This window comes from Citrus clementina, unplaced genomic scaffold (genome assembly GCF_000493195.1).
Source record: "Citrus clementina cultivar Clemenules unplaced genomic scaffold, Citrus_clementina_v1.0 scaffold_3, whole genome shotgun sequence".
NCBI lineage: Eukaryota > Viridiplantae > Streptophyta > Magnoliopsida > Sapindales > Rutaceae > Citrus > Citrus x clementina.
Window position 1 is genome coordinate 5,209,690 of NW_006262339.1, and position 70,354 is coordinate 5,280,043.

General features: G+C 34.4%; 9 protein-coding genes across 13 annotated transcripts; 5 read left to right on the forward strand and 4 right to left on the reverse strand.

The window, feature by feature from the left end:
- Positions 1–2,271: 2,271 nt before the first annotated feature.
- LOC18049962 (G-type lectin S-receptor-like serine/threonine-protein kinase LECRK3) lies at positions 2,272–4,677 on the reverse strand. The gene has a single exon (XM_006440165.1). The coding sequence runs from the start codon at positions 4,675–4,677 to the stop codon at positions 2,272–2,274; it is 2,406 nt and encodes an 801-aa protein (XP_006440228.1).
- An 8,224-nt stretch (positions 4,678–12,901) lies between these two features.
- LOC18049963 (G-type lectin S-receptor-like serine/threonine-protein kinase LECRK4) lies at positions 12,902–15,301 on the reverse strand. The gene has a single exon (XM_024189372.1). It carries the CDS (start codon positions 15,299–15,301, stop codon positions 12,902–12,904), a length of 2,400 nt encoding a protein of 799 aa, XP_024045140.1.
- A 5,280-nt stretch (positions 15,302–20,581) lies between these two features.
- On the reverse strand, positions 20,582–23,346 carry LOC18049964 (G-type lectin S-receptor-like serine/threonine-protein kinase LECRK3). The gene has a single exon (XM_006440167.2). It carries the CDS (start codon positions 23,064–23,066, stop codon positions 20,667–20,669), a length of 2,400 nt encoding a protein of 799 aa, XP_006440230.2. The 5' UTR covers positions 23,067–23,346; the 3' UTR covers positions 20,582–20,666.
- An 897-nt stretch (positions 23,347–24,243) lies between these two features.
- LOC18049965 (COP9 signalosome complex subunit 7) lies at positions 24,244–28,457 on the forward strand. 2 transcript variants are annotated; one of them, XM_006440170.2, is made up of 9 exons: positions 24,249–24,705; positions 24,885–24,960; positions 25,071–25,159; positions 25,912–26,001; positions 26,313–26,357; positions 26,438–26,508; positions 26,954–27,092; positions 27,801–27,895; positions 28,186–28,457. In XM_006440170.2, exons 1-9 carry the CDS (start codon positions 24,541–24,543, stop codon positions 28,211–28,213), a joined length of 798 nt encoding a protein of 265 aa, XP_006440233.1. In that variant the 5' UTR covers positions 24,249–24,540; the 3' UTR covers positions 28,214–28,457. The 2 variants fall into 2 exon arrangements, with proteins under 2 accessions (XP_024045065.1, XP_006440233.1); XM_024189297.1 differs by lacking the exon at positions 28,186–28,457 and having other exon boundaries at positions 24,244–24,705; positions 27,801–27,970.
- A 1,727-nt stretch (positions 28,458–30,184) lies between these two features.
- Positions 30,185–31,402, reverse strand: LOC18049966 (ethylene-responsive transcription factor 1A). The gene has a single exon (XM_006440171.2). The coding sequence runs from the start codon at positions 31,267–31,269 to the stop codon at positions 30,454–30,456; it is 816 nt and encodes a 271-aa protein (XP_006440234.1). The 5' UTR covers positions 31,270–31,402; the 3' UTR covers positions 30,185–30,453.
- Positions 31,403–43,434: 12,032 nt separating this feature from the next.
- On the forward strand, positions 43,435–44,687 carry LOC18049967 (ethylene-responsive transcription factor 6). The gene has a single exon (XM_006440172.2). The coding sequence runs from the start codon at positions 43,604–43,606 to the stop codon at positions 44,531–44,533; it is 930 nt and encodes a 309-aa protein (XP_006440235.1). The 5' UTR covers positions 43,435–43,603; the 3' UTR covers positions 44,534–44,687.
- A 7,580-nt stretch (positions 44,688–52,267) lies between these two features.
- On the forward strand, positions 52,268–58,029 carry LOC18049968 (ATPase 11, plasma membrane-type). Of its 2 annotated transcripts, none has more exons than XM_024188294.1 (21): positions 52,268–52,321; positions 52,405–52,524; positions 52,601–52,699; positions 52,783–52,938; positions 53,067–53,201; positions 53,399–53,578; positions 53,795–54,001; positions 54,102–54,221; positions 54,560–54,679; positions 54,842–54,964; positions 55,050–55,154; positions 55,241–55,385; positions 55,597–55,758; positions 55,841–56,079; positions 56,188–56,220; positions 56,352–56,433; positions 56,556–56,716; positions 56,840–57,040; positions 57,262–57,444; positions 57,549–57,721; positions 57,825–58,029. In XM_024188294.1, exons 1-21 carry the CDS (start codon positions 52,268–52,270, stop codon positions 57,919–57,921), a joined length of 2,895 nt encoding a protein of 964 aa, XP_024044062.1. In that variant the 3' UTR covers positions 57,922–58,029. The 2 variants fall into 2 exon arrangements, with proteins under 2 accessions (XP_024044062.1, XP_024044063.1); XM_024188295.1 differs by having other exon boundaries at positions 52,801–52,938.
- Positions 58,030–62,010: 3,981 nt separating this feature from the next.
- Positions 62,011–64,446, forward strand: LOC18049969 (nudix hydrolase 8). Of its 2 annotated transcripts, none has more exons than XM_006440174.2 (9): positions 62,011–62,483; positions 62,567–62,835; positions 62,914–62,979; positions 63,069–63,206; positions 63,407–63,484; positions 63,573–63,623; positions 63,713–63,747; positions 63,849–63,957; positions 64,049–64,446. In XM_006440174.2, the coding sequence occupies exons 1-9, from the start codon at positions 62,339–62,341 to the stop codon at positions 64,253–64,255; spliced, it is 1,098 nt and encodes a 365-aa protein (XP_006440237.1). In that variant the 5' UTR covers positions 62,011–62,338; the 3' UTR covers positions 64,256–64,446. The 2 variants fall into 2 exon arrangements, with proteins under 2 accessions (XP_006440237.1, XP_024043086.1); XM_024187318.1 differs by having other exon boundaries at positions 62,687–62,835.
- Positions 64,447–65,940: 1,494 nt separating this feature from the next.
- LOC18049970 (deSI-like protein At4g17486) lies at positions 65,941–70,292 on the forward strand. 2 transcript variants are annotated; one of them, XM_024189725.1, is made up of 5 exons: positions 65,941–66,105; positions 66,668–66,893; positions 68,402–68,689; positions 69,004–69,084; positions 69,741–69,853. In XM_024189725.1, exons 2-5 carry the CDS (start codon positions 66,734–66,736, stop codon positions 69,812–69,814), a joined length of 603 nt encoding a protein of 200 aa, XP_024045493.1. In that variant the 5' UTR covers positions 65,941–66,105; positions 66,668–66,733; the 3' UTR covers positions 69,815–69,853. The 2 variants fall into 2 exon arrangements, with proteins under 2 accessions (XP_024045493.1, XP_006440238.1); XM_006440175.2 differs by lacking the exon at positions 69,741–69,853 and adding an exon at positions 69,896–70,292 and having other exon boundaries at positions 65,946–66,105.
- The last annotated feature ends 62 nt before the right edge of the window (positions 70,293–70,354 follow it).

The window sequence follows — 70,354 nt, forward strand, 5'->3', positions numbered from 1 at the left end:
TATCTGTGTTTTCTTGTAAGTTATTATTTGTAATTGTAAATTCAGTTTATTTTGAATTAGACATGATTTTTTATGTTTAATTATTTATATAATTTATGGTTCATATGTTGAGTAATTTTTATGTTTAAATTACTTTTAAAAAGTTTTAAATTTTAATATATTAAGAGAGGTAGATTTAAATTATTTAAATACTAAAAAAATTTTGAAAAAACATTTGGTCTGGCCGAGCCCCACTCTGACCCGATTCAGGTCGGGTTGAAGGTGAAACAATCAGATTTTTTGCCAGGCTTGGGCCCTTTATTTATATAATCGGGTACTCGGGCTTACCTAACCCATTGCCATCCCTTCATGTTGTTTTATCTTTGGCTACCTCTTCCAGAAAATTGTGCTTGTAATCAAAGAAAATGCAAAAGATCCACGAAGTATGCTGGCTTAATGATTTGAGGTGCTCCTATGAGGCTATTTTGATTGTTCCCAGTTGCCTCTCAAGCATATTATCAAAATTTCCCAAACTCATTATCTAATAAACTACTAAACAACAACTAAAAATTAATAAATTTGGATCCAGTGCTAAGTTGAGCTTTTTATAATTTTTTTTATGCACATCCATAAATGTATAATTAAAATTTAGTACATGTTACTTTTTGTTTAATAACTATCAATCACAACATTAAATAAAGCAAAAAGATTTTTGGTGTTCTTAGAGTATTGTGTTTTATCCATTCAATTCTTGCCACGTGGGTATGCCTATTATCAGGATTGGTTAAGCATACACCTGATTGAATGGGGAAAAAAAAAAAAAGCAGTACTCCAAGAGTATCCATGACTTGTATAAGGCTAAGCTCAACATTGAACTTAAATCAAAACTCGCAGCACTTCCTGAGAATGAAGGAGTAAGAAATATCACTCCTAATATAGTGCCCACAAATTACCCAAAAAATGAGAAAAGAGAGACGATGATTTGTTCTCTTTGCTACAACATTTTCTGCCAAATCGATTAAGATCATTTTTTCACTTTATTTTATATCTAAAATTTACATTAAAGACTTTGTATCTCTGTCCTCCAACTTGAGCATTTGAGGATTATTGCGAGCTACAAGCACCCTTTACAGTTACAACTATTACAATTGTGGTATCATATTACAACTATAATTTTGTTCTCTGAAGCCGAAATTTAGCATCAACATAATTGATTTAAGAACAAGAACCTGCGTCATCAATTTAAATAAAAAATTTAAGTTAACATATTTATATCTACCCTATATTAAAACTAATGTGTTTTCAGTTGAAAATAAGTAGAATTAGTGACAATGGGTTCAGAAAGAGAGCTTACATCTAGCTTCCGTCGAAACCAAAATCCTAGTACTAACGCGACAAAGTTTTACTAAGAACCTGATATATATGTGTGCGGTTAAAATACAGTTACAAGAACAGCTGATGTGGCAGCCAACTGCGCCAAAGTTAGTTACAAAATTGCCAGCTCAGCTATGTTGTTTGGAATTCTGTAATTACAGCTTTGTTTATCAAATTATCTTAGCATTAGCTCTGCATGATTCGGTGATTAATTAAAATTGACTCCAAATTGTTGAAATAGTACGTCAAAGACGTATGTCTTTATCTAATCTTCATTAATTGAATCAGAAGAAGGAGAATCATTCCCATTAAATGATTAACTTGGCATGTTCTTGAGTTTAACTCTACGACCCTTCGCCATTCATGATTTATCTGTTGATATAAGTGAGTCCAGATTCTGTGTTCTCTAATAAAGGAGTTTCTGTTTTGGCTATTAATTTCCTCCTTTGACCTATTCAGGGAAATTTGAAATTGTTGTGCAGGGACTTCGTCCACTGATGATGCAAATGAAATTGTTAGCTATCAACTATAAGAGGGTGATTTATTGTTTAAGTGAAAATTGAGGTTGGGTAAAGGAAAAATTCTTGAATATTTCCAGTGTAGATACCCTCTTTTTTTATTAGATGAGAGCGGCACGTGGTAAGAATCAAATGAAAGAGGGTGTAAACATTAGAGCACCGAAGACTCTTCTTAATATGTTAGTTGGGAGATAAACATGGAAAAAAAATCTTATTGAAAATTTGATAATTAAAAGGAACTAAATTTTTTTCAGAAAGTTGTTCCAGGGTGAAAGAAAGAAACTTTCTATTTCACACTAAATAACAATAGAACAAATTGCAGTTTACGTAGGTATTTGAAGTTGATAAATATGAATAACAATCCCTAATAGGTAACAGTGAAATTGACTCGCTAGCAGCTTCAGCTTTCAGTAACTGCAATGCTGAAAGAAGAAGACCATGGAGGATTAGGAACTTCCAATAGACCTTCTAACATTTGCATGACCACCTTCATTGTAGGCCTTTTTGATGGATCTTCTTGGATGCACCACATTGCTATCATCAGCCATTTATGCAGCCTTGATCTGTCAGCCATTGCAGCTTCATCACTGTCTATCAAAGCATCTAGTCTTCCTTCAACATAGCAGTCATAAGCCCAATCTGTCAATATTGCTCTGCTTTCTTCCTCCAACTCCATCTCCACACTTCTCCGACAGCAAATGATTTCCAGTAACATAACACCAAAACTGTAAACATCCACTTTAGCTGAGACAGGTGCATTCTTCAACCATTCTGGAGCCACATATCCTCGAGTTCCTCTGATCATGGTATGTGTTCGAGAGTGATCAGAGAGTAACAACTTGGATAATCCAAAGTCAGAAATTTTTGGGCTGAAATAGTGATCCAGAAGTATGTTTTGAGGCTTTATATCACAGTGGATGATGGGCACATTGCACCCTTCATGCAAGTACACAAGCCCTCTTGCAATTTCCAGGGAAATCCGAACTCGGAGATTCCAGTCAGGTTTTGGAATTGCAAATATTAAGTTTGCCAGAGTGCCATTGCCCATGAATTCGTATACTAAAAGCCGGTTGAGAGCTTCATCACAGAATCCAAGTAACTGGACTAGATTCTTGTGATGAGTTCTCCCAATTGCACTCACTTCAGATTTGAATTCCCTTTCCCTTTCTTGAGCTAACCTGTCCAGTTTCTTGACAGCTATAGCATTTCCTGAAGCAGTTTTGAGGACTCCTTTGTAAACTATGCCAAAAGAACCCCTGCCCAGTTCTTCCTTGAACCCATCTGTTGCGTCTTTAAGTTCGTCATAGGAAAAGAAACGCAGATTTGTTGCGGAAGTGGTTGAATCTTGGACATTATTTTCATACTTTCTCCTGCGCCACTTGAAGAAAATGAGTATTGCTAGCAGCAGAAAGGCATTGCACAATATAGAACCGCCTAGCAGGAAAGCTCCTAATAAGAATAATGGTCCTCTTTCCTTTTTACTACCGGAATTGTCAGAAAAAGCAGGAAAATCTCCTTTCCTCACTTTGAAAAGAACTTTTGAAAATTCGGTGTCCCGTAACCACCCATTAGAGAGTGGCAATTTCTTCTTCCAACATCTATTACCATCATATATGGCAACAGCACACGAGCAATCCTGCAAGCAAGATATTTCACACTCTGTTTGATTAGAAGGTTCCAACCTTTCATAATCTCCTAAAGGCCAGTCCACATTATTGAATTCCCTTATTTCATACAACTCTTGTGCATTTCTTGATCCATCATCTGGACCAAAGCCTTGCCAGAAATTCGGCTTGCAGCCCCTGAATCTGTTATTAGGATCCACAAGTACATACCCAGGTGGGCAGTCACAAAAAGGTCTCCCATTCTGAAGTGAGCAATAGCTATTGAAGCCGCAAATGCCACTCCCAATGTCAGTAGCTAATCTTGTACACATGGAATCCGGAAGGGTTCGTGTAGGAAACCAGCCTTGGTTAGTAGAAGAATTCTTTGAATGAGCATATTCTGCGAAAACTCCATCAAAGTCCAATGTTGCTCGAAAATAATGATCTGCTCTAGGACTTAGTTGGGCCCACAAAGGCAATTGGACAATTTGACCATTATTTTTCACTATGTAAATATCAGCTGATTCATTGAATACCAGCTGATGACCAGACTCAGAAGAATTAGCGCTGGAAGTATTACTGGTATAATAACTTTTGTATTGGAATCGGCTTGGCCAGGCCACAGGAATGAACTCAAGGCTTCCATTTGAAAAATGGAGCTCAAACCTGCCTTTGGACAAGTTGGTTTCTGTAAGCCTAGAAACCAACACGCTACCCAAATCCAATATTTGGGTAGGCAAGATGGTGTCTGTTGGACTTTTAAAACTCTGCCAAGCATAATCGGAATGGTTACCGGAGGCTATAAGCACAAAATTACCTGTATCAAGCATGGCAGCATCTGATACAATTTTGTTGGGCTTTTCATCCCATATTGCTTGGCCTCCAGGATCTTTAAGCAGAAGACCGGTGGCAGTAAGTTCAAGTGTTGATCCTCTGGGAGCTAGGACTGGGTGGTTGTCTTCATTGGCATGCCAAATGATGGTTCTTTCAGGTATTTTGTTGAACCAAATGGCAAGCAAGAAAAGATCCGAACTGTTGTTTAGTTGGCGAAATCCGAAAGCAAAATCCCTTGAAGGTGAAATCCATGAAGAGTTGTTGCTGGTGCTTGATAGAGTTGAACCCAAAGGTATGTTGGCAGCGGATAAAAATGGTAGCAGTGGAAGAGAAAGCAAGATAAGACAAGAGAGAGCCAAAGAATCCATAGAAAATTTTTAATTGCGACTTGCAATTGCGGGGAAGGGCTTACAATTATTATAAGAATCGACATGGAATAGAATCTTCTGTTTTTAGTCAATCACTTGCTTAATAATTTTAACTAATCCAGTGAGAAAGACTTTCATTCCTTTATTTGAAAATTTAAACATATATATATATATATATATATATATTATACTCACATGTTAGAACTTTGAAACTTTAACGTGAATAATATTAAACAAACATTTTTTAATCTAGAAGATTCAAACTTTTCTTTTCGGAGACTATTAACATTAGACTATGGTTATTTTAGAGCCGCTCTATGGTATGGCATGAATAACAATTATACACGCAGAATAATAAATAATAATAAACTTATTATAATTTTGTTCCTATAGTTATGAATTGATGTTCTATCTTAAAGATTAACATTAATATATTTTTATGTTTTCAAGAAATTAATACTTTTATTCACTAACGTGGTAAATTTGATTAAAAACCGAACTGATTAAAATGTCAACATGAAACATCTAAACCTTGTTCGTTTTTCGGAGTTAATTTCCTCGTTTTACAAATTAAACACATAAAATTTTTCTTTCTCGAAGTCTTCTTCCAGGAAATTGGATAAAACTATCGGGTCAAGGGTGATAAATGGCTGCTACCGCCATGATTATTAAATCATCACACAGCCCGAGTTCAGCGTGATTCCGTGAGTAATTGAAATGGACTCCAACCAATCGAGATTATACGGAAAGATTATCAAGTCAAAAGTCGTTGGCTGCACATCACGACCAAAAGTTCATCTAATCTGACAAAATAAAACAAAGTGATGGAGAAAGACTGCTATTATGGGACGCCAACTGGAGTTGAAAAAGAATCCTCGTCAATTAGGGACATGGTGCCACTTCTATACTGTACTCTATATATTCCATAACCCCATAAAAAGTCTTGAACCTTGACTTTACAAGGACTAAGGAGCGGTTGACAATGTAAAAAGTAAGGGTATAAAAGTTTGTTTAGTTTATATATTTTGAGGTTAGTATCCATTTAGTTCTTATATTTTTAAGAACATCTCAAAACATTTATGTTGTTAAATATTGACACTCGTGCTATTATTTTTTATTCTTTTTACCTTACTTTTACAATATTACACTTTTACAATAATTTTTTTTGGATATTAATAAAAAATTAGATTATCAAACTAAACCCAAAAATAAAATAAAAACCAAAAAGATATATATTAATTTTTGTGGAAGCTCATGTGTATCCAAAAATAATAATATTTTAAAAAATTAAATTATCATTTTTTTAGAAAATTTAATATTTTAAATCCTCAGCAAAGTGTTCCATAAAAATTAATATATATATATATTATTTTTATTTTATTTTTGGTGTTAAACTGGTAATTTATTTTTTTTCTTTTAATAATGTCTAAAAAAAGAAATGTTATTGTAATAGGGTAATATTATAAAAATAAGTCAAAAGGAACAAAAGGTAATGGCAAGGGTGTCAATAATTTAATAGTATGGATGCTTTGAGTTATTTTTAAAATATAAGAACTAAACGGATACTAATATTAAAATATAGTGATTAAACGAGCTTTTTGCCCTAAAGAGTATTATTGCACTTAAATAATTGGGATTATACAATTTATTCTAAATTATGTGAGATTTATTCTCAAAGGATAGCCTAGTTGACTTAACTCTTAGCATTGAATGCAAGAGATCACAAAGTTAAGTTTAAGGAAGATATATTTAATATGAGTTAGGGACTTGTGAGGGTAGAGGTACAATGCAACTGAAAATGTGACGAGAAATTTGACAATTATATATTATGAAGTCCAAATGTTTGGACATGAACATGATTCCCAAACTATTCTCAACTATGTAAGTATAATATTAATGTAAATTTAATGATCACAAATTATTCTCAATTTTGTAAGTATAATATTATTTTAAATTTAGTCATCGAACTGGAATAATTCACAACTACGGATGGCAAAAAAGCCTGGGCCAGCCCAAGTTTGGGCCGGCCTGGCCCATTCTCACTGGCTTTGGTGCAAGCTTCGCACATGAGGGCATAGACAAGGGTTAAAAAAAAAAAACCCGAGTCAAGCCCAAACTCTCTATTTAAAAAATAAATAAATTTATAAATTAGAATAATAAATTTAAATTTAAAAAATAATAGAAAATTATAAAAAGCAAGCTTAAATTCCTAATTTATATATCAATAATGAATAAAAAAACTTAAAATTATAATATTAAACTCTCTTTTAAGTATTAATTAATTAACAGAGTGTTTGAATTAGAGAATTCAATATTAAAAAATTAAATCTATAAATTTTTTATTTCCTTTATTTATTATATTATTTTGAAATATTTTTTAATTCATTATTATTAATTATAACAACTTGATTATTATTAACTCTTTTCAAATTTACAACAATTTAAAAAAATTTTGAAAAAAATAAGTAAAAGTTCAAGTCCAGACCAGGCCCAATCCTTACACTTCTTATCTAACGGGCATAGACATGGGCTTAAAAAAGTTCAGCCCAAGCCCTTAATTTGTCAACCCTATCCACGACTTTTGCTATTCATCATTTTACCTGTTGAAATAAAATTTGTCCATATTTTGCTAATTTCTCCCTTCATATATCAAGGAAATTCTCGGTTATGTTTGAAATAGTTGTGCTGTGAATTTATCATCATCTGCTGCAAATGAAATGCTTACATGTAAGTATAGTCGAATGATCTATCAGCAAAGCAAGTGAAAATTGATGTTTGGCAAAGGAGAAGTCTGATTACTCTCTACCATTACATTTTTTTTTTCATGTGTACATTTTACTTTGTGTATCTATTCTTTTATAAGTAACTGAGCACTACTCACCATTCCAGAGTATTGGCTGCGACTTGAGAGGTACACACTACACATTTGAAAAAAAATTATTGAAGAGTGTATACACTAGATGGAGCACCGATGACTTTTTATGATTGAGAGTTGGACATTGACCAAAAAAATCAATAACAGTTGGTGTGTATGCTTTTAAAACACCTAGATTTTGCAGTTAAGTCAGGGTGGTACCTTATTCGCACGATGGGTGTAACAGGAATGTTGTATGCACTTTGAACAGTTTATCCTGAGCTTCGTTCGGCAAAACCCAGCCCGCGTCCAAGGCCAAGCTCAGAAAAACACATCGGCATGCTCTTTGCACTCTCGGCGCAAAATGACAGTATGTTACTCTCACTAGACCAGAGATAGCATCTTATGTTAATAAGCTTAGTAAATTTTTTAGCTTCACCAACAGCAGAACATTGGGAGGCTTGTAAGAGGCTTCTAAGATATTTGAAGGGAACAATTGATTTTGGCTTACATTTTTATCACTGAGGCACCCTGCAGATGAATTGTTTCAGTGATTCAGATTGGGCGTGTGACAAAGATGATCGCTGGCTATGCTATCTATCTTGGTCCAAACTTGGTTTCTTGGTCTTCTAAGAAACAATCAGTTGTCTCAAGGTCAAGTACTGGAGCTGAATACAGAGCTTTGGCTCAAGCTACAGCTAAAGTTACTTGGATTCAGTCTTTACTTAGTGAGTTACATATTAATCTAGCGACAGCTCCTATAATGTTGTGTGATGATCAGATTACTATAGCATTAGCTTACGATCCAGTTTATCATGCTAAAACTAAGCATGTTGAACTTGATATTCACTTCATCAGGGATAAGGTAACAACTAAATAAATTGATGTTCAATTCATTCCTAGTGAAGACCAAACTGCAGATGTTCTTACTAAGGCATTAACTTTTGGCTAATTTCACTACCTTCGTAGCAAGCTGAATGCCCATCCAGGATAGTTCAGCTTGAGAGGGGATGTTACGGAGTATGATAATATGGTGTTGATGAGGACATCAGATAAATGTCGTTGCTGCTCTTGCTTAAGTGGAACAAATTAGTTATCCAGCTCAGCAATGAAGCTAACGAACTGAGTGAGCATGTATGACAGATATAACAAACTTCAGTTAAGCATTTCTGATTGTATATAAATATGAGAGCTGTAATCATTTAGTAACTCTTGATTGGAATGGATACAAGTTCCAGATTCTTCTACTCTCTTTCTCTCCATAACTTTCTTTCACTTTCTCTTTAATTTTCTCATTTACCAAACATATAATTACAAAATCTTTCACTCAAAGAGTTTAGAGGAGAATCCAAAAGAAAAGTAAAAATAACGACTGAAGAAAAGGAAAAAGAGAAAAAAAGAACGATTAGAGGAAAAAAAAATTAACGGCAGTTTACTTTTTTGTTAGTTTAGAATTTTAATTAGCCCAAAATGGTGAGTTTAGAATTTTAGTTAGGCAAAAATGGTATGTTTTCCTGATTATTTAAGAAAGTTAAGAGTAGATCTAATCTTATCCATAGAATTATTTAATTACCCCGTATCAAAATCTCTTATTAAAGATTAGGAGAGGATCCAAAACTGATTGGATTTATGGCCTCTTGATTTTTTAGTGAGGAAACCAGATTGATTACGGACCAAGATTCATTTACAAGTTTATAGAATCAGATTATTTTATTTTTTTTTGCAATAAACTTTTCTTCAGAGCGCCCCCCCCCCCTCCCACACCCACAGAAGAAAAAAGAAGAACAACAAAAGCTAGTTTTGATGCATATTTAATGCGCATCCTAATAATGTTTTAGATGCAACTACAATCTTACTAGTTTAAAGTTGTCTAGATGAAGCACCTTGAACAAGGCTATATTCGGAGCAGGAATTCGGAGGAATAAACTATTGAGCATCGATGATACAACTCCTCCCTGAAAATATTGTCAAGTTTTGTTTGTAGAATATATATATATATATATATATATATTCTTTGATGCTTTCGCAATAGCACAAGTGGCCAGCAGCCAAAAAACTCTTTCATCAGATGCTCTGATGACTAAAATCATCATTTTACAAAACCGAAATCACTTGTATGGCTTATGAACTGAACCTACTTCTCGAAACCGCCATGTTGCCCGGCACCTTGACAGAAAGAATAACTTCACATCCATCAATTAAAACAAGCTTCTTAATTTGGTAATGGGTAAATATAATACCAGATACACAAGGCAGAGGAATCGGCGGCCTTCATAATTTCACCAATTTTGTCTCGAAAAGTTGTCCTTTCTTTATTGAAATGTAGACGACTATCGTCTTTACTTTTATTGTTTATATAACATGTCATCTTAGTTCTCTCCTGCAGACGTCCGTCGTCGAATCTATGGACCGACATCATCATCATCATCACGAAGTCTGGTCCCCCCCCCCCCGCGGTTGTTCACCTAATGTTAAAATTTCATCTATTAACTTTTTTTATCATTCGCATGTTTTAATTTTAACTAATCAATTACAACGTGCCTTGAAGGTAGATTTTTAATTACACATTGTTTTATCTTCGGCTACCTCTCAAAGAAAACTGTGCTTGTCATCAAAGATAATGCAAAATGTTAAAAGAAGCTCACAGTACAGAGAAGAAGAAGGAAAAGCTAAAGCTGAGAAAGATTAACAAGTCTGCGACGTTAGATGATAGTAAGCAAAGTGACAACTTAGCTGCCTGCTCAGCATAAGTTGTTGAAGTCTGCTTCAATTCATTGTGTACACTTAGCTGGAACTTAGCTCATGTTAATCATCTTAGCTAGTTGTGAATTAGTTACAATAATGATGCCCAACCAGTGAGTATAAATTGAATGTAATTGTAACATTTTGTTTTAAGCAATAAAAAGAAGAAATCTAGAACATTCTTTGAGAAATTTTCTCAGCAACCAAACAACTCCATTTCTATTTCTTTCACAAAAGATCCACAAAGTATGCTGGCTTATTGCTTTGAGCTACTCCTATGAGGCTATTTTGATTGTTCCCTGCTGCAGCCCAAACAGAGCATCAAATTTCCCAAACTCATTTTCTAATAAACTCTTAAACCACAACTAAAACTAATAAATTTTAGATCCAATGCTAAGCTGAGATTTTATAATTTTTTTTCATGCACATCCATAAGTGCATAATTAAGATATAATACATGTTATTTTTTTGTCTAATAACTACCAACCATAATATTAAACAAAGTAAGAAGGTTTTTTGCATTCTTGGAGTATGGCGTCTCATCCATTTACTTCTTTCCACATGGACAGCCTATTATTATGACTGTTTGAAGTACATGTGTGATTGAATGGAAAAAAGCAGTATCCCAAGAGCATCCAAGACTTGCACAAAGCTAAGCTCAATATTGTTGGTAAATTGATGGGTGTAGCAGACAAGCAACTAAAGTGAAATTGAAAAATAATAAAACACAGAATCACATAAGAACACCAGAAATTACGTGGTTCGGCTTTTAGCCTACGTCCAGACAGAAGTAAAATATTTTATTAGTGAAAATGAGTTACAAATATTGTAGTATTTTAGCTCACTTCCCAAAACCCCAATACATCCAAACTCTCAAATCACTAATTTTTTTAAAACACTCTCTAAATGAAAATGAAGAAGAAAAACTGAAAATTGGGACGAATGCAAATGAGGTGAACGCCTCCTTTTACAGCCAAAATTGGCTATTGTTCATTTAATATTTAATTATTATTATTATTTTATTAATTTATTAATTTTTCTTATCTTTTCCTTCTTCGGCCCGGCATCTCTTTTTTCTTCCCTCTTTCTTCTTGTTCTTCTTTCTCTTTTGTTTCTTTCTTCTTTTTCTCTTCTGCCCTTTTCGGTGGGGCATTGACAAATATTAAATTCAAATTAAAACTCGCACCACTTCTCTAAGAATGAAGGAGCAAGAAAAATCACGCCCAATATAGCGCCCACAAATTACCCAAAAAAATGAGATAAGAGAGAAGATAATTTTTTCTCTTTGCTATAACATATTTTGTCCAAACCGACTAGGAGTATTTTTTACTTTATTTTATTATCTAAAATTTACTTTAAAGACTCTGTTTTTCTGATATCTGACTTAAGCATTTGAGGATTATTGAGAGCTACAATTACGAGTATGGTATCATATTACAACTATACTTTCGTTCTTTGAAGCCGAAATTTTAGCATAAACATAACTGATTTAAGAACTAGAATTTGCGTCATCAATTTAAATATAAAAGTATTAGTTAACATATTTATATCTATCCTATATTAAAGGTAATGTGTTTTCAGTTGAAAATAAGTAGAACTAGTGAGTTTACTGAAAAGTGAAAATGGGTTGAGAAAGAGAGTTTACATCTAGCTTCCGTCGAACCAAAATCCTAATAATAACGCGGCAAAGTTTTACTAGAAACCTATTATGTAAATATGTGTGTGGTTAAAATATAGTTACAAGAACAACTGATGTGGCAGCCAACTGCGCCAAAGTTAGTTACAAAATTGCCATCTCAGCTATGTTGTTTGGAATTCTGTAATTACTGTTTTGTTTATCAAATTATCTTAGCATTAGCTTTGCGTGATTCGGTGATTAATTAAAATGGTTGCTGAAATAGTACTTTGAAGACGTATGTTTTTATCTAATCTTCATTAATTGAATCCGAAGAAAGAAAATGACTTGTTTTTAATGTTTTGGAATTCTGTAATTAGTGTTTTGTTTAATAATTTAATAAGGGTAGTTATCTTAGCATTTGTTTAACATGATTCGCTGATGAATTAAAATGGACTCCAAATTGTTGAAATAGTACGTCAAAGGCGTATGTCTTTATCTAATCTTCAGTAATTGATTCAGAAGAAAGAGAATGATTTCCATTAAATGATTAACGTGGCAAGTTCTTGAGTTTAAATCGAATCTATGACCCTTTGCCATTCGTGATTTATCTGTTGATGTAAGTGTGCACACATTCTGTATTCTCTAATAAAGGAGTTTGTGCGTTTGACTTATTAAGGGAAATTTGAAATTATTGTGCAGGGACTTTATCCACTAATAACACAAATGAAATTGTTAGCTATTGACTATAAGAGGATGATTTGTTGTTAAAGTGAAAATTGACGTTGAGTAAAGGAAAACTTCTTTGAATATTTCCTGTGCAGATACCCTCTTTCGTGATTAAAAGAGAGCGGCACATTGTCAGAATCAAATGGAAGAGGGTGAAAGAAAGAAACTTTCTGTTTCACCCTAAACAACTATAGAACAAATCACAGTTTACATAGGTATTTGAAGGTGATAACTATAAGTGACAATCCCTAATAGGTAACAGGGAAATTGACTCGCTGGTAGCTTCAACTTCCGGTACCTGCAATGCTGAAAGAAGAAGGGCCTGGGGGATTAGGAACATCCAACAGACCTTCTAACATTTGCAAGACCACCTTCATTGTAGGCCTTTTTGATGGATCTTCTTGAATACACCACATTGCTATCATCAACCATTTATGCAGCCTTGATCTGTCAGCCATTGCAGCTTCATCACTGTCTATCAAAACATCTAGTCTTCCTTCAACATAGCAGTCATAAGCCCAATCTGTCAATATTGCTCTGCTTTCTTCCTCCAACTCCATCTCCACACTTCTCCGACAGCAAATGATTTCCAGTAACATAACACCAAAACTGTAAACATCCACTTTGGCTGAGACAGGTACATTCTTGAACCATTCTGGAGCCACATATCCTCGAGTTCCTCTGATCATGGTATGTGTTCGAGACTGATCAGAGAATAACAACTTGGATAATCCAAAGTCAGAAATCTTTGCGCTGAAAAAGTGATCCAGAAGTATGTTTTGAGGCTTTATATCACAGTGAATGATGGGCACATTGCACTCTTCATGCAAGTACGCAAGCCCTCTTGCAATTTCCAGGGAAATCCGAATTCGGAGATTCCAGTCAGGTTTTGGAATTGCAAATATTAAGTTTGCCAGAGTGCCATTGCCCATGAATTCGTATACTAAAAGCCGGTTGAGAGCTTCATCACAGAATCCAAGTAACTGGACTAGATGCTTGTGATGAGTTCTCCCAATCGCACTCACTTCAGATTTGAATTCCCTTTCCCTTTCTTGAGCTAACCTGTCCAGTTTCTTGACAGCTATAGCAGTTCCTGAAGCAGTTTTGAGGACTCCTTTGTAAACTATGCCAAAAGAACCCCTGCCCAGTTCTTCTTTGAACCCATCTGTTGCGTCTTTAAGTTCGTCATAGGAAAAGAAACGCAGATTTGTTTCGGAAGTGGTTGAATCTTGGACATTATTTTCATACTTTCTCCTGCGCCACTTAAAGAAAATAAGTATTGCTAGCAGCAGAAAGGCATTGCACAATATTGAACCGCCTAGCAGGAAAGCTCCTAATAAGAATAATGGTCCTCTTCCCTTTTTACTACCGGAATTGTCAGAAAAACCAGGAAAATCTCCTTTCCTCACTTTGAAAAGAACTTTTGAAAATCCGGTGTCCCGTAACCACCCATTAGAGAGTGGCAATTTCTTCTTCCTACAGCTATTACCATCATATATGGCAACAGCACACAAGCAATCCTGCAAGCAAGATGTTTCACACTCTGTTTGATTAGAAGGTTCCAACCTTTCATAATCTCCCAAAGGCCACTCCACATTATTGAATTCCCTTATTTCATACAACTCTTGTGCATTTATTGATCCATCATCTGGACCACAGCCTTGCCAGAAATTCGGCTTGCAGCCCCTATATCTGTAATTAGGATCCACAAGTACATGCCCAGGTGGGCAGTCACAAAAAGGTCTCCCATTCCGAAGTGAGCAATAGCTATTGAAGCCGCAAGTGCCACTCCCAATTTCTTTAATTAATCTTCTACACATGGCATCCGGAAGGGTTCGTGTAGGAAACCAGCTTTGGTTAGTAGAAGAATTCTTTGGATGAGCATATTCTGCGAGAACTCCATCAAATTCCAATGTTGCTCGAAAATAATGATCTGTTCTAGGAATTAGTTTCGACCACAGAGGCAATTGAACAATTTGACCATCATTTTTCACTATGTAAATTTCAGCTGATTCATTGAAAACCAGCTGATGACCAGACTCAGAAGAATTAGAGCTGTAAGTATTACTGGTATAATAACTTTTGTATTGGAATCGGCTTGGCCAGGCCACAGGAATGAACTCAAGGCTTCCATTTGAAAAATGGAGCTCAAACCTGCCTTTGGAGAAGTTGGTTTCTGTAAGCCTGGAAACCAACACGCTACCCAAATCTAATATTTGGGTAGGCAAGATGGTGTCTGTTGGACTTTTAAAACTCTGCCAAGCGTAATCGGAATTGTTACCGGAGGCTCTAAGCACAAAATTACCTGTATCAAGCATAGCAGCGTCTGATACATTTTTGTCGGGCTTTCCATCCCATATTGCTTGGCCTCCAGGATCTTTAAGTAGAAGGCCGGTGGCAGTAAGTTCTAGAGTTGATCCTCTGGGAGCTGGGTTGTCTCCATTGGCATGCCAAACGATGGTTCTTTGAGGTATTTTGTTGAACCAAATGGCAAGCAAGAAGAGGTCCGAATTGTCGTTGAGTTGGCGAAATCCGAAAGCAAAATCCCGTGAAGGTGAAAGCCATGAAGAATTTTTATTGGTGCTGGAGAGAGATGAACCCAATGTTATGTTGTTGGCAGCAGATAAAAATGGCAGCAGTGGAAAACAGAGCAAGATAAGACAAGAGAGAGCCATAGAATCCATAGAAAGTTTTTAATTGCGACTCGCACTCGCAGGGAAGGGTTTACAATTATTATAAGAATCGACATGGAATAGAATCTTCTGTTGTTAGTCACTCACTTGCGTAATAATTTTAACTAATCCAGTGAGAAAGACTTTCATTCCTTTATTTGAAAATTTAAATATATATATATATATATATATATATATATATATATATATATATATATATATATATATAGCCATTTTGAATCCTATTAATCCGGTTTTAAACTATTATAGTCACACATGTTAGAACTTTGAAACTTTGACGTGAATAATATAAAACAAACATTTTTGAATCTAGAAGATTCAAACTTTTCTTTCTAGAGACTATTAACATTAGACTATGACTATCTTAGAGCCGCTCTATGGAATGGCGTGAATAACAACTATACACGCAAAGTAATAAATATAAAAGACTTATTATAATTTTGTTCGTGTGGTTATGAAAACATGTTCTACCTTAGAGCGATTAACATTAATATATTTTTATGTTTTCAAGAAAGTAGTGCTTTTATTCACTAACATGGTAAATTTGATTAAAAACCGAACTGATTAAAAAGTCAACATGAAACATCCAAACCTTGTTTGTTTTTCATAGTTAATTTCCTCATTTTACAAATTAAACACGTAAAAATTTTCTTTCTCAAATTCTTCTTCTTGGAAATTAGATAAAATCAGGGCCGACTCAACCATATTTAGGGCCTTAGGCAAATAGTTTTAATTAGTTCTTCTTAAAATTTAGGATAAAAAATATATATTATTTATTGAAAATCAATTCTTTAAACACTTTTTAATGTAAAATTATTAAATAAAATTCTATTTTACTTTTGCTAATCCATGAAATTTTAATTCATATAACATGTTCACTTATTGTTTTTAACTCAAATTACATATTTTTTATTACTCTTTTTCTAGATTAAACTAATTTTTCTATTCTTCTATTTTCTAAAATTTTTCTATATAGTTTTATTACAAAATGGATAAAACAAGCGCACACAAAAAAATAGTAGATGAATAAAAGAATATATTAAAAAGAAATACGAACAACTAAATAACACAACTAATTCATGGTGTGTTTACTTTTTGGAATAAGGAGTGTGAATGGAGGAATGGGAATCAAAGCTATGTTTACTTGACAAAATTGAATTTGGGAATGAGAATAAATTGTGTGGGTCTCACACAATTTAGGAATAAAGAATGAGAATCTCATTCCCATAGGGGGGTTAGGAATGAAATTATAAGAATGGGAATGAAACATAAATTTACTTTTTTATCTTTATAATTTTTTCATATTTCCTAAATTACCCTTGTTCAAATCACAAATAATTTTATTATTTTAAATGTCATTAATAATAATTATTATTATTATTAAATTTTATTAACTAATAATTATTATTATTATTATTATTAAATTTTATTAACTTTATTATTTTAGTTATTATTAATTATTTTTATTAATATTGTCATTATTAACAATAAAAATAATGATAAAAATAATAATTAGTAAAAATAGTTAATTTATCATTATTAACAATATTATCATTATTATTGTTGTTGTTGTTATTATTATTATTATATTATTAATAAAAATAATAATAACAATAATGAATAATAACTAAAATAATAAAGTTAATAAAATTTAATAATAATAATAATAAATGTTAATAATGATAATATTAATAACAATAATAATAACAATAATTAATAATAACCAAAATAATAAATTTAATAAAATTTAATAATAATATTTTAGTTAACTTTATTATTTTAGTTATTATTAATTATTGTTAATATTATTTTTATTAATAATAATAACAACAACAACAACAACAACAACAACAACAATTTGAGATGAAATCATGAATTAACTTTATCCTTATATTAATTGTTTGAGGATTTGAGTAATGACTAATAGCCATAGAGAATAGAGAAAACTATTAGATTTTTTCTTTTTTTGCTTGAGTGGAAAGTAGAGAAAGCATGATTTTTTTTCCTCTCTTTTTTTCTTTCTCTCAAACACCAAGAACATGTCGTGTCTTGATTGTTGGGGGAAAATTTTAATGCATAAATGATAAAATGTGGGGCTTTTATAGAGGTTTAAAATGAACATAAAACTTTTTAATTATAACATATTAATTCTAATAATGAAATAGAGAATTTGTAGAATTGAAACTATTAATTTATTGGTTTTGTAGGAATTAAAACTACTAAGTACCCATTAAATAAACTTTATAGGAATTTGGTAGTATATTTAGGAAAAGATAATTACAAAATAATAATAAATTAAATGCATAATAATGACTTTTGAATTCATTTTCTCTTTTTATATACAAAATAATCATCTCATGGGACCTTCATGTAAAACAGAGTCCTAAACAATCGCTTAAGTTGCCTAGAGGTCGAGCCACTACTGGATAAAACTATCGGGTCAAGGGTGATAATTGGCTGCTACCGCCATGATTATTAAATCATCACACAGTCCGGGTTCAACGCGATTCCGTGAGTAATTGAAATGGACTCCAACCAATCGAGATTATATAGAAAGATTATCAAGTCAAAAACGTTGGTTCATCTAATCTGACAAAACAAATCAAAGTGAAGGAGAAAGACTGCTATTATGGGACGCCAACTGGAGTTGAAAAAGAATCCTCGTCAATTAGGGACATGGCTCCACTTCTGTACTGTACTCTATACATTTTATAACCCCATAAAAAGTCTTGAACCTTGACTTCAAGGATTAGGACTAAGGAGCGGTTGACAACGTAACGAGTAATATTGCACTTTTTTTTTTTGGACAATAATTGGGATCATATAATTGTATTCTAAATGATGTGAGATTTATTCTCAAAGGATAGCGTAGTTTACTTAACTCTTAGCATTGAATGTAAGAGATCACAAATTTAAGTTCAAGGGAGATACATTTAATATGAGTCTGGGGACTGGTGAGGGGTAGAGGTCCAATGCAACTAAAAAAGTGACGAGAAATTTGACAATTATATATTATGAAGTCCAAATGTTTGGACATGAACATGATTCCCAAACTATTCTCAACTACGTAAGTATAATATTAATGTAAATTTAATTATCACAAACTATTCTCAATTACGTAAGTACAATATTATTTTAAATTTAGTCATCGAACTGGAGTAATCCACGACTAGGGATGGCAAAAAAGCCTAGGCCAGCTTAAGCCTGGGCTCGTCCGGCCCATTCCCACGAGTTTTGGTGTGAGCTTCGCATATGAGGGCTTGAACAAGGAAAAAACTTAAAATTATGATATCAAGCTCTCTTTTAAGTGTTAATTAGTTAAAAGAGTGTTTGAATTAGAGAATTCAGTACTAAAAAATTAAATCTCTAAATTTTTATTTTCTTTATTTATTATTTTATTTTGAAATATTTATTTTTAATTCATTATTATTAATTATAACTGGGGATGGCAATTTAACCCGAACCCGGATGAACCCAAATAATCCGGGCCGGGTTTAACCCGCACCGGACAAAATAAAATCCAGAATCCGGAACCCAAACCCGAGTGTATTTATTTTTATATTATTTTTTAATATAAATAGAAACAATTGAAAAAAAAAATAGCAACCTTGCCCTAGTTCAGTTTCACAACCGCGCCGCCAAAGCCAACCAAATATTTCCTCATCAAATCACCGTGAATCGTGCTTTGTTCCTCATCCTCACCGCCAAAGCCCAAAGCAAATCGCCGATAGTTATCACCAAAGAAGGCAGTACAGTCAAGAAAAAGAAGAAGCAGGCAAAGAAGACCAATCCTGAAGCAGGTCCATCTCGATATTGCAATCTCCAGCAAGGCCACGAGCAAGCAGTTTCATCAACGAAATTTTCGAGAAGTTGGCCCAAGAATATGATTTCATTCATTTTAGGTTCTGATTATTGGAAGGGTATTGGATTGTGATTTGATGGGAGTATGAACAAGGCAATCGCAGAACAAGTAAAGGCTATAAATGGGATCTTGAAAAAAAAAATTCTCTTTTAAGATTGTGAATTCGAGAAGCTTTGGTTGAGTGATCTTGTTGATAATAATATGGCTTTAGTTATTTAATGTTCATTACTTCATCGTTTATTCCTTGCAGGTTGCAGTAAGAAAAGTTTGATAAAGGATTTTTCAAAGCAAATGAGAGAAATTAGGTTCCAAAAAACATTATCCGGGTTTAAAACCCGGAATTCGAGAACCCGAATTTTTTCGGGTTTAACTCGTACCGGACCCGCACTCAAAATATTCGGGTTTTTAGCCGGGTCCTGTAAGACGAATTGTCATCTGGGTCTGGAACCGGAAAGGCCAAACCCGGACCCAAACCCGAATTTTGCCATCCCTAATTATAATAACTTGATTATTATTAACTTTTTTCAAGTTTATAATAATTTTTTTAAAAAAAGTAAAAGTTCAAGCCCAACTCAAGCTCAGTCCTTACACTTCTTATCTAGTGGGCTTGTACATCGGCTTGAAAATGTAAAAGCTCAAGCACAAGCCCTTAATTTGCCAACCCTGTCCACGACTTTTGCTATTCATCATTTTACGTTGAAATAAAATTTGTCCATATTTTGCTAATTTGTCGCTTCACAAATCAAGGAAATTCTCAGTTATGTTTGAAATAGTTGTGCTGTGAATTTATCCTCATCTGCTGCAAAATGAAATGCTTACATGTAAGTGTGGTCGAAGGTTCTATCAGCAAAGCAAGTGAAAATTGACGTTTTGCGAAGGGGAGGTCTGATTACCCTCTTCCATTACATTTTTTTTAATGTGTACATTTTACTTTGTGTATCTATTCTTTTATAAGTAACTGAGCGCCACTCACCATTCCAGAGTATTGGCTGCGACTTGAGAGGTACACACTACACATTTTTTAAAAAAATTACTGGAGAGTGTATACACTAGATGGAGCACCGATGACTTTTTATGATTGGGAGTTGGACATTGACCAAAAAAATCAATAACAGTGGGTGTGTATGCTTTTAAAACACCTAGATTTTGCAGTTGAGTCAGGCTGGCACCTTATTCGCACGATGGGTGTAAGTACAGAAATGTTGTTATATGCACTTCGAACAAATTAGACCGGGCTTCCATTCGGCAACACCCAGCCCGCGTCCAAGCCCAAGCTGAGAAAAACACATTGGCATGCTCCTTAGATACCCTCTTTCTTTGATTAAACGAGAGCGGCACATTGTAAGAATCAAATGGAAGAGGGTGAAAGAAAGAAACTTTCTATTTCACTCTATATAACAATAGAACAAATTACAGTTTACATCGGTATTTGAAGGTGATAAATATAAACAACAATCCCCAATAGGCAACAGTGAAATTGACTCGCTAGTAGCTTCAGCTTCCAGTTACTGCAATGCTGAAAGAAGAAGGGCATGGAGGATTAGGAACTTCCAAAAGACCTTCTAACATTTGCAGGACCACCTTCATTGTAGGCCTTTTCGATGGATCTTCTCGAATGCACCACATTGCTATCATCAACCATTTTTGCAGCCTTGATCTGTCAGCCATTGCAGGTTCATCACTGTCTACCAAAACATCTAGTCTTCCTTCAGCATAGCAATCATAGGCCCAATCAGTCAATATTGCTCTTCCTTCTTCCTCAACCTCCATCTCCACGCTTCTCCTACAGCAAATGATTTCCAGTAACATAACACCAAAACTGTAAACATCCACTTTGGCTGAGATAGGTGCATTCTTGAACCATTCTGGAGCCACATATCCCCGAGTTCCTCTGATCATGGTATGTGTTCGAGACTGATCAGAGAGTAACAACTTGGATAATCCAAAGTCAGAAATTTTTGCGCTGAAATAGTTATCTAGAAGTATGTTTTGAGGCTTTATATCGCAGTGAATGATGGGCACATTGCACTCTTCATGCAAGTACACAAGCCCTCTTGCAATTTCCAGTGAAATCCGAACTCGGAGATTCCAGTCAGGCTTTGGAATTGCAAATATTAAGTTTGCCAAAGTGCCATTGCCCATGAATTCGTATACTAAAAGCCGGTTGAGAGCTTCATCACAGAATCCAAGTAACTGGACTAGATTCTTGTGATGAGTTCTCCCAATTGCACTCACTTCAGATTTGAATTCCCGTTCCCTTTCTTGAGCTAACCTGTCCAGTTTCTTGACAGCTATAGCCTTTCCTGAAGCAGATTTGAGGACTCCTTTGTAAACTATGCCAAAAGAACCCCGGCCCAGTTCTTCTTTGAACCCGCCTGTTGCTTCTTTAAGTTCGTTATAGGAAAATAATCGCAGATTTGTTTCGGAAGTGCTTGAATCTTGGACATTATTTTCATACTTTCTCCTGCGCCACTTTAAAAAAATAAGTATTGCTAGCAGCAGAAAGGCATTGCAGAATATAGAACCTCCTAGCAGGAAAGCTCCTAATAAGAATAATGGTCCTCTTTCCTTTTTACTGCTGGAATTGTCAGAATAACCGGGGAAATTTCCTTTCCTTACTTTGAAGAGAACTTTTGAAAATCCGGTGTCCCGTAACCACCCATTAGAGAGTGGCAATTTCTTCTTCCAACATCTATTACCATCATATATGGCAACAGCGCACAAGCAATCATGCAAGCAAGATATTTCACACTCTGTTTGATTATAAGGTTCCAACCTTTCATAATCTCCAAAAGGCCAGTCTACATTATTGAATTCCCTTATTTCATACAACTCTTGTGCATTTCTTGATCCATCATCTGGACCACAGCCTTGCCAGAAATTCGGCTTGCAGCCCCTAAACCTATTATTGGGATCCACAAGTACATACCCAGGTGGGCAGTCACAAAAAGGTCTCCCGTTCTGAAGTAAGCAATAGCTATTGAAGCCGCAAGTGCCACTCCCAATGTCGTTAAATAATCTTCTACACATGTCATCCGGAAGGGTTCGTGTAGGAAACCAGCTTTGGTTAGTAGAAGAATTCTTTGGATGAGCATATTCTGCGAGAACTCCATCAAAGTCCAATGTTGCTCGAAAATAATGATCTACTCTGGGACTTAGTTTGGCCCACTGAGGCAATTGGACAATTTGACCATTATCTTTCACTATGTAAATATCAGCTGATTCATTGAAAACAAGCTGATGACCAGACCCAGTAGAATTAGCGCTGCCAGTATTACTGGTATAATAAATTTTGTATTGGAATCGGCTTGGCCAGGCCACAGAAATGAGCTTAAGGCTTCCATTTGAAAAACGGAGCTCAAACCTGCCTTTGGAGAAGTTGGTTTCTGTAAGCCTGGAAATCAACACGCTATCCAAATCTAATATTTGGGTAGGCAAGATGGTGTCTGTCGGATTTTTAAAGCTCTGCCAAGCATAATTGGAATTTTTACCGGAGGCTCTAAGCACAAAATTACCTGTATCAAGCATAGCAGCGTCTGATACTTTTTTGTCGGGCTTTCCATCCCATATTGTTTTTCCTCCAGGATCTTTAAGCAGAAGGCCGGTGGCCGTAAGTTCAAGTGTTGATCCTCCGGGAGCTGGGTTGTCTCCATTGGCATGCCAAACGATGGTTCTTTGAGGTATTTTGTTGAACCAAATGGCAAGCAAGAAAAGGTCCGAATTGCTGTTGAGTTGGCGAAATCCGAAAGCAAAATCCTCTGAAGGTGAAAGCCACGAGGAGTTGCTACTGGTGCTGGATAGAGACGAACCCAAATTTATGGTGGTGGCAGCAGATAAAAATGGCAGCAGTGGAAAACAGAGCAAGATAAGACAAGGGAGAGCTAAAGAATCCATTGAAAGTGTTTGGTTGCAACTTGCAATTGCAGGGAGGGGCTTACATTTATTATAAGAATCGATATGGAATAAAATCTCCTGTTGTTAGTCAATCACTTGCGTAATAATTTTAACTAATCCATTGAGAAAGATTTCCATTCCTTTATACGTATGCATGTAGCCATTTTGAACCCTATTAATCCGGTTTCAAGCTATTATAGTCACACATGTTAGAACTTTGAGGTGAATAATGTTGAACAAACATCTTTGAAACTGGAAGATTCAACTTTACTTTTCTTTTCGGAGACTATTAACATGAATGTATTTTTATGTTTTCAAGAAAGTAGTGCTTTTATTCACTAACGTGGTAAATTGTATTAAAAACCAAACAGATTAAAAAGTCAACATGAAACATCCAAATCTTGTTCGTTTTTCGGAGTTAATTTCCTCGTTTTACAAATTAAACACGTAAAATTTTTCTTTCTCAAATTCTTCTTCCAGGAAATTGGACAAAACTATTGAGTCAAGGGCGATAAATGGCTGCTACCGCCATGATGATTAAACCATCACACAGCCTGAGTTCAGCGATTCCGTGAGTGATTGAAATGGCTCCAACCAATCGAGATTATACAGAAAGTTTATCAAGTCAAAGACGTTGGCTTCACATCATGACCAAAAGTTCATCTAATCTAAGAAAACAAATCAAAGTAAAAGAGAAAGATTGCTATTATGGGATTAACCTGCCAAACTGGAGTTGAAAAAGAATCCTTGTCTAATAGGGACATGGCTTCCCTCCTGTACTATACTCTATATATTCCATAACCACATAAGAAGTCTTGAACCTTGACTTCAAGAATTAGGACTAAGAAGCGGTTGACAGTGTAAAGAGTAATATTGCACTTAAATAATTTGGATCATATAATTGTATTCTAAATAATTTGCCCATGTTTTGCTAATTTCTCCCTTCACATATCAAGGAAATTCTCGGTTATGTTTGGAATAGTTGTGCTGTGAATTTATCCTTATCTGCTGCAAATGAACTGCTTACATGTAAGTATAGTTGAATGATCTGTCAGCAAAGCAAGTCTGATTCAAGAGAGTGTATACACTAGATGGAGCGCCGATGACTTTTTATGATTGAGAGTTGGACATTGACCAAAAAAATCAATAACAGTGGGTGTGTATGCTTTTAAAACACCTAGATTTTGCAGTTAAGTCAGGCCGGTGCCTTATTAGCGTGATGGGTGTAACAGGAATGTTGTTGTGTGCACTTTGAACAATTTATACTGGGCTTCCGTTCGGCAAAACCCAGCCCGCATCCAAGCCCAAGCTTAAATAAAAACATCCGCCTGCTCCTTGCACTTGCGGCGCACGTTATACACTCGCCTTGTGAAGCCGTATATAAATAACCCGTACATATATATACGCAAACCAAAATCAACCCCACTCGCAAAGCGTTGCTCTCTTCGAATTTTTCGGCAGCAAAATCAAATCAATGGAGATAGAACAGAAACAAGCGCCCCTGATAGAGCAGTTTGTAAAGCAAGCTTCGACTCTCAATGGGCCCGGCCCCGCCTTAGTCAAACTCATCGTCGAAGCCACCTCTCACCCTTCTCTCTTCGCGTTCTCTGAGATTTTATCTGTCCCCAACCTCCTTCAGGTACTTTATTTATTTATTTATTTATGCTGTTTATTTTTAGTTATTAAATAGAAATTATAAATTTCGTGGTTTAAGATTTTTTAATTTGCAAAGTTTTTTTTTTTTTTTTTTTTTTAATTTCATGTGGTTGGATTGTGTTACGACGTACAAAAATATTAACAAATTTGACATCAATGCAGCTTCAGGGAACTGAAAGTTCTGTGTACATTGACCTGCTTCGTCTTTTTGCTCATGGCACGTGGACCGATTACAAAAGTAAGGAAATTTTTTCTTGATTTGTATTACTATATCCTGTGTTATTATTTTTAAAAAGAAAAAATAAATATTAAGATTAATCAACCTCAATCTTCTGGATGTTTACCTAGGTAATGCTGCTCATCTTCCACAGTTGGTACCCGATCAAGCAGTCAAGCTTAAACAACTCAGTGTGCTTACTCTTGCTGAGATGAACAAGGTATCCGGTTTAATGTTTCTTGAGATTTTGATTGTTGATTCTCCTGCTCGTGTTGAAGAGTGATAGTGTTTGTGCTTTCAAGGTGGCTAGTAGAATTGATTCTCCTTGTAACTAAAAGAAACAAATTTTATATTGGCACTAAATGAAGCAAGCTTTATATTAGCACTGATTTTACAGACCAAGGATTAATTAATATGGCAGGCTGGGAAAAAAGAACATTAATCATGATAGCGGTACATTCCATTTGTGACCTAATGTTTTGTCTCTTAATATCTCTTGATTAATAACATTTCTGGGGCGCTTTTGCCATGGATTTGTCAGAGTTAAAATAAAATCTGACTGTGACTGGGTGGTTGAAGCGTCTGCTTTCCTATTAGGTTTTTTTTTTTTCCCAGAATTTAAAAGGTAGGGAGTGGACAAAGCCAAAATAAACTTTTTAACTCCTTAGCCCACTAGAATTCAAACAAGGGTGGCCAATTAAAGAAAGCTACTTGATAATCACTCACTCAAGCCTCTGAGAGCTGATCAGAGAAGGATAGGAGATGATGTGATGTGTTATATTTTCTAGTAGAGATGATATCTTAATTAGTGCATTCAACTTTTTTGCAATCTATTAGTGATTCCTTTCATTAATCCTTGCTGAAAATATTTTTGTTGGATTCCTTCCGTTAGTCTTCTGTGAAAATTTTTGTGCTGTTTCTTATGTGTAATAAAGTAGTTCTAAAGCCATGGTTTTACAAACTCTCTACTAGGTTCTCTCCTATGATCAACTTCTGAAGGAACTTGAGGTTGCTAATGTGCGTGAACTTGAAGACTTCCTTATCAATGAATGCATGTATGTGGTAGGTTTTCTTACTTCATTCCTGAGCTTAACTTGAATTTCTAGTTATCATTTAACAAGTTACTGGCTGCTAGAGATATCAGATTTTCCTACGGGTACAGGAGAAAATTTGATAGAAAATTAAGGTAAAATAACCATTAAAACTTGTATGGATCAAAATGAAAAGTGGGAAAAGTGGATTAGATACAACCAAGCTGACCTTGTTTTAAAGTCCTATGACTCACCCATCTGTATTCCTTTTTTCAGCATAATGCTGTTTTATTCCATTTATAAGTAGAAAACCATGATTTCCTTATGTTGTTTTTCGTACAGGGGATAGTCAAAGGGAAATTAAATCAGTTGAGAAGATGCTTTGAGGTTGGACATCTGACCTAGCTCAATTCTTTTTTCAGTTACATTTGAAAGCCCAGTGCTTAATGGCAAGGTTCTATTTGTAGGTGCAATTTGCTGCAGGGAGGGATCTGAGACACGGCCAACTTGAGAACATGATGCAGAGCTTAACTAATTGGTTTCTCTCAGTCTGTCCTTTTAATGTCGTCTGTTTGATTTTAAGTTATAGATTCAATTTCTCATTATTCAAATTACTTTTGACGCATGTAAGAGCTTGCTGCTTATCAACATGGCCATTATATCGTAACCAAGTAATTTTTAGTTTTTATTGATTCCCAAAATACATTCCAATTGCTTGTTAAATGGGGGTCATCAATTGGAATTGGGTTGCCTCATCAGAGATACCTCTTGGGGATAGCTAGCTCATTGTTGTATTTGGATACCGACTGATTGTTTAATCCATGAAGTAAGCTGTAACCGCAGTTTTGACACTCATGTTAGCATGAGTACCACCTCTACATTTTCTCCCTATTCTGTGATTCATTTGTCTGTGCCTCTTTGATTTTCATCGGTTGCTGTCAAATCTTGTTGAGGGTAACAGAGTTCTTAATTGTAAATTTCAGGTTGGACACTTCAGACAATATTCTTTCTGTGATTCAAGACAAGATTAAGTGGGCTGAAACAATGTGCGAAGAGGACAAAAAACACAAGATGGAAGTCAAAAGTCACTTGCAAGATGTGAAGAAATCTGTCCATTCAAAGGTCAATTGATTCAGTCCTTTCCTCTGAAGTTTGTTTGTACGTAGGCTTATATGGTTTTGAGTTAGTGATAAGAATTTAGGATTTTTTTTTTGTTTTGGGGGGCTGTTCATACAGTGCTAATGTTGATTGCAGAAATTGTCCTTATTGTGTAGGGGGTTAGTTTTGGCATTTAACATACTTGCAATGGTCTGAATTAATAACTCTCCATAGTAGGATTAAAATAGATGATCCATCTTAGAGGTTTGAGCATTTCTTATGATTTGGTGTACGTTTTATTCTACAGTCATGGCGTTGTGTTCTATCATACGATCATGATGTTATGTAACTCTCAAACATTGAAAAAGCGCCTTATCTTTGAATGTGTGTATTATATTTGTTAAGTTGTGCAGCCTGTTTAATTATTACTTAACACATATGCCTTTACATATATGTCTGTGCTCTTCTTTTTGGTTAACTTTAAATAAATAATATTATTATTATAGTAAGTAAAAGCTTATGCTTAAGTCTTCAGAATAGATAGCATTTGAAGGTGCAAAAAATTGCAAGAGTGGAGCTCTTATGATGAATGATTGGAAGCAACTGGAACTCGTTTTTCTTGATTTAATGCTCTATAAACATATGAAAAAGGTTCATTTTGAAAGATATATAAATTGCAATGGATGGAATCTTTTATTCATACTACATACTGATAGAAATTTCACCAAACAGCTTGCTAGTAACCAGTTTCGAGCGCAGCAAGATAATTTCTTCTTTGAGTTGGACGGAGAAATGGACTCTGAGGAAGATTTGAGCCGATCAAAGAGGTATTTCGGTTCACGATTTATGCACTACCATTGATGCGGGCTGAAATTTTTAATTAAGTAGTCAAATGACCGTTATTAACTATATTTATGTTATTAATAAAAGAAAATATATATTTTTTATTTTATCTTTAAAGCTTGAACTGGGGCTTCAATGGTGGGTGTGGTCCATCAGGTTTTGTCTGCATGTACATTCCCACTTTCTTGTTTGATCACCTGCAGATGACACGTTCCTTCTTTCCGTGCCATTCTTTCTCTATCTCCTTATAATTTCATTAATTATCACATTGCAGGAAACGGTCACCAAAGTATTATTTTTAAGAAAAGCGGGGATGAATCTTTGATGTTCTTCAGGCGGGCTAGCTTGATTTTCTTCTTGACATGTTAGATTAGTCATCAGTGACATAATGCCTAGAGTTGTTTCCGAGATGTCTAGTGCTCTAATTGGAATCATGTTAAATTCGTGTAAAGTTAATGGACAATAATAGTAAACAAATTACTCTCTCTAATGGTTCATAGAATTGCAATATGACGGTATTTCTATTTTATTAGGGCATTCGTGTTTCAAAAGTTAAAACCAACTACGAATTTGAAACTTCAATTAAAATCATGATGTCATCTTATTTGTTGCTGAACTGAATCACATCTCGATCCATTGTATTTGAATTGCATCGCTCGGAAAAGTTTGGTTTTCAAAGTGACCTCTTCTAAATTTGAATGATCGCACACATGTGGCGAGTATTGTCATCATCTTATTCAGGGAAACCCGGAAAAATATAACCGCAAGCAACAAATGTACTTGCGTACAAATAAGAATGCGTGCATTATTAATGAGGCATTTTCAACTCCTTTGAAAATGTTGAAATATTGACCTTCAAACTGACTGGTCAAGTCAAACTTTCAAAAAAATATTCTGAGATAAGCTGTTGTCTTGTGGACCGTACGCCAATATTCTAACTAGCCCGCACGTGGGCGCACACGATCGCTGTGCTCCTTGTTGGCGTTACCCTGTTTGGGGGCTGTTGTCATTTTGCCGCTGATGCGGAGAAGTAACGTGATCTGACTCTCTTTATTATGCTTTGAATACCTAATAAACAATTTAATTAAATAGAAGGTAATACATTACTGGTTTGATTAAAAATTGTTAAACGAAGAAAAGATTGGTCCGCAACTTCGCTTGCATCTTCCTATTAGCACTTAATTTCTTTAGCTTAGAACTTAAATTTGCACGAGATGAGAGACTGTATAAGACCTTTATTATTGAGCTCCTATAAATGTTTATTTTTCATTGTTTTTGAAATGATTAATGATAGACATCACAAATTTTTTTATCTTAAAATTCATTTGAAATGATATGTTATTAATTAATTAGTAATTCTTTAAAATACCCAAGTAAATTAATTGTATTATCCTTAACAACCAATTAATGAATGCTACATCATTTGAGGTGCTTTTTAGGATAAAAAATTTTGATATATGTACCACTGCTCTTTGATATTATTGAACAGAACAGATAACAACAGTTTATAAGTAAAATTCATTGTTAGTTTAATTATTATGCTTGTGGGAATTGAGTGAGTGATCTGGATTATGGACTTGCAACGTCTTGAAAAATTAATAAACACGTAAAAGCCTTACCTAAATATAAACCGCAAATCTCTTATTTTAATTTGAACTTGATAACTCGTAATGCTCTGATGAGCAACTTGTTTCAATGTTTGTAATAAATCTAGTATTTTTTTTTAATTACATGAGATTATTGCTCATATTAGAACTCATATTTCATGAGACTACTAGATTGATATTTACAATCAGATAATTATTTGGATTAATTTAGTAATTTATAAATCTTATATAGATTTCGAAAGAGAAAAAATTGTCTTCACTCAAATTGAAGAAGAAAATTAAACCCCACAATTCGTTGTGGGGGACTTGAACTCATGCTAACCATTTGGCAAATCTAGTATGGGTTACACTAAATAGATCTTTTCCTTTGTTGCATGTATATAAACAGCTTTTATAATAGAAAGTATATTAGAAACAAATATTTGGACATATTTTTAAAATAAGTTGAATTTGCCGGTCCCGCGTCTTCGTCAATCCGGTACCCCATGTGAAGATGAACTCGTTACATTTCACCTTAGTCTTCAATTCATGTACCCCCAATGTAATGCAACTATTTCAGGTACATCAGTCATAAATGAGAAGTGTCCTGTGTCAACCTCAGTCATGAGGCATCGTTTTCATTTGCGATAAGTAAATAAAACGACAATTTCTTTCTTGCCCAAAATATGATCATAAAGAATAAAGGATTTCTTTCATTTCAGAAATTTTTCACAAAGAAAAAGCAGTAACAACAACTAACTCTTTTATATTCACAATTCCCACTCTCTTTTTTTTTTTTTCTTTTTTTTTTTTGCAAACACCCTTCAAAGTACAAACAAACTTACAAATTACAAAATCACGTGCGGGGATGATCACCCCCCCGGCCCAAGAAAAGAAGAAAAGAACTAGTAGATCTCTCGGATAAGATCGACTTCGGAGTTTCTTCCACGTCAGCGTCAGTTTACCAATAGCTGGTCACCACGTGTACAGGAGGCCACTCGCGCCACTTTTCCAACTCCACTTCCCATTTCCATCCCGGCTCGTACTGGCACCGACGCCAAGGCAGCCACCTTTCTCCTCCTCTTGGGGGACACACTGCCACTATCCGTGGACGAAGACGGCTCCGGCGTGGACCGCTTCGACTTAATTCTGACCGGCTCGGGCTCACCCGAGTTGATCCTTAGGGGAAAATTCAAAAGAGCCCTTGATCCCCTCATCCTGTAAGCGGCTCGGTCATAAGCCAGAGCCGCATCCTCAGCCGTCTCGAAAGTCCCGAGCCAAACCCGAGCCCCATTCTTAGCCGGGTCACGTATTTCGGCCGCAAACTTCCCCCAAGGTCTCTGCCTAACCCCCCTGTAATGCTTCCCCCTAGAAGGCACCACTGTAGGAGCCGGAGCACCTCGCTCCTCCGGTAACGCCGGTGCCGGCGCCACTTCCGCCACCTGATGGCGATCAGATTCGGCTAACTGCTCCTGTGGAACCCATCCAACTGTTAGGGCATCACGCAAGAAATTAAAGACAAGCATGTCCTCGGAGTCGTTCTCCCTCAAAGGGAGGTCCCCCCAGTTGTCCGTTAGACATGGGTACAATCGGCTAAAGCTTGAGCTCCTGAAATAAGTAGGGGGAGCCCCGTTGGACTTGGAACTCGCTGATGACACGCTGCTCAGTCCAGTCTCCGATTCGCCGAGTAAGTGCTGGCGAACTGAATCCAGCACAGCATAATCCGACGGCATCATATTCATACTACCACCACTACTACTGTGTCCGTGCATTTTGCTTCCGGATTTAAAAACAGAAATTGGTTTATGTATATATTTCCTATTCCTTGTCGTTAACTTTCTTTGTGAATTGTGAGTGTGCAACTGCAACCTGCAACTTTCGGATTTTGATGGAGGGTGAACCTTATATAGTGGCAAGATGCATGAATTTGAAAAATGTTGGAATTTTAGAAATATTTTATTATATTAGCGGTTCGTGGATTTTTTAATTTATTATTATTACTATTATTGGAGCTTGGTTTCCTTGAACGTTCTGTAAGATGAAATTATTAAAGTGGGTGAGGGGATTTTAATCACGTGACTTAAATCGATCAACGGAAGGAGATGATGCTGTTGTGTGTGCGGACATCAAATTCTTGGCTCATGAGTCATGGCTGTCTGTTTCTGTCTCAACTTGTGCTAGTTGTTGGTACATAATTGATTTCTTTTTCTTTTTTCTTTTCTTTTCTTTTCTTTTTTCAAATTATATGATTGATGACTGTGTTTATGAGTAACAAATCAAGGAGAAGTGTGCAAACTTGAGTAACAAATCTTGTATCTCAAGTACCATAATTAACTAAACAATTATGTATCTTCAATAAATCATTCTTAATTTATTATTACACGTTATCGCACGTGCCACTTTCTATGAACTGTCTACATTGCGTCGTGTATTTTACAAAATAATTAAACAAGTTATGCTATTAGTATAAGAAGATCTTGTTTACACCTAAAAATGTACAAGACAAATAGTAATCAAAATAGAATGCGTTTTTGGAGGATAGAATCATGTGTTAAACTTAAAGAGAGCTCGTGATTCAATTGTATGAAGGATTAGATTAATCAAAAAAAAAAAAAAGGTGGTGAAATATCTTTTACCAATAACCGGTAACAACTGATGATGGTGGCATTTGGCCACGATGAAGGGGACTCTTTTCTTTTGAACAAAATCAACGAGAACTAAAGAGAGAATCAAATCAACGACACAACTCTTCATTATAGTAAACCGTCAACGAAAATTTTGCACATTTTATTACGAGCTTTTAAAACCCACAAGTCAAATATTTTTTTTTTCTTAATTTACCTTTCACACATCTTTACGTACTTGTTTGGAAACATAGATTTGTGATAGAAATTCTTAGTAAGATTGTTACAATTCATGATATAGTCAAATTTATCGGGAAAAAAAATGAAGAAAATGATGTTAAAAGCATAAGTTTGGTTTGGATGAAGCATCGAGGATGGATCGGAAATTAGAAAGGTGACGAAAGAACAAGTTTTCGTAAAGAACAAAACACGACACAGCCCACAGTTCAGATACAATGGTTCTGGACGTGATCCATAGACATATAAAAATATTTTAATTTTATTTTCCATGGATAAGGCTCCCTACCAAGTCAATTTTCCAACCAAAAAAAGTCTATGGTGCGGGTGCCCCACACCCATCAATTTGCAACACCTTTACTTTCACATCAGCTACACGGAAGCGAATTAGTTTTTTACTTTTAAAATTTTGTTTTTCTTGATTAGATATCAACCTAATTCTTGTCTTGGAGTTGGAAGATCTAAAATTCTAAATGGCTCAACTATTTTCTTAGAAAATTATTAATCGGAAAGCACGAGGTCTTGATTTTCATGTTCATATTGATTCCGTTGGATTAGTTGTAATCTTACTGGTTTTGGTTGATCCACTTGGAGCTCATTTTGTAGTATACTTGTATCTGTTAAAGTTGCAGCCTTAGTTAATTTGTCCACATATTTTTTTTTTTTTTTTTGAGAAGGAATATGTCCACATTTAATAAACAGATATTTTGAAATACTTTTTTAAGATCAAACTCTCTTCTCACTAACGCGAGCGAGCAAATCTGGAGTACACACCTTTTGTTTCCTCTCGTTCTCAATATCGTTCATATATATCTATGTCAACATAATTTATCATTATATTCAGTGACAGAGCTCAGAGTAAATCTGGAGGAGGGGGACTAAGTTTAAACTTCAAGTATTAATAAAGGATTGTTTTTAGATGGTTTTTTTTCATCTATGGCTATGGTGTAGTCGTCAAAATTTTGGGAATTTTGCTTCTAACTTCAGCAATTGGGGATTTTGATTGATAATTGAGACCAATGGCGGTACCACATTGGAGCTAGCAGAGAGTTTGTTGCATTTTTAATTTAATTTACCATAAAAGCACCTATAAAAATTATAAAAATAACTTTTTTTTTATGTCAAACCCGCGAGAAATATTGTTATTTTGAAATCCCATGGACCCTAACTCTCCTCGCACAAAATAACATAAACCACTCATCTTACTGAGTTTTATCTACATAATTTTTGTTCAATTGATCTTATGGTACGTGAAATTCAACTTGATATTTACATTATGGACATGGGTTTTGATAACAAATTTTTAGAATTGGAAAGGTATTAGTGAGCTAATAAGAAAAATAGTTGATACTAAGAAGGACAAACTGTATTTATTAATTTATCTATTGGTAACATTAGTGTTGATTTTTACATGTTGCTACAACTAAAGTAGAAATAGCTTTTTCAGCTATGAAGCTTGTGAATCATCAGTGAAATCGGATGAGAGAAACTAATTGCATAAGATATATTTTGTGGTTTTGATGATATGGTTACTCTTCAATATTTTCAACATATGAAAACACGTCGAGGATATATAAATGCATTGAATTGGATATATTAATTTTTTTATTTGTTGACCACTTTTTAATTATATTATTATTTAAACTTAACCCCTGATAGATTGAATTCTTAGCTTCTCCCTGATTGAGGCTACTGTTACAAATAAAAAATAAAATGAAAAAGTAATTAACAAAATAAAAATCAAAGAGTTGTGTCCAAATTTTATCAAACATTTAAAAGACTATTTGCCAATTTGTCAAAATGAAAAAGCAATTAACAAAATAAAAATCAAACAATTGGGCCACTTTATTTCACAAAATATAAAATTACATTTTCATCCTATATATAAAGTTTACAAATTAATTGTGCAGTGGCCAAATCAGTATTTTATATTTAATTTTTAATATTTCCTATTTGGGGGAAATTTTGGGTGGTAACGTGGACCAAACTTAGTGACGCGTGGCAGAAAAAGTCAATCAAGGAAAATCAATTTGTTTAATTGGATCAAGATAGCCTACAAAGGGATACAAGGTAAGTTCTTTGAAGAAAAGGATAGTTTTGGTAAAATATACAATATCAAAGAGTATTATCAGAAGCTAGATTTTGGTAGTTCGGGCAAGCACGTGAACAATGCATGCCATCATGAGAGAAAACAAAAATATTTTAGTTTGGCTAAGGATGAGGAGTCAACAAGAATATAGATTCTCTATCTAACCAATGAGAAAAGACCACGTCAGTTGTCATTTTTCATACCACCATAAAAGCAATAGGACCATAGGGCTAGGAGGCTATCACATGTCTAGCTGTGGAGGAAAAAAGTGAATGGTAGATTTCTTGTCTTCTAAGCTCATGGATGTTATCATTAAGGGACCACAAGACAAATTACTCAAATAACTTCATTTAAGGGAGGTCATCCATTAAATGAGTGTCATGTGCCCAAAATTACTAATATACCTTCAGAAACACTCCTATATAAGTTCCACGTGTTCAATCTTGAGGGGACTCTCTCCATCTCTAACTCTTTCTCCTTTTGCTCTATCCAACCATTGGGAGATTTTTCCAAATCTGATTTCTTGAGAGGCCATTTCATCTTTTTCTTTCTCAATTTTTATACCTATATGAAAGATTTTGGCCATCTCATCCTGCAAAGAAGATTTTCCTTTATTCTTTTCTGAAAAAACTCTCTAATCTCCATAAGACCCACATCTCCATAATATTATTATCTACCATAAACAATCTTTAATAAGGTTTCATTTATAGTGTAGAACAAATCATGCAATACTTCATTGATATAGTCAATTAGAGATGAGCTACTCCCATGGATGTAGGCCAAAGGCCCGAACTTGTAAAATCTTGTTTGTTCTTTATTGTTTATGCTTATTTTTTGTTTATTATGATGGTTTTGTTGCTCAGGTCGTATTTCATATATGATTTCACTTGAATTATCCTACAAGTTCTACGGAGTTAACTAGATAAACTCTTTAGAGCTATTTTCGAAACTCTCTTGAGCTCCCTATGTCAATTTCTTAAATTAAATCCCATGAACTCCAGGGGCTCGCCCTAATATTCCAAACTCAAAATACCATAGCTCGCCTCCCAAATCACCTCAGCTATAACTCCTGCCCCAAATATCATAAAATACACCTAAACCCAAACTGAACTTAATCTCTCCCTAAAATATAAATTTTATTTGTTTTAATTGGATTTGACATGAATCCGGTAAGAATAATTGCCTAATGGTTCGAATTGTATCTTAGCGAAAATCCAACTAAAACATTTCTTTTAGAAACTTCAAAAATTTTTTTAAAGCCTACAAGTACCGTAGGCCCCTCTAGTCGTAAGGAGCCTTCCCTGATTATATTATGCATAGCTCTAATTTTGTCATTGTGTATTATTTTTTTTAAAGGAATTTACTATCATGTAGTAGTTTTTAATTTTTCTCTTCCAATTTTTTTTTTAATATTTAAACTTGTTTCGCGACGGAAGGGGAAAAAACAAGTCACCCTTAAAAATTCGTGTTTTATTGCATTTCTTTGACAAAAAAAAAAAAGAAAAGAAAATAGAACCCGTGATCTTACCATCGTATTAAGAGATTTTGTGATGATTTCACTGGCTTTCAGTAGAGTTTGGCATCTAAACCACTACAATATCAATTAAAATTAATGTAAACAAAACATAAAAATCACAATTGTATGGTGTTCTGGTGCACTAAAACTCCTGGCGCTTAGTTTATACGAAGACGGATTATCATTTAAGAAAAATTTCTCCTCTTTTTTTTTTTTTTTACATCTCATTAAAAATTACAAGTACTTTACAAATTGAATATTCCTTCATTAGTGCAGGTTATGCCGAGAAGAGAAAAGAAAATAGCATTGATTTTTCTACAAAGTAATATATTTTCTTTGGATTCTCTTATCTTACATGTTTTCACACATAAACAGTACGTGAGCGCCATACGGCCATTATTCATGTGTGAGAATATTGCCATTTTCTTTTCTCTTCTCGGCATTAATGGTTTTTCAGTCAAAAATTGATTCTATCCGATTGCGAAATTGGCACACCCTACTATGTATAATGATAACATGACACTTTAAAAAAAAAAATAATAATACTGAACCTTTGAAGTTGACCATTCTGGTCACGTAAGACTTTGACCAAGAACCCTTCTAGTCTACTTCCCCTGTTTTCAATCCATTCAGTTCATCAATCATTATCAGTCGACAATTTAATAGACAGGTCTCATTCATGTCCACGTGCGCTGCACCCGCTATCTAAGACTCCATTGTTTTCACCAAAAGACAAAGAGGACCTATTGACGAATGAATAATAGTATAGAAAATTTATAATTGTGCACATGCTCATTTGGATGCTGCATGGAAGTTTGTTCCTTGAATTGTAAGTGAACGCCAAGGCCTCTCTCTGTAGCATTTATTTATGAGTGTATAATACGCATTAGCGTTCAAATCTATTTGAAGCTTTCAACAAAGCAATATCATTATAAATAAATATATCATATTACCCCCAACCTTTACTTGCTGCATAACGGCTGCTGAATAGTGGAATTCCAACCATTTATATTTATAATAATGGATTCCCATTTACGAATTTCAAGTAATCAAACAAATATTAATGATTGTGACAAAAAACAAATTCGATGCACTTACTATATAAATAAATAAAATAAGGTAGCTGTTACGTTAAACTCAAATGTCATAAATATCGTATTAAATAATGGTTTAAAAAATGACAAAAGAATTTGATATTATAAAACTATCAAACGTTTGTGAACCAAAGTCAGCAAATAGAATAATATTCTTGGAAAGGCGACGAAATGGTATGTTAAATATGAGATTACGCAGATGGCCAAAGGAATTAATTAAGTAAAACTCCACTGTATCATTTGATTAAAAAGCATGAGACCAGGTGGGTTTCAGAGATAGACTGGAGCAAGCCGTATGGAACCTGCTTACTCAAAATCAAATAAATGGGGCTTATAATAATATCAACTTGATGATAATCACAAGTCGACGTTCAAAACAAGAAAGAGAACATAATATAATATAATACATCACAGATACTGACAAGATCACTGTCGGCATTAATTTATTTGCAGCAAAATAATTTACAGGATCACTTTCGCTAATGCATTACGTGCGTGCAATCAAACCGAAAGCCTATAGCAAAGAAAGCAAACAAGTTCAGTGTCCAAATAGTTAGATATCCTCACAGCGGAAACATTGTCTGGGATAGCTTTACAAAGACATTTGTTAAACCTTGGAGCTCAGAAGCAAAGATGCAGATATTCGCAAATGAAACTGTATATACAAACAACATCAACTACAGTACCGATAATGATTGATACTGTTGTGACAACAATTATAAGACCTAATATCATTTATAGAAGGGCGGGGCTATTTCAACTTAAACTTTAGACACAAATTTTGAGCAATTGATCTCATAAAATCCAATGATAGACATTGAAATACACACGACCTGTATACAGGATATACATACATAGTGAATGCAGCTAAATACACGGCTTGAATATGTCATAGCTAGCCAATAGTTTCATACAATATCAAAACTTTTGCACATTGTGTTTTTTCAAGCTTAGAAATGGATGAAGCTTTTAATACCTCTCTGATCTCAGATCTGGGTCTGGCAACTACTGCAGTATCTAACATTCTACTAAGAAAAAGAGAAATAAAAATGATGCTGCAATGTTCCACATAAGTAATACAGTTTCATCACATTCAGGCAGAGAAGTGGACATTCCTAGGTCCCAATTCTACTTTTACACTTGGATAAAGAACATAAAGTTCTCTACTGAATGCAACCGATTGTACAGAAAACATATTAGATCAAAACAAAATACGACCTATTAATGGCCTAGATGAAACGATTACAGATGGCAAACCTGTTAGCGGATATCACAACTTCTAGAAAATGCAAAGTATCATGTTATTTAATATTGATTGAGAAATGTAGATAGTCTATATAGCAAATCCAAGAGATTATCCATGGAGATTACCATCTATAAACAAGATTTGTAATAGATATAACTTAAAAAGCTTTGCTAAATGCATCCAATTGACAGGACACCGATTAGATCGGAACAAAATCTTACCTGTGGATAGCCTAGATGTAACCACCACAGCTTGAAAGTTGTAAGCAAATTTTACGGCTTCTAGAAGATGCTAAAAAAAAAAACCTGTTATTTAATGTTTGATAGAAAAAGATAGATAGAGAATCCAAGAGGCTTTTCATAAATATTAGTAGTGTAATCTAAGAACTAGATTCGCAAGAGATATCATTAAAAGTAATTTCAGGTGGTCTGAAGAACAGTATAAAATGATTGGATGTCCCATCACATACAATCCAAGCCCAATGTGAAATTCCATAACCAGGCAGTTACATTGCCTGATGATCACTTGTAATATGATGATATGATGCCACAAGTGTTAGAGGAGAAACTCGATAGCCGACCTTAGGCCTTGCAGTTTGGGTGCAATCTCCCAGAGCTTCCTCTGTATCCAGCCACCTTTGGGCATCATTAACTGAAATGATTTTGCTGATGATTATTAAAACATCAAGGTTATAGATGATCCTCAAACAAGATTGCACCCACTATTGCGAGGCCCGAGGTCAGCCTTTAGAATTCCTCAGTTTCCACTGAGAATATCAGTTTCAATATTCAGGTCTAAAACTTATTCCTTCTTCTCAGCCTGGTCAAAATTTTGTTTCTGAATTCTGACCCACAGAAACATCTTGTATATTTAGTAAATCTATCTGCATGTTCCAGAGTTAGCTCCACTCAGCCGACTGTCCTATTTTTTGTGTTGGAAATTTTCTTGCATATTGCTCACCATTGATCGTAGGTTTGCTGTTTCCAGATAGGTTGAGGATGTGACCTGGAGGGTTAACTTGTAAAGCCCAAGTATTAATATCTGCTAAAATTAATAGATCATGATATGTCTTGAAGCAAATCCAATCTTGAACATGATTGATCAGGGTGAGGACATCGGAAAGAGGAAGATCTTGTTCACACATGCCTGCAAGAATATGCACTTTTGTGTTTTAATCCCAACTCTGATCCAATGAAACTGGTAATTGTTATATGTGTTCTAGAGGCTAGCGTAGTTATTTTATTGACAAATGCTGACTTGCTAGTGATTGCCTGCAGTATGATCCACAATCCAGCCTTCACCAATCTCTGGCACTGGTAATTCAAGCTCCTTTTGGAAATCCCTTGGCTTGCATGACAATCTCCATCTTCAGGCCCATCTGTCGAACAAGTTCTTTTGAACCTAAAGCAAAAACTTAAGTCATGCATCAAAAAATCAATTGAACCTAAACCATCAAGTGGATCTAGATTCATTCTTAGCTTTCACTTTAACCTCTCCTCTAACAAACAGAGGCATAGGACTACATTCTTATCACAAATTACTCAGTTCCTCGTTATTGATCTCTTCGGGCATCTTGGTGCGAAGATGGAGCCATTTCAGTCCCAAAGTTAGTGCAAACAGAATTGAGTCCAAAGCTAAGTTGAATCTTTAATGAATCTAATCACTTTACAGGGCCGACCTAGGGTCAAATTGTATTCAAGAAATGCTGATGTGTGTTTAAAATGGATTGAACATACATTTTACTTTTCAGGCGTAATTGTTAAAACGAAGAGCTACCTATATTTTTATTAATCTCAAATGTAGGAATTGTAAATACTGGAGCCCCAGTATACAGCAATGAAGCTATTAGGATAACCACAACATTGACATTGATGCATCCATGTCAACAAAAGGGAAAAAAGCAACGGATTCGCAGAAAATTGGCAGAGAAAAGAGGAAATACTATCAAGTGTGCTAGAAAAAAAACAAACCAGAGCTCAAAAATTCTTGTAATTGGGACTTTTTATCAGAAAGTCGTGTATTTTTGCTAAATTTACTAACTTTTAAAGCACCAGCGCTAAAAATAAACTTGGGACTTCGCTTGTAACTGGCAGAACAGCTCATTATGAAAATAAGAGTTCCATAAATGTATATTTAGAATTATCAGCTCTACATCTTGCCAAAACAAATTAATAATATTTTCCCACTAAAAACTGCTACTTCCAAATTCACAGAATAGCAGTGCCACAGTGAACTATGACCTAAGAAAGTCAAATCAAGGTTCAAATTTCAAATGGAAGATGAGGATGCAGTCTCAAGCTAATCAAAAAATCAATAACAGTCAGCCAAAATAGATTTGAACAATCTCTATAACCAGAAAAATAAAAAGAAAAAAAATATAAATACCTTCACTAATAAAGATATCACTAAAATACAAAAAATACATATGTCAATACACTGAAAACTGTGTTTCTTTGTCTGTATTGAAATCTGTGTTTTTTTAATTTTTCATTAGTATTCCCACTTTAACAAAGTGAGGATGCCCTCACTAGATAATGATTATATCTATATATATATATTCTAATTTGGAAGATACTTACACTCATGTACCACCTGAGTTCCTTTCATGTGGTGCAACTTTCATCTTCTTCAAACACATTCTAGAAGAGGATCTTACTCTAAACAATCAACTTATCTCTTTTTTTTTCTTTTTTGTTTAAAACATTTTCAATACCAAGAATGGGAAGACAAAGAGTAATGAAGTACATATTAACTGCTAGTCTTGTAAGCTATATTTTGTTCATGATCAAGGATACTCAATTCTTTTACAGATCATGAGGGAGGAACGCTGATGCTAGGAGTTTTAGCTGAGCTTTAAATGACATAAAGAAAGATAAAAGTTCCAAGCAATTGCTGTATATCATGTTAATATTTCTCATCAAATAGAAAAAGTGTATATCACTTTCCGCTTCTGTGAGCAGAATTTTCAAATTAAAGAGATGCAGAAATACACCAAAGTTAGAACATCAAGAAGAAATAAATTGAATGCTTGAAAGACATGATCAGCCAAGCAAGAAACTTACAATTTAGAAAGTTTGTTCAACATTAATATCATTTTATAATTTAGTGCAAACTAGTGAACTATCTGGAAAATGATGTCCTTTTGGTTAGTTATTCTGTTGTGAGATGGGGCTTTAATTGTGCACGATATTCCTAGTTCCTCCTTTACCACGCTGACATGCATCCTCTTTGATGCTATAAACGATTAATTTTTTAATGCTTTCTCAAATTAACCACATTCATAGATGAACAGATAGGGCATCGCAAAGACAAAAAGGCCAATTAATTACAGTAAAATAATAACGTTAGACTGGGAGTTCATGCATAGAAGTTTAAGTTTAACTGAAAACACTATGTTGAAAAAAACAGTTAGGTTGAAATTTAAATATGGATTTAACACTATTTCAAAAAGTCGACTGAGTGTTTGAGTTAGCCGAGTAAAATATTTATTGGTCACACAGTTTGGTAAAAGCCATGCTCTCATCTACATAAGAGAAGTAACAAGAATTACAAATCTGATGAAAATTGCAGAAAACTGCAAGCTTCAGACCTCCATGTAGCAATTCTATACTTCCAGAGTTAACAGGCAACACTAGCTGCCACTTACAGCGGTAATTCTATAAAGGGTCTTGCTAAGTTAGTAAGTTACATTTGATGTAAATTACAGCCAAACTATTTCAGCCAATGGCCCTACCACCTGTTACTTATTTATGTCTGGCTGAAGGTTACATCAAATATAATTTATCCAGCCACTAGGGCTTGGCCTAGTGGCTAAAAGCACTCCCTCACAAGTGTGAGGGAAGTGGTTTGAGCCCCCACAGACGCATTGTAAGGTTTAATTTAAATTTTCTTCCTCAAAACTTGAGTGAAAGCAGTCTTTCTCCTAGATATTACACTTGATAGTACCACCTGTTACTTATTTTTGTCTGGCTGAATATTTGAGAGGATTAAAATCTGAGTGGTGCCATATTAGAATTGATGTAAACTGATCTCAGTAATTTGTATGGTTGTAAATATCATGAGCAATAATTCTCCTAAAATAATAATAATAATAATAATAATTTATCCATAAAAATGATACAACTTAGTATGACCCCTTAAATCATGACACTTTCAATTCTTTCGTTATTTTGGAGTGCTGTTTATAATGTACAACACAGTGTTTTCACTATTTAACGTACTTTAAGGCATAGGACACTCTTGGACTTAGATCAAGTCTCAATTTCAATTTTTTATGCAACGTTGCTTTGATGTGATTGTAGGGCCAGTGAATGTATTTTAAAAAGTGGGAAGCATTCAACGGTTGCAACTGTGTTAGCAGTTTTATGTCTCTATTATTTAACCAGTCTCAACTGCCAACCACTCATTATTTAATACCTTAGAGCATCTTTCTGAATGGCCTACTCGATCTTTTCTTACTTTCACATTTAATGTACAAATATATCATGCTGGGAGTAAAAACTTTGAATTAATCAGCCCTAGCATTCTAGAAACCAAAAAAACCAAATCAAAAGTTATCCATTAATGAAGATAATAGACTTGCCAATAAGTCCAAAGATTCATTTTGCACTAAGCAAATTAAATGGATTTCTAGAAAGGCAAAATTATTAAAACAGCTTCAATCATAAGGCAGGCGCCTCTTATCCAAGAAATAAAAATAAAAATAAAAAAAGGCAGGTGCCTTGTCAAAAGACCAAATCCAACACAACATCTTTTTCTTTGCTCTGTCTTCACACTTTTAAAACCATAATCTTGTCTAATACAACGCAGGATCAAATTTATAACCTCGTAATTAATTAAAAGTCTAAATCCAATCTAATACAACGAACCATTGTATTTTTTGACCATTTTAAATTTCAAATCTCAAATAGTATTTTAATAAAAAACGTGCAACTTTTTTGAAACATCAAGGAAACATCATCTACACTGAGCAAAGCAAAACTAGTAGCAGAAAACGACAAAAGAGTGCGATGATCAGTGTACCTTGATTGTCAGCCGTCCGATGGTCCTTTTGACCTATCTCAAACTTGATCCGACGGCCGAAATACGACAAGGAAAATCCGTAAGGATAATCAATAATGTGAGGAGGAACCTTCCTTCTTGCATCGTCGAAGGTCCGTTGAAAAGTCAGCTGTTGAGAATAGCTCAAGCCTTTATAAATTATAAGCGTTGTACGAGTGAATCTCATCCAGCATACTCAAAACTCTTCAATATTTTTAAGATTCAAAAACTCTATAAGGGACACAGCTTGCTTAGTTGCCATGGCTACACCAATTGAAAAATCAGCGCTCGAGTTTATCGAGCAACATTTGTTCGGCGAAAATTCTCCTATTGCGGGATTTAGTTCGAGTTTGTCGAGCGACACTTGCTCGCAATCGCAAACGTCCAGCTCTGCATCTTCAGATCGTAGTTTCTTCAACGATGCCGTTTTCTTCGACTATGAATCCAAACCTCAAATCATTGATCTTGTTACACCGCAACCCACTAATACTTGCTCTGAATTGACTAACGATTTCTTTGAATTTGACATTAGACCTCAAATCCAATCGCAACCGAGCAATTGTAGCTCGGAATTCGAACCCAAGCCTAAAATATCTCCAAATTCATCCTCTCAATCGTCTCGCAAACCGTCGCTGAAAATCTCAGTGCCTAAGAAAGCCGAAGGTCATCATTTCACCAACCGGAAAAGCAAGGCCAAACCTGAGAGTTCGGAAGAAAAGCATTACAGAGGAGTTCGACGGAGGCCGTGGGGAAAGTACGCGGCCGAGATCCGAGATCCTACCCGGAGAGGCGTACGTGTCTGGCTGGGGACATTTGACACGGCCATTGAAGCAGCTAGGGCGTACGACCGTGCCGCTTTCCAGCTACGCGGCTCGAAAGCGATCCTCAACTTTCCTCTTGAAGCCGGCAAGTGCGACTCAAACGCTGCGGTGGCTAGAGAGTGTGACTCGAGCGCCGAGGCTGGCGCGTGTGAAACGAAACGGAAGAGGGACTGTGAAAGCGAAGAAGAGGAGAGAAAAGCCAAGGTGGTGAAAACGGAGTCTGCGGATACAGTTAATGAATTTCCTTTGACGCCGGCGAGTTGCGCGGCGTTTTGGGACTTGCATTTGGACTGGGACTGTGGTGTGAAAGGGATATTCAACGCCCCTCTACTGTCGCCGTTATCGCCTCAACCGTTGATGGTTCTTTGACTTTTGACTTTGAGTAGTATAATTGGCGTGGCGGGTATTATGTCTGACGTGGAGCTTTCGGATTGCACATGCACATATAAATCTTTTTGAAAAATAAAATTACTTTTTGATTAATTCTTGGAGCTTAAAAAATGAGTTGATTGATTTTATTCTACGTAGTTGTGGCCAAAATGCTTCAGTTCAAGACATTTTGCGGAATCTGATTCAATTATCAATTTATCATTACCAATGAACTCAACTTCTACAAAATTAACGTCCCTCCTCTGTTAACATATTACATTTTGAAGCGCCAAACCAGCCATATGCTACTTAAAATCTCATAATGTATATTTAATTACCATATCTATGCAAATTAATTCAAACATATTATCATATGAGTAATGTTATAATACTTGCAATTTATTCCAAGTGAGGTAGTGTTCTTCACATACATTAAAGGTTAATGTACTAAATTATTTTAAAATTTATGAAAATCATCAAACTTGATGACATCATGATGATTACATTTTAAAGCGACTAAACCAACCATGTCTTTTTTTTTTTTTTTTTATAATGCGGACGTGTTTTTAAATTGTGTTGTTTAAAAGAATTAACGCTAAAGAAGAACTATATATATAACTTGTGCCGTAAGAAAAAGGATAGATTTGACGGTAATTATTGTAGCAAAAGGAAGAATGACTGAGATACAAGTTTTAAAATCAAAGATCGACCAAGATTGTTTATGGAGTATATAGAGAAGATACTACATTTGTTATATATCCATCTTCAACTTCGCTATTGTTACTTTTTTCTTATTCATATATCATTACGTATGCCTGGATGTAACTAGTTAACCACCAATTAAGCTTCGACGAGCCTTGCCTTGCCTTAATTTCTTGTTATTCTCCCGTTCCGTAACGCATGATCATACAGTAAGCGGTGTCACTGTCATCACCTTCACCTTTTATTTTAATCACCTTCATTAACTGGCTATTATGTCAATTCTCTCATTTGTTTTCGACCCCAAAATAATAATAATAACAATAATAATTAAAAAAAAAAAAGTTTATCTCAGTTTTGTTGAATACTGCTCGTTCCTGCACGGGTAGGGTAGCTAGTACTAGTAGTGATAACAATAGAAGGGTTGCCGCTTATGTCGTAGCTTACTGGTAACTAGCTCTCTCAATAATAGTTGAGGGAGTTGGATTAAGTCATGTAGCTGTGGCGATTCCTATACATCTCTTAGGATTGGATAGACGTAATTTTCTTTTTTTCTTTTTTCTAATAAATGTGAATGGTAAGTAGATATATGTTTCAATTCTCTTTAATTAAGAAATATTGAATTTGCAAGGGCTCAAATCACTATCATTATACTTATACTTAATTTTGAGGGTAGTAGTTCACCACTTGACCAAACGCAAAAGTGTTAAGTTAAGGATGTTAAGGTAAAATTATGGATACCAATAAATAATTAATCCTTTGAATCAAGACATCATTACATAATGTCTTGCATAAGAGGATTAAAGTTATTTATTAAGCAAATGTATAATATTCAAACTCATTAGTCAAAGTCTGCAAAACTTAAAACAAATATATATATATATAAAATATAATTAAAATAGGTCGTCTCCCGACGACTCTGGACTGCTACATCGCCATCTTATAATATGTTTCTTTACGGATGGATGGTTGATTGGCTTGCGACGCGAAGTAAAGATTGCCCCCACGTCGCCTGTCAGATAGCTAATAAATAGTGTGGAAATTTGAATTTTGACTCTGATGAATTCAAGATTCCCAAAGTAAGAAGAAACTCCATTCCTTCATTTAATGTCAATTAACCACGTGAAATATTCCACGATTGGTACGTCTCTGAATTCACGTGGTAGCAAGCAATAGCGTTACTGATTCAAGATTGATTACTGGATCAGAGACTTTTATTTATGACCTATATCCATATCAAATTCTATTTATGGGACCCTTTCGCCCCTAGTAACCGCCCGCTATTTCGTTCATTGCCATTCTGTTCATGTCCGGTCTGGTCTTCAAAGAGGGGTTTGAAGCTGCCGCATCGCAGATCAGTTCGTGTTTTGCATGTAATTGTTGAACTTTTGACAGGATATGCGAATGCGACTAGCTAGGCAACAAGGCCCACCACTCGACCAGAACCGAGAATATAGGCACAGCCCAAAACCCAACAACCTCTGGCCCAATTACCTGAATCCACACTAACTTGCGTCCGCGCAATTATTTAGACTAGAACACGTGCAACCAATATGAAATACCCACTTCCAATTTTGCATCTTCATTACACGGCGGCATGTATCTTAGAGCTAGCTAGTGCTGCAATAATGTCCATTTTGGGTTGGGTTAACTAAGAGTAATAATAAATAGAGCAGGCCAAATTCATTTGATTATTTCAATGCACATTTTGTTTTTAATATAGGGAACTTTAATTATTAGATTCAGGTAGTCTTTTTCCATAAGGCCAATTTGATCACCTTGTTGCAACAGTAATATATATGGGTGCTTGCTTACATGCATTAGCCGACGTGAAAATTAAAGGATCCTTTTAATTATTGCATGCCTCATTAAATTATAAAATTTTAGATTCAAATTCTCGTCAATGCCCGGCTCGCCGGCCCTCAAATTTTGCTGGCACCTGTAGTCCTGTACTCTTATCTTTAATTGGAATAATAACATGATGTACTTTCAATGTGTACCATCCAGAAAGATCCATTATTAATATATTTTTTTTTTATTACATCTCCAATGATATTACTACACCTACAGCGACTTAAATGCATTTAATTTATCCTTGTTGAACAAGTCAATAATATTATTAGCCGACCTTTTAATTAGGGTCAGTTATGAAATTTATTCGTTGAATAAGTTTAGGAGCACGTTGGCTCTTTTAATTACGTCGGTTGACGTTTTCTAAAGATTTTTTTTTTTTTGTTGTTGAATAAATTGAAGTTGTACAGTCAGTTGAAGAAGATAGCACCAGCACATCAATTTCTTTCTTTTGTTTTTTTTCTTTGATCTTCATTGACTAATAAAAATTAATTTGTTTTCTTCTTTTACATCTGGATCGAATTGTCTGCACTTAAAATTTCGTTTCATGGTGTCAAAGCTTGGTTACTCACCAAGAATTTGATTTTATTACTCATTTAAGATGAATGGCAGACGTGCCTTCCCTTCCCCCTGCCTCTATTGAAAAGATAGCTGGTAATAATTGTAACTATCGGCAGCTTTGCATATAAGCTTAGCACAAGATTTTTGTAGTGTTTTTTTTTTTTTTCTGATGATGAAACATAAATTCCAATATGTAAAGCATAAATGCTTGTTTAGTTTTTATATTTTAAATTAAATTTTTATTTAATTTTTATATTTTAATAAGTATCTTAAGATATTCTTACTGTTAAATATATTGTACTTTTATCTTTATTCTTTTTTTTATAATAATACCCATACAACAATATTTTTAGGGATATTGATTGAAAAATATGGTAATTCATTAAAAAATAGTAATTCATCAAACTAATCTTACAATAACATAAAAATTTACACATTTTTATATTTTAATTTTAATTTTAATTTTAAGATTAAGTTGATAAATTAATTTTTTATAAAATAATTATTAATAAGATTGTTGTAAGGATATAAAGCATTGCGTTAGATATATTTTTTATTTTCTCATCCTTTATTAAGGTACGTAGTATTAATTTTTTTTTACTTATCAAATAATTTTAACTTGTCATTTGTTTAACAAATAAATATAAGAATTGTTAATATTTATAGAGTTATATATGTTAAAATATCATATTGAAGATGTTTTTCTTTTAAAAAAAGTCAAAACTTAACACTTATACTCTAAAAAAAAATTATTCAGATATATGTATTCAAACACATTCATACTTCAATCAAATTCATACCCATTTAAATTTCAGATAAAAACAAAAGCAACCTAAGAAAGACCAAGAGGCTGTTTGTTTTTTTTACTTAATTGCAGTCAGTTAAGTCATTAAGTTTGTTTGTTTTTTTAACTTAATGAAAATTTTCAGTCATTAAGTTATTAAACTAATTTTTTTAGCTTTTCACTTAATCTAAAAAGTCTGAATAACATCATTAAAAAATATTTTTCAAAATATCCCTACCTATTAAATTTTTTTTCATCCATACCTAAATAAGTTTAATAATTAGCATTATTACTCTTCTGACTTCTCTATAACTTATGATAATATAGTGGTAGACTATTATTATTATTATTTCTTATTTTCTTTAGATTAGCATTATTTATCTTTATAATCTTTAATGAATATTTTTCTTATAAAACATCATAAAAAACAATAAAATTAATTAACACATACTAATTTATAATATTAAAAGGTTGTGTTCAATTGAGCGTGATTATGTTATGAAAATATGGGTGGCAATATTTCCACCCTACAAAATCTATAAATCCACACCGTTTCTAAAAAATAATGATAAAAAATTCACATTATTTTTTAAAATTTCAAATAAAGAAGAATTATGAAGAATTAATCAGTTAAATCTTTCTTAAATTCTTAATTTAATTTTTTTTCTAATATCTTAATTTATTTTTTGTTACTTAGTTTTTTTAATTATATTTAACAATTAAGATTGCTTTAACCTAAATTTAAATTGATTATTTTATCCTTAAAATGTAAAAGCACCAAAAATTTACTTTAACTTCAATTTTTTATTTTATTTTATACAAAATTCATTGTTTCTAAATGGTCAATTCTACTTTATTTGTATGATTATTTACCTTTAATTAGACTAACAAAATGTTTTTATGAGCCAATACTTATATAAATTATTAATCTGTCAAATTTATGTCATTTACATGTAAATTATTGAAAATTATTAGACTTCATTTAAAAAGTTAGATTACAAGTCATAAAATTAAGTACCTAAAGTATTAGATACAAGAACACATGTGTCTTCAAGTAATTGGGTCATTTTATATCATAAAGACAAAATAATTGAATAAAGCTTATATTAAAGCAACCTTAATAATTAAAAAAATAAGTTAAAAAATGTAAGAGTGATTTAATTGATTAATTATACAAATATTTTTGTTGATTTTTATTTACTAGAAATCATGTGCATTTATTGTAAATATTTTTTAGAAGTGGGGTATGTTTACACAAACAACGGGGTAGAAATATCCCCACCCTGAAGATATATTATGTCATTTATATTTTTTGAGATATCATTAGTTGCTTAACAATTATAGGGCCAGTTTGGGATTACGGAGGCTGATAAAATAAGTTATTTGTGCTGTGCAAATGAAAAAGCTACTGATTAAAAAAATAATTTGGTGTTTAGTAAACTGTGCTATTGCGGTTGCTATGAGTTTAAAAAGTAGAGCATATGCGTTTAGTAAATTTGATTACGAAAGTGTTGTTTTATTGTATAATGAGTAGAGTAAATTTTATTGATTAATTATACAAATATTTTTGTTGATTTGTATTTACTAGAAATAATGTGCATTTATTGTAAATATTTTTTAGAAGTGGATGGGTTTACACAAACAATGGGGTGGAAATATCCCCACCCTGAAAATATATTATCTCATTTATGTTTTTGGAGATATCATTAGTTGTTTAACAATTATATGGCCAATTTAGGATTGTAGAGGCTGATGAAATAAACTACTTGTGTTGTGCTGATGAAAAAGCTACTAATTAAAAAAATAGTGTGGTGTTTGGTAAACTGTGCTATTATAATTGCTATGAGTTTAAAAAGTACAGTATATGCATTTAGTAAATTTGATTACGAAAGTGATGTTTTATTATATAATGAGTAGAGTAAATTTTATTAATTAATTATACAAATATTTTTGTTGATTTGTATTTACTAGAAATAATGTGCATTTATTGTAAATATTTTTTAGAAGTGGGGTGGGTTTACACAAACAATGGGGTGGAAATATCCCCACCCTGAAAATATATTATCTTATTTATGTTTTTTGAGATATCATTAGTTGTTTAACAATTATAAGGCCAATTTGGGATTGCAGAGGCTGACGAAATAAGCTACTTGTGTAAATGAAAAAGCTACTAATTAAAAAAATAGTGTGGTGTTTGGTAAACTGTGCCATTATGATTGCTGTGAGTTTAAAAAGTAGAGTATATGCATTTAGTAAATTTTATTACAAAAGTGTTGTTTTATTATATAATGCCAAAAGAGATATAAGTTTTAATTATTTTTTTATTTTTTTGAGTATGTTTAATAAATTGTTTAGACATATCTTTTTTTTTTTAAATATGTAATATAGATTAAACTTTAAAAGTAATAGTTATGAAATTAGAATATGAATATACTGGATCAAAACTAGAGAGAACATGTGTAGTTATAACGGTAATATGATATATGATGATTTATATATACGAGTTTATAAATAAGTGAGATACAATTATCTTTTTATTAAAATATAGGGTTATAATAGGAATTTTAAAAAGATGTGATAACTTATTCAATAAACTGTTTATGAAAAGCAAACCCCCTACTTGCTTTTAAAAGCTGCTGACAAAATGAAGAAAATTATAAAATAAGTTGTTTTTACAAAATTTACCAAACACTATTTTTATCAAAAATTATGAAATAAGCAGTTTATTAAATTTCAACCGCACTCTCAAACTTACCCTGTTACCCATAATTTGTAAGGACACAGATGTAAAAATATTAGTTTTCATATTTTTTAAGTTAAAAAAATAACTTAATGTTTATTTTTAGCTATTCAGACAAAAAAATAAATATGTTATTCAGATTCAAATAATCAATACTAATCAAAATTTAGATTAATTCAAATCTATTCAGATTTCAGATAAAAAAAAAAAAAAAGCCACCTAAATTACAAAAGGATAATAATCCTAATCATATAACACGTACGTTTTGTCATGTTGCCGAGAAGCACGTAAACAAGAAGACTACAAAGCTTCATAGTAACTTCCAATATGCAGCATGCATGCGGAAGATAATATAAAGAAAGCGCATAAAATCACAACCATTACGATGGATGTACGTAAGTATCTTTGGAAACAACACTTTTGCTGTGTTAATGCTGGCGGCGGACTTGCAGAAGCCAATGTTTTGTCTTCTCTTCAGCGATTCTCGTCTCTCTTAACGTCGCCAACTCATAGATTCTTATTCATTGGTCTCTTCGACTGTGGCCATTTTGTGTGTAAAGCAGCATATACATACATATATATATATAATAAGTCATTTCATGGCCTGCTTCCCGAACGATGTGCAAAACTTTTTTCTCTGGTTTTTACAAAGTGGTTTTTGGTGTTTGCTCAATATACTTGTTGGGATCGTGGTATAGGACTTGCTATTTGTTTGAATTTATATAGCAGGTATGTTTTATTTGCTTCTTGGATATTTATAACTAAGTTAATTTAGATGTTATCTTTTTGGTGATTAGTTCATTTCTAGTGTACTTTAATTTCATGATCATGTAGATATTATCACATTGGATTGATTCTAAGTCTGGTTGGATGATGAAATGATATGATATGTTCAATCTGTCAATGTTTGTATCAACAATAAAGCTTTTCAGTACAGCCTGTATGCACAAATAAAGTGAGTGGGTTTTCGGTCATATCTTTTTCAAAGAAATTAAAGAAATTGTGCATCGTGAAGAGATAAGCTGAAATATATTGTTTCTTTTATCTGCAGATTGTTCATCTTCCTTTGCTGGGCGAGAGCTGAAGAAGCAGAACGACAATGGACAAGACAGCGATTGCCCTTGAAGCTATCAGCAAGGAAGCTGTTGATCTTGTAATCACTTTTTAAGTTATGATGCTGTTATTATTCTTATGCCTGAGTGAAAAGGTTCCTAAAATGGAAGTTGATTCTGGCAGGAGAACATACCCATTGAAGAAGTTTTTGAGAACCTAAAATGTACAAGTGATGGTCTCAGTTCCGATGAGGTTCAAAGTCGATTGGAGGTTTTTGGACACAACAAACTTGAGGAGAAAAAGGTGTCTTATAAGCACTTGCAGCTTCTATTTTCCTCTTTCCAATTTATCTTGAACTTACTTTTATAATTTCTTTCAGGAAAACAAAATACTCAAATTTTTGGGCTTTATGTGGAATCCTCTGTCTTGGGTTATGGAAGCAGCTGCGCTTATGGCCATCACTCTTGCTCGTGGGGGGGTAAGTCCATAGATAAGTATCTTTGCTTTTATAATGAATCCGTGAACTTGAGAGCATTTGATTGCATAGAAAGTGGTAGTGAGAAAGCAATATCTTTTCAGGGCAAGGATGTTGATTACCATGATTTCGTTGGCATCTTGGCTTTGCTTATTATCAATTCAACCATCAGCTTTATAGAGGAAAATAATGCTGGAAATGCCGCTGCTGCCCTTATGGCTCGGCTTGCTCCAAAAGCCAAGGTTTGCCTACTTGCATACTTATTCCTTAAGAATTTGATTTCTTCATGCAGTCCAATTATCTCATTTTTCATTTACCTCAGCCTGGAAAATTTGTATTCTTCATCCATAGATCTAATTGTTTTCACCAGGTCTTACGAGATGGAAAGTGGAGCGAAGAAGATGCTTCTGTGTTGGTTCCTGGAGACATTATTAGTATCAAGCTAGGAGACATTATCCCTGCTGATGCTCGTTTACTTGAAGGAGATCCTCTGAAAATTGATCAGGTACCCCATCATGCAAGGTTGAGAAATAATTGCTTTAAAATGCTTCTAATCAGTGTTAAGACGCATATACTGACAGTTCCCATATTTAGTATCTTATGATTGCTCGTTTATTAATCACACAAGACGTTGACCAATTGCAAGATTAGTAATCCTCAATTTAATCAAGGGGTCGTAATGATATTATTTTCTTTTTACAGTCAGCTCTTACAGGAGAGTCACTCCCAGTAACGAAAAATCCTGGTGATGGAGTTTATTCGGGTTCAACATGTAAACAAGGTGAAATTGAAGCAGTTGTTATTGCAACTGGAGTACATACTTTCTTTGGGAAGGCAGCTCACCTTGTGGAATCGACAACACATGTTGGGCATTTTCAGCAGGTTCATCTTAGAAACTCTTCTCAACCAAATATGGATGGAACTCGAGGCTCATTTGGGAAAAATTTAAACTGGTTACTCTTTTGCTATTGTAAACGTCCAGCTTTAGAAATTTTCAACCAAAACAATGATGCTTGTATATGAGGAATTGATAGTATTGCACATCATATTAGTGTCAAGATTTTGGATTTGATATAGCATTTTGCTGTATTATTTCAGGTGTTAACTTCGATTGGAAACTTCTGCATTTGCTCCATTGCCATCGGAATGATCATTGAAATTATCATCATTTATGGGCATCAAGAAAGGGGGTATCGAGTTGGGATAGACAACCTTCTCGTGATACTTATTGGTGGTATTCCTATTGCTATGCCAACAGTACTTTCTGTTACAATGGCTATTGGTTCTCATCGTTTATCTCAGCAGGTCTCTGAATCTAGAATTAATCCATATCTTGATATATGTCAAGGATATTATTTTTGTTTGGTGAAAGGTCAGCTTAAACATTACTTGACCTCTTGTGCAGGGAGCTATAACAAAGAGAATGACAGCTATTGAGGAAATGGCTGGGATGGATGTGCTTTGCAGTGATAAAACAGGCACTTTAACTCTCAACAAGCTTACAGTGGACAAAATTTTGATAGAGGTGGTAACTTTGCTCCATACTTATCGTTTAACATCAGTAACTGAAACGATCTAACTATGGATGGGTTTCCTTATAATACACGGCTTGAGAGCGTATTTCAGTGCAAGGTTCATATTGCAGTAGGTGAAGCAAAAGTGTTGATAGGAGTGTTGTTATGTCATTAATGTGCACCCTCTTGTACTGCCAATACATTTTCTGTTCAGTGTCCTCTTCAGTTTTTACTTGTTACGCCCCTGATATAGACTCCAACTTTCTGAATAACTTATCCGATCTATCATAACCAACTACCATACTGGAATTTAAGTCATGAGTTATTATCAACATCCATTTCCCTTCAGGTTTTTGGTAATGGCGTTGACAAAGATATGGTCATTTTGACGGCCGCAAGAGCTTCAAGATTGGAGAATCAAGATGCCATTGATGCTGCAATTGTTTCAATGCTTGCTGATCCTAAAGAGGTACCAACTCCTGTAAATAAAGAGCAATTTGTTTGACAAATCTCGAGCATAATGCAACTTCATGTTCCTGGAGAGGAAAGATCTGCATAGGTCTATTACTGCTTAGATTTGTAAATGCTGATGAACGTTTAGTTATTGAAGTGTTTTCTTGTGTATTGTAAGGCACGAGCTGAGATCACTGAAGTTCACTTCCTTCCCTTCAATCCAACTGATAAGAGGACAGCTCTCACATATACTGACAAAAATGGTAAAATGCACAGAGCGAGCAAAGGCGCACCAGAACAGGTACAGAGCATATCAGCTTCAGATGAAAGATCTCTTACCACTCTGCCATTATCATTTAATAATATAAGTAATTATCTTCTTTTAGATTCTTAATTTGGCCTGGAACAAAGCAGATATAGAGAAAAAGGTTCACTCAGTGATTGATAAATTCGCTGAGCGTGGACTCCGATCCTTAGGGGTTGCTCGACAGGTAATGGCATATTCATGAATCCTATAATCTCCTGGATTTCCATTTCTTTGTTTCCTTTGTTAAAGAAAGAGCTCTGTCACCTTTAGGAAGTACCTGCTGGTACTAAAGACAGTCCTGGTGGACCCTGGGAATTCATTGGCCTTCTCCCTCTCTTTGATCCTCCACGTCATGACAGTGCCGAAACAATTAGGAGAGCTCTAGATCTTGGTGTTAGTGTTAAAATGATTACAGGTATGTATCACAACTGATTAACTTTTCTTTTCTTTTCCTGGCTGCACCTGTTATGCTTTATGATTGGTAGGTACCACCGTAGTCTTCAAGCTGAATCTTTTTGTGGAATTGATCGCTACTACCATTTGAGTATCTACTCAGTTGAAATCATATTCTCGTACTAAATTTTTTTATGATATTTACCAGATTTACATGTCGGTTGCTTTTCCAGGTGATCAACTAGCAATTGGTAAAGAGACAGGGAGACGTCTTGGAATGGGTACAAACATGTATCCTTCATCAGCTTTGCTGGGTGAAAACAAGGACACTATTGTGGGTTTACCAGTTGACGATCTCATTGAGAAAGCGGATGGTTTTGCTGGTGTTTTTCCTGGTAAATATATACACGTGCTATGGTTTGTAAGATTTGCAAGTCTGTTGTGTATTCCGTGTCTTGATTCCATGCTCCCCTGCAGAGCATAAGTTCGAGATTGTGAAACGACTACAAGCTAGAAAACACATAGTTGGAATGACTGGTGATGGAGTCAATGATGCTCCAGCCTTGAAGGTAGCAGACATAGGAATTGCAGTGGCAGATTCCACAGATGCTGCTCGCAGTGCTTCTGATATTGTTCTAACTGAACCAGGGCTGAGTGTAATCATTAGTGCTGTTTTAACAAGCCGTGCTATCTTTCAGAGAATGAAGAATTACACCGTAAGCAAAAGTTCATTTTTCATGCTTGAAGGAAGTAGAGTTTTCAGTTACATTTGGGTTTAGTATCCTCAGACTACTGAGTTTCTGAATCTCCATTTTTTTTTCCAGATATATGCAGTGTCGATCACCATACGTATAGTTGTAAGTTTCCCCTATATTTGGTTAAATCTCCCATATTTTGATTCTTGGAATCATTTAGACACAATGCTTTCCATGTTACCACTATCCACCGTGATGATCACTTCTCATTGGCAAATTGTTCTATAAAACAGCTGGGGTTTTTGCTGCTCACCTCAATCTGGGAGTTCGATTTCCCTCCTTTCATGGTCCTAATCATCGCCATTCTTAATGATGGTAATACCCTTTAAGTTCACTTGTCTCTGCATGCAACTGTTATCACATAAATGCTTAGTGATGCCCTGCCCCTCTCTTTCGATATACTTATTTGTTATCTTGATTTATGAACTGGTTTCCAGGTACTATCATGACAATATCCAAAGACAGGGTCAAGCCATCACCATCTCCTGACAGTTGGAAGCTCCGTGAAATTTTTGCAACAGGCGTTGTCATAGGAAGTTACCTTGCCCTGACAACAGTTATATTCTTCTGGGCTATTTTTGAAACCGATTTCTTTCAGGTTAATGAATATTCTAATTAATGATTCTAGCCTAGTTAAAAATGATTTGGAAGAAAAAACACCGAGCCTCATTCCAGTTGCAGTTCATAATAATTTGTGATTCACTCTTCTCCCTTATCGCAGAATCATTTTCATGTACAAAGTTTGAGGAACTCTGGTGGTAAAAAAATCCCCAAGGTACTGAATGGACAGCTAGCATCCGCTGTCTACCTTCAAGTTAGTACCATAAGCCAAGCATTAATATTTGTGACTCGGTCTAGGGGCTGGTCATTTACGGAAAGGCCTGGTCTTCTGCTTGTTACTGCCTTCATCATCGCTCAACTGGTAAGCGGCTTAAAAGTTTTACGTATATGCGTTGTAGCAATGTTAAGGACCAAAATATGACTTCTTATCACATAATGATCTTGTCATACTTCTTCAATGTAATAACATTCGCATGACCTGCACCCGTGATTCATGTTCCTTGTAAAAAAAAAACTCTTTGAAGAATTGCGGCGGAGGACTTGGATATTTTCCACTGAACTAACTTTGAAAGATATTTACAGGTTGCAACTTTGATATCTGCGTTGGCAACAAGTGATTTTGCCGGAATCCATAAAATAGGTTGGCGCTGGACAAGTATCATCTGGCTATACAACATTATAATTTACATGCTGCTGGATCCTATCAAGGTCGCTGTTGGATATGCACTCAGCGGCAGAGCTTGGAGTCTGGTGTATAACCGACGAGTGAGTGAATTGAAACACCCCCCAACCTTCCTCTCACGACCACACTTTCTTACCAAGCCAGCTAACGAGTGGTCTGTGTTAATTGTTGTTTGCTATCTTTGCAGACGGCCCTAACAGCCCAAAAGGACTTTGGTAGGGAAGCTCGCGAAGCTGCATGGGCATCTGAACAGCGAACACTTCATGGCCTTCAGTCTATGGACGCAAAGATTGACAAGCACGCATTCAAGGACATTAACATCATGGCTGAAGAAGCCAGAAGACGCGCAGAAATCACAAGGTTTGTGGAAATACATACATACTCTGCAATTGATCTATAACTCCAGCAAGGCACACCTTCGATCCTTGTACACAATTTAACACATCTATTTCATGCAATGCAGGCTAAGGGAGCTTCACACTTTGAAAGGCAAAGTCGAATCCTTCGCAAAGTTAAGGGGATTAGATGTCGATCATGTCAATGCTCATTACACAGTCTGAGTGGTTTCCCTTTTGTTCACTTGTGATTCACTTAGCATGCATATCCCTATTCAAATTGATGAGCTCAAAGGCGGGCATTTCTATGAACTATCAATAAAAAGTTGTAAAAGCGTGATCATTTGTTGTGCCTTTTTTGCGTTGCATTGTGCCTGTGGAGAAAAATTAAATAATTTTTTGTTGTATCTTGAATTGTAACTTAATACGCACTTCCCTTCTTGAATTACCATTTTTCCTTTCCCTTGATGATTTGGTTAATATTTTATTATGATACCTTAATTTACAAATTCATAATTCTACAACTAACTCTGAACATTCCATTATTTTGTATTCTTATTTGTTAAACTTAAAAAATTAGGTTTTATTTTTTACACTTCTTAAAATACCAAAAATACCTATTTAAAGGAGATAAATCAATTTACTCAAAATATTAATCAAACTATTTAGCACATTCAAAATGAATTAATAACAATTTGGTATATTCAAATTGATTTTTACACCCAGATTTTTAATCTAACAATTGAAAAAAAAAAAAAGTCATTTAGCCAAAAAAAGGGAAAAAAAAGAACAAGAAGAAGTAGACAAAGAAAAAGAAGAAGACTAAAAAAGGAATAAGAAGAAGAAGAAGATCGACTATAGAAAAATACTTTTTTTTAATCAAAAAGTAAAAATATGTTCAAAAGATATTGAAAATATTGATTTTCTCTATATTTAACAAAATATTGTTTAAAAGATTAGAAATAAAATTTTTAGGGTTTATAACAAAAAAATTATATGTTAAATAGTGATGTGCTATACAAGTGTTTGAGAGTAATTATAAATCATTGAGTCACATTTATATCATTAGAACTCTAGCCCATGATGAAAATATGTTGGCATCCCTGACTCCTTAATTAAAGAATAGTTTGACTAATGAGCTTTTGGGATAGTAAGAGAATACTTGCACTCACAATGTATAAGAGAGAGTTCGAGCCTTCACAAAAACATTATGGAGGTTAGTTTCAGTCCTTCCTTAATTATGAAATAATTGAGTGGAGATAGTTTTTTCCCTCACGAAATGTGAGTGGAATTGACATTTTTTAATATTAGAGAAAGTTTAAAAATCTAGTCAGTGCCTCAGAAGAACAATGTATGTTGTACACGAAGTCCTAGTTGTTTCATCTAATTATAAATACTAATTGTAATATATAATTTAATATCATTAATAATCTTATATATCAATATTAAAAAAAAAAACTCGTTTGACTTCTTGTGTGTGATATGTCATGACTAACAATTATGAGTTATGAAAATTATAGAAATATCTTTTTGTACTACGTTTTGTTACATACAGTCACATTATCACAATCAAAACTCCATAGTATATAATAACAGTAATATGATTGTTTTGATAGGAGTTATTTGATTCGACAAATAATGTTTTACATCGGAAAAAAAAAAAAAGTATCTAATCAAGGGCAAAGGCTGAAACTTTGGTTACAAGGGCAAGGGCCGTGTGAATAATGTAAAACAATGAAGCTCGGATTGTCAAAAAATGAAATAATACAAATGTTGAAATGGGTTAAAAAAAAAATAGATTTTTGAATTGAATATTGAGTTAGTGAAGAAAAATATGTTACTATCTATAAGAAAAAAATTATAGTAAAAGTAGAATTTAGGTTTTATGAGGGATTAAACCATGTATTTATTCTAAAAATTAGAATATAATGGACTATATATATATCACGATAATTTAGTGAATTTTAATTAATTTATAAGTATTTTTTAACTTCTAATATAATTTAGGACGTATCATGTACATTTTAAAAGAAAAAGAATTTGAATTTTTACAGGGTTATAATCATAAAATAAGTCGAGCCAATATAGAGAGCCCAGACCAGCTGAGTCCTCCTCACAACTGTTACACAATTTAAAATGTGGATAAGTATAAGAAAAAATAAACACATTGTAACAATATTTTATGATTTTATTAAATGAATATATACATGTATGAGATGCATCAGTTATAAAGAAAGACAATTTCCCCACCCCCCCACCAAAAAAAAAAGTTAAAAGAACATATCTGGATAAACGTTTATTGTTGACGATTGTTTCTTGTATAGGCATCGAATGGGGGTTCTGAGTTATGAATTAGTGATTTGGGGATTGGCTTAATTAGGAGGACCACTTCCTCATTTGGTAGAATAATGTAATAACCATTTTAAATCATCAAATTGATGGATTGATGAAATATCTCTCACCACTTACAAGTTACAATCAAAAGTTGGACTATTTCCATCATTTATATTCCTACAGCATTTAATAGGAATATTTACTAAACATATATGGTTACTTTAAATCCACCAGCATTTTAAAAAATTAAATTTTAACAAACGTTTAACTGATTATATCTACGGTACAGTTAACAACAATTACTTCAAAAGTTACAATATTACTAAACTTTCCCTTACTCAAGAATCAAAGGTTGCATCTTAAAAATATATTAATATATACTATTATTTCCTTATATAATTAACATTTTGTGGTACTTCAATTCCATTGCAGAATAATTAATCAACGATAAAAGTTAATGAGTCCTTTTTTTTTTGGAAAATATATTGAGTCCATGTTAAATTAATTAGACTGATTAATTTTTTTTTTAAAAAAAAGAGTTTAAAATTGCCTAGAACAAAACACATAATTATCTAAAGCATGGAAACACATATTATTTGCTTAAGAATTTTTTTTTTTTTCAATTACTGATACGTACTATAGAATTAAAGTTCTAATGATATTTTACAAAATGTCTAACTTCACCCAAATTTTATTTTAGGGAGGACTTATTAGTCCCCTTTTGGGGGGGCTTACAAATTGTATAATGCTTTGTTAGTTAGGGGCCTTATCCAACATCCATCATGTGGTTTGCACTCCTTGTCTGACGTGTGTTTCACTAATTTTTCAATCACAGAATCAAATCCATTGAATTATTAGGCAGAATAAATATTAAAAATATATTTATATATTATCCATATAAGATAAGAAATATAATTTATATTTATATACGTGACTCCTATGGAATCATCATGTCCAATAAATAAATAATATTAGGCTTTTTAGAATTTCAAAATATTATTTTAATATTTTTATTCCGATCATTATGAATAAAGCGTAGCATTACTTCATCCAAATGAATTACTAATTTTGTTATAATAGAATCTTTAAAAAAAAAAAATTATGATATTATATCTATTGGCCGCAGCAAGATACTATTATGGTCCCAGTGGTGCGCAATCACCCCACTTCGCTGAACCAACCACCAAACCGGCGGCAATTCCCCCGAAGGCCTCGGCAGGTGATCTGAAATCACGTGCTACAAATGCTGTCCACGCAATTTCCAATCAATCAGCTATTCCGCTTTTACCAATCGCGTTATGCAGTACGTGTGCAAACGCGCTCCTGCTAATTCGATTCAAGAAAAATTTGCCATTTATTATTATACACCGCTATCAAATTTTCAAAAGAATTCTCTCTTTTTTTTTTTCTCCTCAAATGGTTATTGTTATAAATAGTATTATACAAAAAAACTCAAAGATTATAAAATTAAGTAAGAAAACAACTCAAAATAAAAAAAAAAAAACTAAATGTGATTATTATAAATTATAAAAATGTTCTAAATAGTATCACACTACTGCGTTACAAACTATCATCTACTGAAATTTTTTTTTTTTTTTACCACGAGTTATTTTGGGAAGGGCTCCAATTGTGGAAGACATCTTTAATTCCGTACCACAACCTAGATTAGAAGTCCCTGCTCGAACCGAGAGGTACAGGTTCGCCCAACAAAGGCGACTTCCCTGCGACTCGAACTGAGGAACAAACCCAGTCAAATCACTTAAGGGGACTCCATTACCAGTGGAGCCAACACTTTATCGGTATCTACTGAAATTTTATTATACATGCACTAATCACTCTACTGAAAATCAATAATAAATATATTTTTTTGAGCACGTGATACTTTTACTTTTATTGTACGTCATAATCGTATAAACAGCAGCCCATTTCACACCACATGTTATGATATTATGCCAGATGCCCACCAACATTAATCTTGATTACGCGGATAATAGCCTAAGCTTAAGCATGGCTCTTATGGGCAGCAATTGTTATTGGTCCTGTCCACTTTCACGTATTTGTTCTGTTCTATTTGAATTATTTTAGTTTTCTCACTTTGTCATGCAAGTTTTAGTTAGCTCCGAAATCCCAATGACGATGTATCTTATGCCTTTTCTTGTATGATGTCTGTTAATTCCAAAATGTCAAGGAATCAAAATCAGAAATTTTTGGACGAGTCCTGTGTACAGTTATCTGGGATACACTTATTATATATTAAGACGTTGATTTCACTGATTAGTAACAAATTTGGCTTACGGTAGTTGAGTTTATGCTACTGTCATTAATGGAGTTGAAATTGCTTGGCTCCAAGTCTGTGTCAGCTTCTTCGATATTTCAAAACGGAGGAACAACATCTTCAAGCTTCAGGCACGGGGTTAGTATCAGATTCTCGCCCCAGCTTTGTTCTTGCAGAGGTAATTGTAATGTTGCAAGCTTGTGTTATTGTTTGAGTCTGTTCTATTCTACTGTATTCTTTTTAATTCATTTTTGTGTTCAGGGGTGTTTCCAAGGGTTTCGGAAAATTCATATTTGTGTAAGATAGGTATTGGTTCAAGTGACCAAAAAAATATTGTGAAAGACGATTATGTGTATCGGATTAATGAAGTAAATGGGGCAGGTTCAAGCATTTTTTCCAGGAACCTGAGAGTGCTTGATTTCTTCGATGATGAATATGATGGTGTTGTGGTTGACCCAAAGAGATTGCCCTCTGATCCCGACGCCTTCGCTTCAATCCTTCGTTTCTCTCTTATTCATTGGAGGAGGATGGTAAATTTATTTAATGAATTGTGATTTTTGCTGTTTAGTTGATGATGTGTACGCACTGTATATGTTGTTACCTTACAGAATAAGAAGGGAATTTGGCTCAAGTTGCCGCTGGAAAATGCAGAGCTTGTTCCAATTGCTGTGAAGGTGATTTCTAGATACTTAAGAAGACTTTCTTTCTGTGTCCAATTCACTTTTTGAGTCACTTTATTTAAGCTGAGTACTTTTGACTACAGGAAGGGTTCAAGTACCACCATGCTGAACCAGAGTATCTGATGTTAACATATTGGATTCCTGATGGGCCTTGCGTGCTTCCTGGTAACGCTACTCATCAAGTTGGAGTTGGGGGATTTGTCATCAACGACAACAATGAGGTATAGCTGCTTGAGTTTCCAATTTTAGGAAAAAGAACACAACGATGATAGGATTGCTTTTGCTGTTTGGGGGCCTAATAGTTATTATGTCTAAAGAGCCATTTTATACCTGAAAATTTATGTATTTGCAATAGAAGTAGAAGGTTATTAGCTATGGATATAGTCTTGATACAAACTTTCTATAATGATCGTCGTGACAGGTTCTAGTTGTACAAGAGAAATACTGCAATCCAGCATTTGCTGGTCTTTGGAAATTGCCAACTGGCTTCATTGATGAGGTACATGTTCGAGTTTGGATCTTCACATCAAGAATGGCTTTCATTTGATAAATTTTGTTTTAACTAGTAACAATTTTTGGTATATCAGTCAGAAGAAATTTTTAAGGGAGCTGTAAGAGAAGTCAAGGAAGAAACTGGTGTAAGAAATTTGCACTTGTTATGTTGTTCCTAAGCTTACCTACCAATGGCATTGATTTTAAAAAAATGTGCATTTGTTTTATTTCTCAGGTTGATACGGAGTTTGTTGAAGTTATAGCATTCAGGTAATGACCCTAAAATACTTTTTATACTCCCAAATTATGCAACAAAATGCTTTCAAGGCTCTTGTATCTGATGTACTGTATATCTGGAATTTCAATTTCAGGCATGCTCATAATGTTGCTTTCCAAAAGTCAGATTTGTTCTTTATCTGCATGCTAAAGCCCCTATCAACTGAAATCAAGGTTGATGATCTTGAAATTAAGGGGGCCAAGGTAATACATAGAATCTGATCTAATCATTTTCTCATAACTTCATCAGAAGAATTTTTAATTTTTTTTAACTTACTAATTGCTGATGGTGTAGTGGATGCCCTTCATGGAGTTTGTAAAGCAACCACTAATCCAAGGAGACTGTATGTTCAAGAAAGTAATAGATATATGCATTGCCCGGCTGAGGAAACGCTACTGCGGATTGTATCCTCATCAACTGGTCTCAGCATTTGATGGTCAGACATCTTCTCTGTATTACAATGACTCTGACACACAAGACACCAACTGTATAGGCAATTGAACTTGAAGCCATTCAATTCAAGCAACTAGAATTAATGCCCGCATTGTCTTATATGCCTGATTTCTCTCACGCTCATCAGTTAATGCCGCCATTTTTCTGCAGAATGGCTTTGATATGTAACTTGTAATTGCAAACAACTTTGCTATGTGAATATATTGTCTAATTAATGTACAGAATCTGGGTTATGTACCTTCCATTTGTGCCACCGCATTCTGCTTGTCGTGTATTCACATATTTTTCAGAGCCCAGGGACATAACTTTGGCTGGCTCAGCGTCTTTTTTTTAAGGGTCCGGCTATTTTGGAACTGCTTTAAGGTAAAATACCCTTTTATAACCACACGATTAAAATTATAATGAGTTTTTTATTATTTATCACTTTACGTGTGTGGCTGTGATTCGTGCTCAACCTTAAATCAGCTCCAATACAGCCATAGCCTTTTGTTAATTACGCCATTGGTGAGAGCCCACAGACAGACCAAGGACAAACACCGTGCGAGAAATGTTCCTGCAAAAATTGGCGGGCTACGTGTTCACAAATGTAGTTATTTAGCGTGGGTCACACGTTTCATTACGTTCCTCCAAAAATTGTGGTCCTGGTGGTCCAGTCACGGTGGCCCTTTGCTTTCTCTTCTAATATTATTAAAAGTGGTCATATTTTCCATCTCCAAAACAAGCTAATTCAATGGGTATTATATTTGTTGTCTGAGAAAAAATCAAGGTCCTCATGGAGGTCCCAAAACTTTGAAGGTAGATATTTATCTTTTATCAGTAAATTTAGAATATTAATAAATTAAGAGTGACTTTTTGTTTTCCCCTTTTTGTAGTTTTGTCATGGAATGATCATACATAGCAGAAAGGGTAGGTTATTCAACAGTTGGCTTGACTTGAAAGAGATCATTCAAATATCAATTGATCCTGTCTGATTAAGTTTTGGCCCAATGAAGGGACACAAAAATTGAAAAATATTTATATATTATCTGCCGGGGATAGGTAATTTAGTAAATAGATATTAATAAGTGGACATTACATCCACCATGAGCCAGATTTTCTGCTTTCAGATTCTCACATAATTCTGAGTGTCAGCCATATGTAGCTCGGAACATGATTGTCAGGTTTATTATATTCCCTCCCACTAATCTAATAACTGCCAAATTGCCAATAATTGTGACCAAGACTTGGTGCTTTCACCCAAAAAAAAGAAATTAAATGTTTAATCATTCTCTATAGTCTCCGAAACGTTCTGATGAAATGTTGCTTTCTCAATTCTGTTCATGATGTTTATTTTATCCCACAAATTGAGAGCTGTAATCAAGGAAAAATGAAGTCGTCGAAAGTTGAGCACCGGCCGCCGCATGCCAAATGGACTGCAAAAAGTGCCTTTTAGAATGTGCATTTTAAAATCATTTCTGGCGAATTGTTAATTTCTTGATTATGGGTATTCTATGCAACAGGAATTATGGTAACTGACTAACTGCACAAATTAACCATTTGTTTAATTAATCAATAAATAACCCACGGGTCTAAAGTGGAAATGATGGGTGTAGTACCGCAGCAGTAGACTAGAAGTAAAGCAGTAACAAAAAATTTTCGACTGATAAAACATTATAAAAATAAGAGGAGGACCCAAAAAAAAGAAAAAAAAAAAAAAAGCTATCAAAAAGGCTTATTTTTACCATTATTATTAATTTCATACGGTAACGTTACATAAAAAAGGCGACCAAATAATTTTTCCCCTCTCTCTTCTCTCGCTTTCTAAAACCATCAGAACTCAGAAGCTTAAGCACTATCCTCGCTCTCTCTCTCTCTCTCTCTCTCTCTCTTTCTCCGATCACAGCTCAATTTGATCTCTCGTAAGCTCTCTTTTTATCGTATACACGACTAAATTTGCGAAAAAAATTATTAGCAGGTCGGCGCACACGCCTGCACAGATGATTATTGTTAATCTTGTTTTATATGTTTTAATCCATTATGATTGTGTTGTGTTTCTTGGTTGTTTCTCTGTTTGGTTCCTGAGAAAACTTCGGGGGGACATTATGTTTTGAGTCCATTTGAACGCAAATCATAGACCACTTGTCTCAAAATGTTCTCTTCTTTGTATTTTGTTTAGTTTCCTCAACAGCATAGCGGTTCAGTTTCAGTTTATAGTAATTACTCTTGTTGAACTAATGTGAATTATTTTATGATTTTTTTAAAATTTAATTAGATGTCCAATGAGAATTTCGATTCTTTCATAGACACACATTGAAACCCATAATTCAATTTTTTTTCTTTCCCTTTCCCCTGTTAAGTTTTCTTGTGCAGTGGGATTTCGCATGTACAAGTTCTAGAGTCTAGACTGAATTCCTGCTGTTATGATAACGTAGAATTCATCATTGATTTCACTTCGTTTCTCTTTTGTTGTTGCAATCGTAGTTTGATGTATGATGATGAGCTGCTGATTTAGAATTAAACCATTTGGGGGAGTGGTTTCTGAATACAATGCGGTTCTTCTCATCAAGCTCAAGCTTTAGTCTGACAAAGGAGCAGAATAGCAGAGGGAGCAATCATGCATTGTTGTATCTCAATGTCTATGATCTTACACCACTGAACAACTACCTTTACTGGTTTGGGCTCGGGATATTCCATTCGGGTATCGAAGGTACAAAAGTTTTATGCTTTTAGCATTGTGCAGTAGCAATTTCTTTTTGGTACATATTTGAAAAATGCAGTTTCTTCATTCACAGTAGCAGTTTTGGCTTATAAGTTGTGGATAAGTTTGGATTTTTTTTTTAAAAAAAAATTTGGTTGAATTGCATGATTCAAGGAATTTCTATAAATTAGGTTATCAAAGTATCGTCGATGAGTTTGAGAACATAATCTATGATTTTCAAAGGCATGTTGCTACAAATTCTCAAGTTTTGGATTCTTTAGTAAGATGATTAAGATGAGCTCATGGTTGTTGTTATGATTTTTGTTGGAATAGGAGTTTATGATGATTGCAATGGAATAGAGAAGTGTGTTTGGAATGAAGACAACCCAAGTAGATTGTCCATTTGGTTTAAGAGCTGACACTAAGCACATGGTTGGAAAAAAAAATAAAAAAATCAAAGTACAAGAATGGACATACATAAATTATCAAATTCATTAGTCTGTAGGGGCTTACCATGCATAGGATCTATTAATTACAAGAAGAATTTGCTCCCCATGATGGTATTATGGATTACTAGTGTTCTACCTTTCTAAATATGTGTAAGAGAGGGAAATAAATGATACTCGGAAAGTCTGGATGTTAAGAAGGGAAAGGTTTCATAGAGGAGGCTGACTGAGAACTATTCAGTATTGGATTTGTGGCCTAATGTTGTATTTGTGGTCGTGCATGGTAGAAGTAGAATACAACAATATGATCAATTCTTGTTTTTATTCCCTGGAGTCAAAAAAACCCATCACTTACGCAATTCTATTGAAGCTGAGCTACGTGATATCTAGTTTAGCCTCCTTTTTCATTTCAAAATTTTGTTTTGATTGCATTGTTTTACGTTTTCACTTTTATTCCATTCAGGGCTTTTGGTAAAGAGCAGAAATCTTTTAACCGTTTTTATTTCATCTTCCTGGTGCATGATCACTTGTTACTGTCATTATTCAAGGGAAAAACTTACCGAGGACGGTGAGGGGTCCAAGTTTATTTTTCCCTGCAAAAGTTTCCTCTCCTCTTCAGTTTAAGGGCCATTTGAGGTGTCAAATATTAGTGAGGGCTATGTTTCTTATCACAAAAGGAAATTATGACAAGGGGCCATCTTCAATGATTTGTTAGCCATTGAGTATATCCTGGAGGAGTCCAGGTCTAGATAGTTGTCCTACCCTGACCTTTTCAAAATCCAATTGAGAAACTTCAATCACTAGGTTCTGTATATGTTAAAACCATATTGGTAGTCTGAAGGTGTTTCAAATTGATATTGAATTCAGATATAATGTAAACAAAATAGGATAAAATATATGCTAATTTTGCGTCTCTCTTCTAATCATTATAGACGAGAGTCTGCAGATGCTATCTTAACTACTAGGTTGGGTTAATCTACACCGCATGCTGTTGTATGCTAATTTTTCTCCGTTTTCGTAATGTAATACTTATGATAAATTTAATACATTATATATTGGTTTTTTGATCAGCTCATGGTTTGGAATATGGCTTTGGTGCTCATGAGTACCGTACCAGTGGAGTTTTTGAAGTTGAACCGAAAAGTTGTCCTGGCTTCATCTTCAGACGGTCAGTGTTGCTGGGTACCACCAACCTGTCTCGTGCAGAATTTCGCTCCTTCATGGAACACCTTTCTGGAAAATATCATGGGGACACTTATCATTTGATTGCCAAGAATTGTAACCATTTTACAGAAGAAGTCTGTATGCAGCTAACTGGAAAGTGTATTCCAGGATGGGTTAATCGGATGGCTCGATTAGGTAAGAAAAAGTTCTCTCCCTGTGTATTCATGCTACCTGAGAAGCAGCCTTGGAGTTCACAAGGTAGTTCATAGGCCTGATAACATATTTTAAGATATGTAGTGTAACCTAGTTCTATGTTCAATAAAATGTCAAAAAGTATCTCTGATCTAATTGAGGGCACATTCTATGGACAAGTATTCTCATCATCATTTGGGTATTTGGAACAGTGTTGGTAGTACTGTGGCTAATTTTATGTCCCTTTGCATATTTGTAAGTTTCGGCTTGCATGTGATTGGATTCTCCTCATCTCACCCAAGAGTTGTTTAAATCAGGTTCATTCTGCAATTGTCTGCTGCCAGAGAGTATTCAGATCACAGCAGTTGCACATCTTCCTGATCGTCCCACATATTCTGGTACGTTTATTCTGATAACAATGTTTCTGAGGCTCAACGCTTTTAGTTTTTTAGGTCGATTTCTCAATTGTCTTTTTTCATAAAAGCCCAATTTCCTAGAAGGTAAAGCATCTTAGCCTAAATTACAGTGTACTTTTTGTTACGACACTGAAGGGAAAAATTAACTGCTCTCCACCCCAATCCCCTAAAAAAGAGAGGGGAAAGGATGGTGTGGTGTGGAAAAAGAGGGGGGGGAGACTTAATAGTAATCTTCGAGCTTAATCTTAACATTGGACCTTACCTATATGCCTAAGCTTTTGGGTATAGCGGTTCCAGTTATTATGATGGGAATTTTGTTCAATTTCTTTGTCGAATTTGCTGTGAGACTGATACAATTTTTAAGCACAATGATTTAACGACCTTACTTGTTTTGGGTAGTCGACACTTCTTGAACTTTCTGGTTGTTAATGATTTTGGTGGCTAGTGACATTTGCTGCAAGGACCATAGATTTGTTAGGATTTGTGTTTTACATCATTCTCTGGGTCCTTAGAATGATGAATCTTTCTGCATGGGCTGTGAAATTGATTGTGTGTATAAGTGCATTACTGTGGGATCTGCTCTATAGTTTAATCCAGGATGATGACCATAAAACTTGATTTATCTTTTGGCAAAGTAGTACCTAGAGATCTGGGTCTATCCGCGCTATATCCTTGGCTGGAGAGATCCGATTCATGTGTTAATTATAAGTGAGCAGCCTCAAAAGACTTGTTTTAAAGAATATATTATGTACTTTTCATGTTTTAACTAATTTCAATTGTACTTGCAATGCAGATGATGATATATTGGAATCTCCCACATCTTCTATAACAGCAGAGAGTGAAGAAGAAGAGGCGGCAGTTCATCATCTGCTGACTGCACCAAATAGTGATGGTTCTTTTCTAAAAGAAAAACCAGTGAGGCGAACAAAGGAAGCAATGTGATTCTTTTTCTTCCCATATATTCCCTTTTATGGCTTGGATCTTCCTGTTGTTGTTTGTAATTGTATCATAGAAATCTCACCTGTGTCAATGGACCTGTTGTCTCACTTTAATTTGAGCTCACCCGTACTTCTTTCCTAGAACTGTAGTTATCTTGCCAATACTTTTTCACTGCGCCTGTGTTTCTCCTTATGTATCATTATGTTTAGCATTCAGCCTAGAAATATCATCAATCAGCAGAGATTTGCATATCTCACTGTGTAACCCTTTTTATGCCATGGGTTCTGCTAAAGATTCAAATCCAATAGGAATA

Coding starts and splice junctions, on each gene's coding strand:
- LOC18049962 (XM_006440165.1), bottom strand. CDS start 4,677: ATGGATTCTTTGGCTCTCTCTTGTCTTATCTTGCTTTCTCTTCCACTG.
- LOC18049963 (XM_024189372.1), bottom strand. CDS start 15,301: ATGGATTCTATGGCTCTCTCTTGTCTTATCTTGCTCTGTTTTCCACTG.
- LOC18049964 (XM_006440167.2), bottom strand. CDS start 23,066: ATGGATTCTTTAGCTCTCCCTTGTCTTATCTTGCTCTGTTTTCCACTG.
- LOC18049965 (XM_024189297.1), top strand. CDS start 24,541: ATGGAGATAGAACAGAAACAAGCGCCCCTGATAGAGCAGTTTGTAAAG. Junction 24,961..25,070: donor CACGTGGACCGATTACAAAA/GTAAGGAAATTT, acceptor ATGTTTACCTAG/GTAATGCTGCTCATCTTCCA. Junction 26,002..26,312: donor TCAATGAATGCATGTATGTG/GTAGGTTTTCTT, acceptor TTTTTCGTACAG/GGGATAGTCAAAGGGAAATT.
- LOC18049966 (XM_006440171.2), bottom strand. CDS start 31,269: ATGCACGGACACAGTAGTAGTGGTGGTAGTATGAATATGATGCCGTCG.
- LOC18049967 (XM_006440172.2), top strand. CDS start 43,604: ATGGCTACACCAATTGAAAAATCAGCGCTCGAGTTTATCGAGCAACAT.
- LOC18049968 (XM_024188294.1), top strand. CDS start 52,268: ATGGACAAGACAGCGATTGCCCTTGAAGCTATCAGCAAGGAAGCTGTT. Junction 57,041..57,261: donor CCTTCATCATCGCTCAACTG/GTAAGCGGCTTA, acceptor AGATATTTACAG/GTTGCAACTTTGATATCTGC. Junction 57,722..57,824: donor AGACGCGCAGAAATCACAAG/GTTTGTGGAAAT, acceptor CATGCAATGCAG/GCTAAGGGAGCTTCACACTT.
- LOC18049969 (XM_006440174.2), top strand. CDS start 62,339: ATGCTACTGTCATTAATGGAGTTGAAATTGCTTGGCTCCAAGTCTGTG. Junction 62,836..62,913: donor TTATTCATTGGAGGAGGATG/GTAAATTTATTT, acceptor GTTACCTTACAG/AATAAGAAGGGAATTTGGCT. Junction 62,980..63,068: donor TTGTTCCAATTGCTGTGAAG/GTGATTTCTAGA, acceptor TTTTGACTACAG/GAAGGGTTCAAGTACCACCA.
- LOC18049970 (XM_006440175.2), top strand. CDS start 66,734: ATGCGGTTCTTCTCATCAAGCTCAAGCTTTAGTCTGACAAAGGAGCAG. Junction 66,894..68,401: donor ATTCCATTCGGGTATCGAAG/GTACAAAAGTTT, acceptor TTTTTTGATCAG/CTCATGGTTTGGAATATGGC. Junction 69,085..69,895: donor TGATCGTCCCACATATTCTG/GTACGTTTATTC, acceptor CTTGCAATGCAG/ATGATGATATATTGGAATCT.